The sequence below is a fragment of the Aegilops tauschii genome, chromosome 1, assembly GCF_002575655.3.
Source record: "Aegilops tauschii subsp. strangulata cultivar AL8/78 chromosome 1, Aet v6.0, whole genome shotgun sequence".
Taxonomy (NCBI): Eukaryota; Viridiplantae; Streptophyta; class Magnoliopsida; order Poales; family Poaceae; genus Aegilops; species Aegilops tauschii.
Window position 1 is genome coordinate 408,867,147 of NC_053035.3, and position 71,450 is coordinate 408,938,596.

Sequence of the window (71,450 nt, forward strand, 5' to 3'; positions counted from 1 at the left end):
AAATTTCGGATCAACATTGAGAGTGTGCTCAGCGAGTTCTCTAGGTACACCTGGCATGTCAGAAGGTTTCCATGCGAAGATGTCCCTGTTCTCACGGATGAACTCGATGAGCGTGCCTTCCTATTTTGGATCCAGATTGGCACTGATGCTAAATTGTTGAGATGAGTCTCCTGGAACGAAATCAACAAGTTTAGTCTCATCAGCCGACTTAAATTTCATTGCCGGCTCATGCTCCGTAGTCGGCTTTTTCAGAGAGGTCATATCAGTTGGGTCAACATTGTCCTTGTAAAACTTCAACTCCTCTGTTGCACAAACAGATTCTGCATAAGCTGCATCGCCTTCCTCACACTCCAGGGCCACTTTCCGGCTGCCGTGAACCGTAATGGTCCCATTGTGACCCGGCATCTTGAACTGTAAGTACACATAACACGGCCGAGCCATGAACTTGGCGTAAGCCCCAAATATAGCATGGTACGGACTTCTTATCTTAACCACCTCAAAGGTCAATTTCTCCACCCTGTAATTGTTCTCATCTCCAAAGGCCACTTCCAACTCGATCTTGCCGACTGGATAAGCCGACTTACCAGGTACCACACCGTGGAAAATAGTGTTGGACTGGCTGAGGTTCTTATCAATCAACCCCATACGACGGAACGTCTCATAATAGAGGATGTTGATGCTGCTGCCTCCATCCATGAGCACCTTAGTGAACTTATATCCTCCCACTTGAGGAGCCACCACTAAGGCCAAGTGGCCCGGGTTATCCACCCGGGGAGGGTGATCCTCCCTACTCCACACTATAGGCTGCTCAGACCACCGCAAGTAGCGTGGAACCGCCGGCTCAATAGCATTCACAGCCCTCTTATGAAGCTTCTGATCTCGCTTACACAGGCTGGTGGTAAACACATGATACTGTCCACCGCTAAGCTGCTTTGGATTGGTCTGATAACCCCCTGCAGCTGTTGATGACCCTGGCCAAACTGTTGATTAAAGCCACCTTGACCGTTCTGAGGATTAGAATTTGAGCCGCCGCCCGGGCCATGAAAACCGCCGGCGCCTGAGCCGCCGCCCGGGCCATTGTAATTCTTAAAGGCCTTCATGATTGCACAGTCCTTCCATAGATGAGTCGCTGGCTTCTCTCTAGAGCCATGCCTTGGACAAGGCTCATTCAACAGTTGCTCCAGCGTCGGGCCTGACCCGCCGCCTCGGGGAGGGGCCCTCCCTTTGCGTCGCGGGTTATTACCTTGTGAGCTGGTGTTGGCCACGAACTCTAGGCTGCCATCCGCCTTACGCTTGCCACCACCTTGGTTCCCCGGGTTAGGTTGATGACTCTTGCCATTGCCATTCTTCTTTCCCTTCCCTGTCCTTTCATCATCTGAAGCGGGGTCCTTGGTACCGTCAGAATCGGCGTATTTGACGAGAGCCGCCATCAGTGTACACATATCATTGCAGTCGCGCTTAAGCCGCCCGAGTTTCATCTTCAGGGGCACGAAGCGACAATTCTGCTCCAACATTAAGACTGCAGAGCCGGCATCCATTTTATCAGATGAATGTATTATTTCCTTAACCCGGTGAACCCAATGTGTCGTAGACTCACCCTCCTGCTGTTTACAGTTAGTCAAATCCACAATTGACATAGACTGCCTACAGGTATCCTTGAAGTTTTGGATGAACCGGGCCTTCAGCTCAGCCCAAGACCCAATGGAATTCGGCGGTAGCCCTTTCAACCAAGTGCGGGCAGTCCCATCTAACATCATGGTGAAATACTTGGCCATTGCCGCCTCACTGACCTCCAGCAGCTCCATGGCCATCTCGTAACTCTCGATCCAGGCTGCGGGTTGTAAGTCAGCTGTGTAATTAGGCACCTTCCTAGGGCCTTTGAAGTCCTTAGGTAGACGTTCATTACGGATAGCTGGCACTAAACAAGGGACACCCCCGGTCCTGGTAGGGATACCCACGTCGACGGAAGTCGTCGGATAAGCCGGGGGGGTCTGGTAAGCCGTTAATTGAGGCACTTGCTCCGCCTCTTGCCGCGCTCTGTCCTGGTCTGCTGCGTGAAAGGCTCCATTATGAGCCGGGCCATGGCCAGGAGGCGGGTCATAGCGTCGGACGTTACTTGAGCCGGTCGCTGAGACCATGTGTCTGCTATCACTCGGGCTTCGGCCTTTACGAGGGGTCGAGTGGACCCTGTCCCGGCTGTAAGAGTACGCCTCTTGCTGCACCAGTGCTGTCTGAAGGAGTTCCCTGACCCGGCGGGTTTCAATAGCCGTCGGAGAGTCGCCGTCAACTGGGAGAGCCGCTAGCCGTGCTGCCGCAGCGACCATGTTCTCCAGCGGGTTATTATAATGACCCGGGGGTGTTGGCACGTACTGAGGCGGGGCAGGGGGCACCTGGGGAGGCCCCATCACTCGTGGCTGAATATGGGTCCCAGACCCGGGCACTATGACCCCTAGCGGGTTACTAGACCCTGCACCTGGCGTGTCGAAGAGGTTGCGTGGATCGTAAACCGGAGGGAGTCGAGATTGGGTCTTTTGATGCCTCCTTCTCATGACCTCATTGGACGCGTTCTGATCCATCGTGAGCTGGAAGGACTGCGCCTGGATCAACTGAGTTTGGGCATCGAGAGCCGCCCTCTCCGCAGCCATCCTGATCCCTTCCGCTGCAAGATCCTCCTTAGCTTTCACTAGATCCAATTTTAACTGTGCCACCTCCGCATCGTGCTGAGCTTGATCTGCCGGGTCAACCGTGGCGGTTAACAGGGCCGTCATCTTGTCCGTGAGATCCATCAGTACCTGAGCCGGAGAAGGCACCGGGTTTCCCGTTCCAGCAACGGGGTTCTGAACAGGCTACGCACCGGCCATAAAGATTCCAACCCGGCTTGGCGGCCCAAATAGGTCCGGGATACTGTCCCCATCGGAACAACCCATGAGCCTGCCATCTTGAAGTTGATACAACGAGTTTGACTCATCGGTGGCCGACTCGCCGCCAGAGCCGGCGGCCGTCTCATCACCAGATCCAGATCGATCAGAGAGTCCTCCATGGATACACCCCACAAAAGCATGCCTTAAGGCAGGCTGGGCCCGGGCGGGTCGTGCACGCTGGGCCGTCTCGATGGGATCGGCGCAGAGATCCGGCTCAGGGCCCGGCTCACCAATCTTGCCAATGAAAACATGAATTCCGCCGAAGGGGGCCCGGTACCCGTACTCAATTGAGCCGGCGTCGGGGCCCCAGTTTGCATCGTCAATGTAGAGCTTGCCGCGACGACTCTTGGTCATCCGGCCCACAGCGTATCCCTTGAGCCCTTCGAAGCTCCCCTTCAAGAACTCAAATCCACCGTGCGCTGGCCCCATGGTGGGCGCCAACTGTCGTAGAATTGTCACGGCAGATGTCCTCGAGCTAGGACTTACTCGTGGAGCCATCGCAGCTAGGAAGCTTAAAGGGGTTAAGCGGGACAAGGAATACGAGGGTTTATACTGGTTCGGCCCCTTACGGTGAAGGTAAAAGCCTACGTCCAGTTTGAGGTGGTATTGATTAGGGTTTCGATAACCAGGGAGCTAAACCGCTATGCCCGGCTCTCGATGAGATTGTTCTTGTCCCTAAACCGCTGCCGGGTCGTCCCTTTATATAGGGAGGCTGACGCCCAGCAGCTCTCAGAGTCCCGCCGGCTCATAAGAGTGTCCGGCTCGGACTCTCAACTATCCTTGCCTTGCACTACAAGTTCTACCATGATAATGATTGCAACTATGGGCCTTAAGCCATATCCGGGTCTTAAGCCCATCTTTGGCCCATCGTCTTCAAGCTTGACACCGGGCTTCTGGCATTGACCATATGAGTAACCCGGCCCCTCCTGGCGGGTGACTCTAAGGTCTATATCCTCAACAATACCGGTGTTATGTTCCTTGATCTTGCGTTCCTTACGCGGTTGGGTGATTTATGGGACCCCCTTGACAGTTCGCCTTGAATAAAACTCCTCCAGCAAGGCCCAACCTTGGTTTTACCATTTGCCACCTAAGCCTTTTTCCCTTGGGTTTTCGCGAGCCCGAGGGTCATCTTTATTTACCCCCCCCCCCCCCCCCCGGGCCAGTGCTCCTTCGAGTGTTGGTCCGAACCAAGCCGCCTGCGGGGCCACCTCGGGGAAACTCGAAGTCTGGTTTTACTCGTAGCCTGTCTCATCCGGTGTGCCCTGAGGACGAGATATGTGCAGCTCCTATCGGGATTTGTCGGCACAGTCGGGCGGTCTTGCTGGTCTTGTTTTACCATTGTCGAAATGTCTTGTAAACCGGGATTCCGAGACTGATCGGGTCTTCCCGGGAGAAGGTTTCTCCTTCGTTGACCGTGAGAGCTTATAATGGGCTAAGTTGGGACACCCCTGCAGGGTATTATCTTTCGAAAGCCGTGCCCGCGATTATGAGGCAGATGGGAATTTGTTAATGTCCGGTTGTAGAGAACTTGACACTTGACTTAATTAAAATACATCAACCGTGTGTGTAGCCGTGATGGTCTCTTTTCGGCGGAGTCCGGGAAGTGAACACGGTTCGGGTTATGAATGAACGTAAGTAGTTTCAGGATCACTTCTTGATCATTTCTAGCTTCGCGACCGTTGCGTTGCTTCTCTTCTCGCTCTCATTGGCGTATGTTAGCCACCATATATGCTTAGTGCTTGCTGCAGCTCCACCTCATTACACCATCCTTTCCTATAAGCTTAAATAGTCTTGATCTCGCGGGTGTGAGATTGCTGAGTCCTCGTGACTCACAGATTCTACCAAAACAGTTGCAGGTGCCGACGAAACCAGTGCAGATGACGCAACCGAGCTCAAGTGGGAGTTCGACGAGGAACGTGGTCGTTACTATGTTTCTTTTCCTGATGATCAGTAGTGGAGCCCAGTTGGGACGATCGGGGATCTAGCATTTGGGGTTATCTTATTTTCATTTGGATTTGACCGTAGTCGGTCTATGTGTGGATTTTGGATGATGTATGAATTAATTTATGTATTGTGTGAAGTGGCGATTGTAAGCCAACTCTCGTTATCCCATTCTTGTTCATTACATGGGATTGTGTGAAGATGACCCTTCTTGTGACAATACCTACAATGCGATTATGCCTCTAAGTCGTGCCTCGACACGTGGGAGATATAGCCGCGTCATGGGCGTTACAAGTTGGTAATCAGAGCCATCCCTGACTTAGGAGCCCCCTGCTTGATCGAATCGCTGGCGTTGTTGAGTCTAGAACAAAAATGTTTTGAGTCTTAGGATTATATATATCGGAGAGTAGGATTCTTTTTACTCCTCAGTCCCTTCGTCGCTCTGGTGAGTCCTCCTGACGTAGAAGTTTTGACTTTTCTCTCCTCAAATTTCACTAAAAAAAATTTAGGATCACGCGGGTATCTTGGAATCGTTCCGATGGTTTTGTGATGAGAACATTGTTCTTGGTGCCTCCTGACATTTAGGGGTTGTGGCAGTGTCCCGAGGAGTTGAGCTCCGAGGTGTTGTCGTCACAATTTTATCGTTGCAGTTCTGGAATACCTGAGTTTCGCCGACATCGAAAATCTCTTTTATGCAGTTGTTGGTGAGATCACCTCGACGCCACCCAGTACTGGGGTGGGAGTTCGGGAGTATTGCCATAACTCGTATAACGGATGCTTTTCGAAGGTTGAGGTACACGATTTCCGAAGGTTTCTTGGTTATGTGTTGACGGATGGATACAACTGGATCTAGGGATTGCTAGTTTGGGTGATATATTTTGTGTCCCCTGTATCCCCAACACCAGATTGCATAACCAGAAAGTTTCGGGAATTTATAGGTGGGATTCAAGTAGCTCTTAGCATTTCTTCCCGCAGATATTTGGTTTGTGATTGGGTAATCCTTACCACTTATTTGTTCCACTCGTACCTTGTTATTTTATTCATCAACCCTTTATCAAGTGGCTTCTCACCTTATGGAAGTGTGATGATTTACTATGGAATTCATTCGTTCATCCTCGTTCGAATGTTTATTGTGAAGACTATATGTTGCAATTTCTATCTGTTGATTCAATTTGCCTATCTGTCTATCAAGATGCTAACGGATGTCACCCTCTTCAGGATGGCTCCGCCAACACGTCATAATCCGGAACGCAATGAGGGGAGTCAGGCGAACCCTCCGCCACCACCTCCGCCTCCGGAGGCATGGCAAGCTATCATGGCAGCCACCAACGCCAATGCTCAGATGATTTTGCAACTCTTGCAAGAACGCACCCAAGGGCAAGGCAACCAAGGAAATCAAGGCCAAGGCAACAATAAGCCTCATTTCGCTACCCTCAACCAGTTCCTCGCAAATCAGCCGAAGTCTTTCAGCTACTGTGCCGAGGCCACAGACGCCGATGATTGGCTCATGGAAATCAACAAGCATTTTGAATGTAGCAATGTCAGACCTGAGGACTTTGTCAAGTTCGCTTCTTTTCAACTCAAGGATCAAGCTGCCGAGTGGTATCAACAATACAAAGATTCCAGAGGAGGTCGTGTGATTATCTGGGATGATTTCTGCCGAGACTTCAAAGCTCACCACATTCCTCAAAGTGTTGTTGAGAGCAAGCATGAGGAGTTCCGCAATCTCAAGCAAGGCAGCATGTCCGTGTATCAATACAATACCCAGTTTCAGAAACTCGCTCGCTTCGCTAAGCAAGACGTTCCTGATGAAAAGAGCATGATCTATCAATTCAGAGGTGGCCTCAGAGAAGATCTGCAATTACCTCTCGTGCTTTTTGAGCCGACCAAGTATGATGATTTCTACAACATGGCACTGAAACAAGAGGCTGCTCAGATCAAGTGTGAGGCTTCTAAGAAGAGAGTCAGGGACGCAGTTCAGTCTTCTTCTTCCTCACTAGTGGCTGCTAAGCAACAGAAGTTATGGTTGCCTCCTCCTCCTCCGTTTCATCAGCCTTTCCAGCAGAAGAACAAAGGTGGCCATGGATCTTCCCACCCACCCAACCCTGGCTATCAGAACAAGTCTCAGAATCAAGCTCCAAAGGCGAATGCTCCTTATCATCGTCCAATCTCAGAGGTGACTTGCAACAAGTGTCAGCAGAAGGTCACTATGCTAACAAGTGCTTCAACCAAAGGCGCCTTCCGCCTCCTCCTCCTCCTGTGAGATCTTCCAGCAATGCAGTGGTCAAGCATAATCCCAAGTCTGCAAAGGTGAACATGATGAATGCAGCTCAAGCGGAGGAATCTACAGATGTGATAATGGGTAATCTCTCAGTTAATGATATTCCTGCAAAAGTCTTATTTGATACCAGTGCATCGCATTCTTTCATGTCATATCCTTTTGCATCGAAGCACAATTTTGACACAGAGGAATTACCTAGAGCAATGCAAGTTATTTCTCCGGCTAAGCGTTTGAGATCTACCATGTTGGTTCCGAATGTCGGTATCAAGATGGGCGACTATAAATTTCTGTCTAAACCAATTGTCCTTGGTGACTCGGATATTGATCTAATTCTCGGGATGGACTGGCTTTCTAAGCACAAGGCTCAACTTGATTGTGCTGCCAGGGAAATTCAATTGACACACTCTTCTGAGGATGTTATCATCTATGCCGCTCGTGATGAAACCATTCGGTTGTTTTCTCTCAATGAGAAGGGCGAGTTGGATGCTATTTCTCAGATTCCAGTCGTTTGTGAGTACCAAGATGTCTTTCCAGAAGAGCTTCCGGGTATGCCTCCTCATTGGCCAGTCGAGTTTGTTATCGATCTTGAGCCTGGCACAGAACCTGTTTGCAAGCGTCCTTACAAGCTTGGACCCAAGGAGCTGAAAGAATTGAAGAAACAGCTCGATGAACAAGAGCGTCTGGGTTTGATCAGACCGAGTTCATCTCCATGGGGTTGTGGTTTTCTTTTTGTCCAGAAGAAGGATGGCACGGACCGACTTTGTGTCGACTACCGTCCATTGAACAAGAAGACAATCAAGAACAAGTATCCACTTCCCAACATCAATGAGCTATTCGAGCAACTCAAAGGTGCTAAAGTCTTCTCCAAGCTTGACCTTCGTATGGGTTATCATCAGATTCGCATTCGTGAAGAAGATATTCCCAAGACAGCATTCAGAACAAGTTTTGGTTCTTATGAATATAATGTCATGTCTTTCAACCTTGTCAATGCTCCTCCGACATTCTCTCGAATGATGAACTTCATCTTCAACCCCTATACCAATGAATTCGTCCTGGTGTATCTTGATGATATCTTGGTCTTCTCCAAGAATAAGAAGGATCGTGCCAAACATTTGCGATTGGTGCTCGACAAGCTCAGAGAGTATCAATTCTATGCGAAGTTTTCCAAATGTGAGTTTTGGCTTGATGAAGTTCTTTACCTTGGTCATATCATCTCTGCCAAGGGCATCGCTGTTAATCCCGAGAAGGTGTCCGCAATTGTGAATTGGGAACCTCCTCAGAATGTCAAGCAGCTCCGCAGTTTCCTTGGTCTTGCAAGCTATTGCCGAAGATTCGTTGAGAATTTCTCTAAGATTGCAAAGCCTCTTTCCAACCTCCTCCAGAAGCATGTGAAGTATGTCTGGACTCCTGAGTGTGACGTTGCTTTCAACACTCTCAAAGAGAAACTCGTCACAGCTCATGTCTTAACTCCTCCTGACGAATCCAAGCCATTCGAAGTTTTCTGTGATGCTTCTCTTCAAGGTCTCGGTGCTGTGTTAATGCAAGAGAAGAAATTTGTGGCCTATACCTCTCGTCAGTTGAAGCCCAACGAAAAGAACTACCCCACTCACGATCTTGAGTTGGCGGCGGTTGTCCATGCATTAATAACATGGAGACATCTCTTGTTGGGAAGAAAAGTGGACATATTCACCGATCACAAGAGTCTCAAGTACATCTTCACTCAGCCCAACCTCAACCTCAGACAAACTCGATGGGTCGAAATGATTCAAGAGTACAATCCGAGTATTGAATATACTCCAGGCAAGGCCAACGTCATTGCAGATGCTTTGAGCAGGAAGGCTTATTGCAACAGTTTAATTCTCAAGCCATTCCAACCGGATCTTTGTGAAGCTTTCCGCAAACTGAATCTCCAAGTTATTCCTCAAGGCTTTCTTGCCAACCTCCTAGTCTCTCCTACTTTGGAAGATCAAATTCGTGAGGCACAACTCCTGGATACCATGGTGAAGAAGGTGAAATGTGGTATTGACAAGGGTCTTTCCAAATATAAGTGCTATCGCATTGATGACAGAGACACTTTATTCTTCGAGGACCGGATTGTGGTTCCTAAAGGTGATCTAAGGAAAGTCATTATGAATGAGGCACACAATTCTCTTCTTTCCATTCATCCTGGAAGTACGAAGATGTACCATGACCTCAAGCAGTCGTATTGGTGGACTCGAATGAAGCGAGAAATCACTCAATTCGTGAACGAATGTGATGTTTATCGTAGGGTGAAAGCAGAACACCAACGACCAGCTGGTCTCCTCCAACCTCTTGCTATCCCAGAATGGAAGTTTGATCATATTGAAATGGACTTCGTGATTGGATTTCCTAAGTCCAAGCACGGAAATGATGCTATCTTCGTTGTCATCGACAAGCTTACTAAAGTGGCTCATTTCCTTCCAATCAAAGAATCTATCACAGCAACTCAGTTGGCAGAGCTATACACCTCCAGGATTGTCTCCTTGCACGGCGTTCCACAATTAATATCTTCGGATCGTGGAAGCATCTTCACTTCTAAGTTCTGGGACTCCTTCCAGAAGGCCATTGGCACCAACATTCGATTCAGCACAGCTTTCCATCCTCAAACTAGTGGCCAAGTCGAGCGAGTCAATCAAATCCTTGAAGATATGCTCAGGGCTTGTGTCATTTCCTTTGGCATGAAGTGGGAAGATTGTCTTCCATATGCCGAGTTCTCCTACAACAACAGCTTCCAAGCGAGTTCGGGCAAGGCCCCATTCGAGATTCTATATGGCAGAAAGTGCCGTACTCCTCTCAATTGGTCAGAGACTGGTGAACGCCAACTTCTTGGCAATGACTTAATCACAGAGGCTGAAGAAATGTGTAAAGTCATCCGTGAAAATCTCAAAGCCGCGCAATCGCGCCAGAAGAGTTACTATGATAGCAAACACCGTGATTTGGCTTTCGAGTTCGGAGACCATGTCTACCTCCGCGTCTCTCCAATGAAAGGCACTCGTCGCTTCGGTATCAAAGGGAAGCTTGCCCCTAGATACGTGGGTCCTTTCAAGATCATTGGCAAAAGAGGCGACCTCGCCTATCAACTTGAGCTTCCCTCCGACTTCGCGAACGTGCACGATGTGTTCCACGTGTCACAGCTTCGCAAGTGCTTCAAGACTCCTGAGCGCACCATCAACTTCGAAGAGATTGACCTCCAAGAAGATATGTCTTATCATGAGCACCCCGTTGCTATTCTTGAAGAGACTGAGCGCAAGACTCGCAACAAGTCAATCAAATTCCTGAAAGTGAAGTGGTCGCACCATTCCGACCGAGAAGCCACCTGGGAACGTGAGGACCACCTCTGTTCCGAATATCCGGAGTTCTTTCAGTCCTAGATCTCAGGACGAGATCCTCTCGTAGTGGTGGAGTGTTGTAACACCCCGGATGTAACTTTCCATATTTGTAACTCCAACTCTTGCCATTTTCGGCTATGTGTTATGATATTCCCTCCGTGGTCGGGTTTTGTCTCTCGTTTTGCATTTTTTTCATGTCATGCATCTCATATCATGTCATCATGTGCATCTCATTTGCATACGTGTTCGTCTCATGCATCCGAGCATATTCCCCGTTGTCCGTTTTGCAATCCGGCACTCCCACATGCACCGGCGCACCCCTCTTGTCTCTTTTCGTGAGCGGGTGTTAAACATTCTCGGCATGGACCGAAGTTTGGCAAGTGGCCTTGGTACACCACCGGTAGACCACCTGTCAAGTTTCGTTCCATTTGGAGGTCGTTTGATGCTCCAACGGTTAACCGGGTAACCGCAAAGGCCTTCTGTGTGTTGCAGCCAAACACCCCTCCAAACAGCCCAATAACCCATCTAAGTCACCTCCATGCTATCGGTCGTTCGATCACGATCGTGTGGGCGAAAACCGCACTCCATTTGGAGTCTCCTAGCTCCCTCTAGCTATAAATAAGTGATCCCCCGGATTTTTCGCGCACACGAAACCCTAACCCCTTTCCCCTCTCCGCCGCCGGACGCGTCCGTCCCGCGCCGGACGAACCGGCCGCCGCGCCCGCACCAATCCCGCGCCGCCACCCACCGCCCGCGGCCCAGCGAGCCCTAGGAGGGCCCGCCCGAGCCCGTACGCCGCCCGACCGCGCCCGAGCGCGCCGCCCGCGCCCTGGGTCGCCCGCGCCCCGCCGCCTCTTCGTCTCCGCCGCCGCCGCCCCCTCCACTCCAGCCGGCGCCGCCGCCCGCACCCGCGACCGCCCCGCCGCTCGTCGCGCGCTCCTCCGCCGCCGCGCCCGTGGACGCCGACCGCCGGCGCCCGCGCCGGTGCCCGTCCCCGCCGTCGTCTCGTCCTCCGCCGGAGCGCCGCCTCCCGTCGCGCCTTCCTCGATCTCCGACGAGCCGCCCCGCCTCGACATCCGTGGCTGCCCCAGATCTAGATCCAAATTAGGTTGACCCCGAAATCCCCAAGTCCCGAAGTTCTCACTTTATGTTGCTCTGTTCATCATGGCATATCTCATTGCATACCGCTCCGTTTCATGTGCATGATACATCAGACTGTTCATCACGAGATGCTCTTCATTTTGTTCCATTGTGCCATGCTCGTTTGAGTCCATCTTGATGCCCAAATCTCTGATGCAAGAGTGCTATATGATGTTTACTGCTGTTACTTATCAGTACTTGATGTTTTTTTATTTTTGTTGCATTTGATGTGTGCATCTTTTGCGCATGAGCTCTATATGTGTTTTGATGTATGCCATGCCATTTTTACAGGGGTGTATGCCATGTATTTTTTTTATCTATGTGGTGACTAGCACAAGCATGCAAAGTAGCCTCCCCAATGTTTATGTTTTCAGGGACTTAGAATTTTGCTAAGTCTGTTACTGCTGTTATTTTATTGCCATGTATCCATGTGTCTACAGTGAGATACATGCTTCTTTTGGGCATGTTCAATAAGTATGTTTTGTAGATATGGTTGTGCTCTATCCATCCATGCCCCTGTTTGCAATTATGGAGTGCCCTAGCATGTCTTAAGCTTGCTCTACTTTTGCTATAAATTGTTCCTGGCAGAATGTTAACATGATATTCAATTTTGCCAAGGTTTTTGTAGTTGATCCATACATGCTATGTACTTGCTCTTACTATGGTTAGCTTCATAAACATGCCAACTTGCTGTAGGTATGCTTTTTTGTCATGCATTGCTTTGTGATGAGTGAATCGAGCTCACAAAGATGCCTTCATAATGCTGTTAATGCCATGCTCTGTTTTCTGCCAAGTCTGAAACCTGTTAACGAAACTTGCTATGTTTACATGGGTGCCATCATATCTTCTGATCCTTTTTGGCTCATGGTCAGTAAGGGATTTTTGTTCTATGCTTTTAATAGATTCATGCCATGCCTTGTTTTGCTATGATAAGTTCCTGTAGCATGTTGGTTTCTTGCTCTGAACGTTGCTACCTGATGTTGTTCCAGCCATGTTCAGTATTTTCACCAAGTCTGTGGGACTGATATCTTTTGCACTTTTGCCATGCTTGTTTGAACCTGTTATTGTGTGATCTAGCCGTAGCTCATTGTTCATCTTTTGTCAAGCATCTCCTGTAGATCACTTCCATATGCTTTGTTGCTATGTTGGGGTGCTGTAGCATAGTTACTTGATGTATTCTAAGTGCTATCCTGCTATTAATCGCAGATTTATGTCATTCTTGTTTTGCTTGCCATTTGCAAACCGTGCATCCGTTTCCGGTGATCTTTATATCGATTTCAACCAAATCATCTCATCTTTCCAGTGGCATACTTGGTCTGCCAAGTTGCTGCCTTGTTCATCCTTTTTCTTCCGGAGCACGCATACGCATCGTGTCGTGGAATTGTCACGGCAGATGTCCTCATGCAAGGACTTAGTCGCGGAGCCATCGCAGCTAGGAAGCTTAAAGGGGTTAAATGGGACAAAGGACACGAAGGTTATACTGGTTTGGCCCCTTACGGTGAAGGTAAAAGCCTACTCCAGTTGAGGTGGAATTACTTGGGGTTTCGATGACCAGGGAGCTAAACCGCTATGCCTGGCTATCGATCTGATGTTACTTGTCCTTAACCGCCGTCGGGTCGTCCCTTTATATAGAAAGGTTAACGCCCAGCGGCTCTCAGAGTCCCGGCCGGCTCATAAACTATGTCCGGCTTGGACTCTTAACTATTCTTGCCTTACTCTACAAGTCATGCCACAACGGCGGTTTACCACTACGGGCCTTAAGTCGCCTCCGGGCCTTAGACCTATTACTAAACCGCCATCCTTAACCTGTCCTTGGGCTTCTGAATGAAGAGCTGTCGCAATGTAACCCGGCCCATCTCGGGCGGGCTATACCAGTAGCTATATCCTCAACATTAGGCCCCAGATTGATTTGAACCGGTTCATGTCAATCTTCAATACCTTGAGAGAAAATCTTCCGGCTTCTATTTGCGCGAAGGCTATAACCCGCCATGATGTCATCCTCTGGATTCTTGGTGACTCACCGTGACGTCATCCGCCATTAATACACGTTCTGCCCAACGTATCTCAATGGATCCTTATGTTCAATAATTATCCCGAAAATCGAGGCGCCTCGGCAGCTAGATAATCATGTCTTCTGCCTCCTCGTTTCTCGCGCCCACTTAACAGTCGTCCCTTATAAATAGGCCCGACCGGGTCCTCTCTCACTCTTCCCTTTCCATCGTCTTCCTCCTCTCAACGCCTCAGAGCCCGAGCTCCGCCGCTGCCGCCGCGCCTCTCATCTTTCTCAGCCTCGGCTGCTGCATCATCCTGAGCTAGTCCAGAGAACGGCGGCGACTCTCCGCAGTGAACCTGCAACTGTAAGTCCTCTTCTTCTCAACGTTAGATCCGCATTAGGGTTCCGCATTCCTCCCTGTTCTTCGTAGTTCATCTCAGTTCTTTTATAGTTCTTCCACCGCGACTTCTTTTGATCCAAAAAGTAGTGCAGAACTCCTGTGGTAGTGGTTTCGCACCCATTTCCAATACTAGTAGATCCCTTTTGCTTGCAAAAAGACCTCATTAGAACTTATGAACTTCTCTGTGCCAGTTTTTAGGTCTAGAAAATTTTCCTTTCTGGACGATCGTTTGATCCAAAATAATTGCTGCAACCTGTGAAACTTGTTTGTGCAACACTTAGGCAAAAATTGCATCTGTTAGCTATGGCGGCTCATATCACCGGCTTAAAAAAGGCGATGCCTCATGAATATTCCGGGTCATCCATAACAGAGTCAAATAACTTAATTGCTCACGATATCTATAGCGGCTTAAATAACCGGACACAATTGGCCATATATCATTAGGCCCCTTCATAATCCGCCACCTCAAATACTGAACCAAAATTTTCCTCCGGCTTAAATTTGAACCGGAAATTTTATTTTGTCATAGGCTTCCATCCTTCACAATGCCTCCCAAGGCGCCCATTACATGCAACTGGGTTAGATCCAACGTTACTGATAGCACCTTAGCTGACTTCGTGAAAATGGGTTACCTGCCCAAGAAAGAGGTCATGTCCTATCGTGCTCCTGACCCGTCCAAAGAGAGACCTCAACCCAAGGACGGAGAGGTTGTCATATTTGCTGATCACATGAGCCGGGGCTTTGCTCCTCCCGGCTCAAAATTCTTCAGGGATGTTCTGCACTTTTTCGACCTGCGACCTCAAGACATTGGACCCAATTCCGTGTCAAACATTTGTAACTTCCAAGTGTTCTGTGAGGTGTACCTTGGAGAAGAGCCCAGCTTACTACTCTTTAGAGAGTTATTCTATCTGAACCGCCAAAATGAATGTGCCAATGGGCCCAGCCTGGAGCTCGGTGGAATCTCAATCCAACGACGGAGAGATTGTCTCTTTCCTTATGCTGAGCCGCCAAGCCACCCGAAGGACTGGAACCAGACATGGTTCTACTGCCAAGACACTTCTCCGGCTGATGAGAATCCACTGCCCGGCTTTCGCGTCCTGCGTCTGGAATCAAATCACCCCTTGCCAGATAAATTATCTCAAGATGAACGTCAGCCACTTACTCCCACCATTAACAAGATCAGAGCTCTTCTGGGGAACGGCCTGAAGGGCGTTGATCTGGTCCGGGTCTGGATTGCCTGGCGGGTGATCCCTTTAAGCCGCCGCCCCGGCTTAATGTGCGATTATACGGGCCGGAAGGATGATCTCTTCGGCACAGTCCCAACGACTTACCTGAGGACGTCATTGATGACATGACCAAGTCTCTTCTGAATGAGAGCCTGGCAGATTGCGGGAGAACAGGCTTAAGTCCTTTCTGCAAGGCTAACCCGGCCCCAGCGGTAAACTATTGACCTGAACACCTCTCCTTCCATTTTAACGATTTCGTCTTAACTTCAAGAACCTTTGTTGTATTTTACAGGCTAATGATAAATTCTGGAAGGTCAAGTATGACCATGAAGCTGCCAAGAAAGCCGCCAGGAGAGCCGCTCCCCGTAAGAAGGGGAGTAAACCTAGCGCCTCGGACCTGCTTCGCCTGGAAGACACCTCCGAGTCATAGGTAGCCCTTGACTCTTTAGGCTCCTTTCTTAACCATGGATTATCAGCAGGAGGACACCGGAGCGAGTCATGAAGTGATTGAAGAGGTAACTATAATTTCCTCCGACTCCGAGCCTTTGCCAAGACAGAAAGTCCGAAGAGTAACCCGGAAAGTAAGATTTTCACACCCTTTAGCTTATCAAGATCCTCAATTTCTTTTGAAGCGACAGATTTATGAGAGTCGGAGGCAGACCCGGACCAGCAAGGATGCAGACCTCTCCTCCGGCTTACCCGAAGCATCAAGGAAGCGCCGGACTGAGGTTATCTCCGACTTATATCCTTTTCATCCTTTGGCGGGCGTCACTCGTCAACCACTCAATTCTTCTGATTCAAACTACCAGGGAACTTCACCTTCCTCCGGCGACTCAATGCAGTCTAGCTTGCCGGCTTTCAAAACCGCACCCGGGTAATGATGATCAGCTTATTCTGTGCCTATCTTACTCATGTTTTTGTACTAACCCTTTGACTTTCAGTGTACAAGTAAAGCCCAGCAAGAGGGCGAAGAAAAATAAGCCGGCCGAAGAGCCGGTCCTGACTGAACCTGATGCTTCTGCTCATGAGCCGCCGTCTGCACCAGCTCCTGAAACCGCTGCTGCTCCCTCTGATGAACAAGTTATGGAAGGTTCTGATAACCCGGAGATCCCTAGCCCGGCTCATCCAGATGATCCGGACGTTGTGATCACCCAGACCGAGTTTGTCGAACCGGGAAGACCCACCGTGTTGGCTAGATGCTCTGCCAAGGAAGAACTTCTGGAACGCCGCAGGGCCAGGCTGGACATCACTGATTATGCTAATCTGAGCATTGGAGATATTGTCTCTGGCAATATTAATCAAGTGCACAACACCCGGGACCTGGAAATTGATATGGTGAAGCAAATACAGCAAAAGTCTGAGATATGACTCTCTTGCTTACTCCATAGTTATCCTTACCATGCTAGCCCCCAAGTCTATTACTTATGATGAAATATATGTTGTAGACTTAATACCGGCTTAATAATCACTGCAAGAAAACCGGCTTACCTGGTAACACTCAAGGGCCGGTTTAAATAGCATAGTTGAACCGGTCCTTACCTTATTTTAATCAAGTAGTTTAGCAACTTTATGCATTAGCCCCCAAGTACCAAGTACCTTTGCCTGCAAAGTGCTTGGGACTTATTTTCATGAACCGGCACTGTAAACAGAGCTTTTCAGCATACATTAGCCCCCAAGTGCCAAGTGTCTTTGTTTGCAAAGTGCTTGGGACTTAATGTTGCATTATAATCACCCTAACTGTAACCCGGAATTTGTACAGGCCGCCTGTAAGAAATTTGAATCGGAAATCTCTGATCTAAAGAACCGCCTGAAGAGTCAGGAAAGTGAAACCCAAAAGGCCAACTCCAAATTTGAAGTCAGCGTATCTGCACAAGAGAAACTGAAGAAGAAGTTTGAAGCAGAAAGAAAAGCCTGGGCGGATGAAAAAACTGCTTTGCTCAGCCGGGCCGAACAAGCGGAGGCCACTCTTACTGAAAGAACCGCCGAGCTATCCGGCTTAAAACGCCATGTATCTCAGATGGTCTCCGCAATCTTTGGTAAGTTACTCTGTAAGTTTCTAACTAGTTTACATCGTTCATTTCCCATAAGCATCTCAATTGCCATTAGCTCACCTGACTTTGTAATGCAGGTCCCAGGAGTTCCAATCTCAACCAGAACGTGCTGACCAAGCTGAAGGCGGTTTATACCTTGGTGGAACAACTTTACACCGGGTCACAACGTGCCTTAGCCGTTGTGGCTCTGTCAAATGAAGTTCCCACTCATCTGGCGGATGTACTCAGGCGGCTTGCCGTGCTTCCTCAACGCTTCCAAGAGTTAAGACGAGCTTCTGCAAGAGCCGGAGCCATAGCCGCTCTAAGCCGGGCCAAGGCGTTTCTACCAGAGCTAGACCCGGCCGACATCGCCCTTGGGTATCCTAGCTTGAAGGAAGATGGCACTCCCTTTGACCAGAAAGACTTCGCCGCTTGTGTGAAGAGCGTACGCCCGGTGGCCACTTTGATTGGTAATGACACAGACCTTACCAAATATCAACCGGGCTATGACGCGGAAAATCAGAGGATCCCAACACCTCGTTATGAAGCAGTCAGCCTGATTCCTCCGACTCGTAAGCATACCTTCGCCCCTGAAGTTGACCCGGCCGGGTTAATTGATGATGAAGCTCAATTTGAAGCCTTGAGTGGCATTGACTGGAAATCATCAACCTTCCAGGACATGAAAACAGCAGGAGGAGCGGAGAGGGATGAGCCGGAAGCTTCAACCCAACAAGCACCTTTGATTTCTTAGGCGGCTCATGGTTATGTCTCAAAAACAATGCCTCACCTTTTGGACTCAGGGAGTCCTGTAATAGAGTAGGACAAACACTTAATTTTGTCGTGCCATCGTGCACGTGCGTAGCGCTTAACTCTATTTAAACTGCCCTTTTATATTATTCCGGGTTATGTTTGATCCTCTGCTTTCCCTTAGTTTAAAGAGCTGTCTTTAACTGTCCTGCATAGAAAACAAATCACAAGTCTCTAGGCGGCTTACCACATGGAGAGTCATATATTTTACATATAACCCGGAATATGAATCAAAGTCATAATAAACCGGCTCTCAATTATATCTTCGAGATAACCATAACAGCATACCTGCGAGCCTTCAAGTACACTTCCGGTTTATGTAACCCGAATAATGAGGTTGAGAACTCAACTCCGGCTCACCAGCACATATAATGCTTATTATGTGCTATCAACATTATTAATCAAGGTTAAGCCGGTGGAATAAAAACCACCCTTGAATACTTTTGATATCATCAAAAGAACTGGTTTGCAAACCAAGAGATCTCAAAAATTTAGGGGCTTCTGATTCGAATACGACCAGAGAACCGTTCCGAAGGGGTTAAGCTAAGATTCGAATGCGGTCATATAGCCCCCAGTGGCTTTGGCGTTGCCGATCAAGAGGGTACCGACAGCTATGTTCTCTTTGGTTCGAATACGACCTATGTTTGAACAGGAAGCCCCCAAATGACCTTGAGAGTTGTTTAACGACGCTGATTCGAATACGATCCACGTCGGTTCCCAAAGGGGGTTGAGCTATGATTCAAATATGATCAAGAGGAACTCCCCAATGAGCTCGGCAATATGCCAATCAAGTGGGTATCGACAGCTATGTTCTCTTTGGTTCGAATACGACCTATGTTTGAACAGGAAGCCCCCAAGTGACCATGTTTTTAACGGCTAGATTCGAATACGATCATAGGCCGGATCACCCTCCAAGTGACCATGTAATATTACAATGAAAGTAACAATGATACATTTACCTTTGGAGGAAAAAAGGACAGAGGTCCTGCTTTATTATTTATCACAATATATACATGGCTATAGAAATATGTACATTATGAGAGCCGGTGGCTCAAGTGTAATAAGGCCGAAGCTGAGCTATGTTCCACGGCCGGCGGGTCTCCTCCTCCGACTTACGTGAATCTTTGTGCTCCCGAACATCGATAAGGTAGTATGACCCGTTGTGCAAGTTCTTGCTGACCACAAAGGGCCCTTCCCAAGGCGGGGATAGCTTGTGTGCATCTGTTTGATCCTGGATGAGCCGGAGCACCAAATCACCTTCCTGAAAGACCCTGGACTTAACCCGGCGGCTGTGATAGCGGTGCAGGTCTTGTTGGTAAATCGCCGAGCGAGCTGCTGCTATGTCACGCTGTTCGTCCAACAAGTCAAGAGCATCTTGACGCGCTTGCTCATTATCCGCCTCGACATAAGCCGCCACTGGAGGCGAGTCATGACGGATGTCGCTAGGGAGGACCGCCTCAGCTCCGTAAACCATGAAGAAATGCGTGTAACCCGTAGACCTGTTAGGAGTAGTATTAATGCTCCATAATACAGAGGGTAACTCCTCCACCCAACAACCCGTCGTCCGTTGCAAAGGGACCAAAAGCCGGGGTTTGATGCCCTTCAAGATTTCCTGATTGGCTCTCTCAGCTTGACCATTGGATTGAGGGTGAGCCACTGATGAAACATCAAGCCGAATATGCTCTCGTTGACAAAATTCCTCCATGGCGCCTTTAGACAGATTGGTGCCATTGTCAGTTATAATGCTGTGTGGAAAACCAAAGCGAAATATCACCTTTTTCATGAACTGGACCGCCGTGGCTGCGTCACACTTACTAACTGGCTCTGCCTCTACCCACTTTGTGAACTTGTCAACCGCCACCAAGAGGTGGGTCTTCTTATCCTTGGACCTTTTGAAAGGCCCAACCATATCAAGCCCCCAGACTGCAAACGGCCAAGTGATTGGAATCATCCTCAACTCTTGAGCCGGCACGTGAGCCCGTCTTGAGAACTTTTGACAACCGTCACACTTACTGACCAAGTCTTCTGCATTAGCATGAGCCGTCAGCCAATAAAAACCATGGCGAAAAGCTTTGGCCACAAGGGATTTTGAGCCAGCATGATGGCCACAATCCCCCTCGTGAATCTCACGTAGAATTTCCTGACCTTCCCCAGAGGAAACACAATGCTGAAAAGCTCCCGTGACACTGCGATGATGCAGCTCGCCATTGACAATTACCATTGACTTAGACCGCCGGTTTATTTGTCTGGCCAAAGTTTCATCCTCAGGCAATTCTCCCCGGGTCATATAAGCCAAGTATGGCACTGTCCAATCTGGGATAACGTGGAGAGCCGCCACCAACTGTGCTTCTGGGTCAGGAACAACCAAGTCTTCCTCTATAGGCAACTTGACAGAAGGGTTATGCAGAGTACCCAAGAAAGTATTAGGCGGCACCGGCTTTCGCTGAGAGCCCAGCCGGCTTAATGCATCAGCCGCCTCGTTCTTTCTGCGATCAATGTGCTCTACTTGGTAACCCTGAAAATGTCCAGCAATGGCATCAACTTCGCGGCGATAAGCCGCCATGAGGGGGTCCTTGGAATCCCACTTTCCTGATACTTGTTGGGCCACCAAATCTGAGTCACCAAAGCATCTTACCCGGCTTAAGCTCTTCTCCTTGGCCATCCGAAGACCATGGAGCAAGGCCTCGTACTCAGCTGCATTATTAGTACAGGGAAACATCAACCGTAGGACGTAACAAAATTCGTCACCTCGAGGGGAAGCTAACACAACTCCAGCCCCCGAGCCCTCCAATTGTCTGGACCCATCGAAGTGAATAGTCTAGTATGTATTATTCGGTTTCTCTTCAGGCACCTGCAGCTCTGTCCAATCGTTGATGAAATCCACCAATGCTTGAGATTTGATAGCAATGCGTGGCACATACTTTAGACCATGAGGCCCGAGTTCTATGGCCCACTTAGCAACTCTTCCTGTGGCTTCTCTGTTTTGGATGATATCTCCTAGGGGAGCAGAACTAACCACAGTGATAGGGTGGCCCTGGAAATAATGCTTAAGCTTCCGGCTTGCCATGAACACCCCATAAACCAGCTTCTGCCAATGTGGATACCGTTGCTTAGACTCAATAAGTACTTCACTGACGTAGTAAACCGGCCGCTGAACCGGATGTTCCTTACCCGCCTCCTTACGCTCCACCACCACAGCTACACTAATGGCTCGTGTGTTAGCGGCTACATACAACAATAAGGGCTCCTTATCGATAGGAGCAGCAAGGACTGGCGGCTCAGCTAGCTGTCTCTTCAAATCCTCAAAAGCAGCATTAGCGGCGTCATTCCAGACAAAATCATCTGTTTTCTTCATCATCTGATATAGTGGCATGGCTTTTTCGCCCAACCGGCTTATAAACCGACTCAAAGCAGCGATGCCACCCGCCAGACGCTGGACGTCATTTATGCACGCCGGCTTAGCCAGAGAGGTGATTGCCTTGATCTTCTCCGGGTTAGCTTCGATGCCTCTATGAGAAACCAGAAAACCCAAGAGCTTGCCTGCAGGAACACCAAAAACACACTTGGCCGGATTAAGCATCATCTTGTAGACCCGGAGATTATCAAAGGTCTCTTTCAGATCATCTACCAAGGTTCCCTTCTCTCTGGATTTACCACAATATCATCCACATAAGCATGAACGTTGTACCCAATCTGATTATGGAGACAATTCTGCACGCACCGCTGGTAAGTCGCCTGTGCACTCTTGAGCCCAAAAGGCATAGACACATAACAGAAGGCTCCAAAGGGAGTGATGAACGTCGTCTTCTCTTGGTCCTTAACTCCCATTTTCATCTGATGGTATCCAGAGTAAGCATCCAAAAAACTTAAACGCTCACAACCTGTCGTAGCATCAATAATTTGATCAATACGGGGGAGAGCAAAAGGATCAGCCGGACAAGCCTTGTTTAAATCCGTATAGTCCACACACATACGCCAGGTGCCGTTCTTCTTGAGCACGAACACCGGGTTAGCTAACCATTCTGGATGAAAGACTTCAACGATAAACCCGGACACCAAGAGCCGGGCTACTTCCTCACCAATGGCTTTCTGCCTCTCCTCATTAAACCGCCGGAGGAATTGCCTGACTGGCTTAAATTTTGGATCAATATTGAGAGTGTGCTCAGCGAGTTCTCTTGGTACACCCGGCATGTCAGAAGGTTTCCATGCAAAGATGTCCCTATTCTCACGGATGAACTCGATGAGCGCGCCTTCCTATTTTGGATCCAGATTGGCACTGATGCTGAACTGCTTAGATGAGTCACCTGGAACAAAATCAACAAGTTTAGTCTCATCGGGCGACTTAAATTTCATTACCGGCTCATGCTCCGTGGTTGGCTTTTTCAAAGACGTCATATCTGCCGGGTCAACATTATCCTTGTAAAACTTCAACTCCTCTGTTGCACAAACAGATTCAGCGTAAGCAGCGTCACCTTCCTCGCACTCCAAAGCTATCTTTCGGCTGCCGTGAACCGTAATGGTCCCATTGTGACCCGGCATCTTGAGCTGCAAGTATACATAACATGGCCGTGCCATGAACTTGGCGTAAGCTGGCCGCCCAAATAGAGCATGGTACGGGCTTCTTATTTTAACCACCTCGAAAGTCAGTTTTTTCGCCCTGTAGTTGTACTCATCTCCAAAGGCTACTTCCAGTTCGATCTTACCAACTGGATATGCCGACTTACCGGGCACCACACCATGGAAAACAGTGTTGGACTGGTTGAGGTTTTTATCAGTCAACCCCATATGACGGAAGGTCTCATAATAGAGGATGTTGATGCTACTGCCTCCGTCCATGAGCACCTTAGTGAATTTATACCCCCCAACCTGAGGAGCCACCACCAGGGCCAGGTGACCCGGATTATCAACCCGGGGAGGGTGATCTTCCCTACTCCATACAATAGGCTGCTCAGACCATCTCAAATAATGTGGAACCGCCGGCTCAACAGCATTCACAGCCCTCTTATGAAGCTTCTGGTCTCGCTTGCACAGACTGGTAGTAAACACATGATACTGTCCACTATTGAGCTGCTTTGGATTGGTCTGGTATCCCCCCTGCTGCTGCTGATTACCCTGGCCAGATTGCTGATTAAAACCTCCTTGATTACCTTGAAAATTCTGAGGATTGGAATTTGAGCCGCCGCCCGGGCCATGAAAGCCGCCGTCCTGCCCATTGTTGCTATTAAAAGTGTTGGAATTTTTTAAGGCTTTCATGATTGTGCAGTCCTTCCATAGATGAGTGGCCGGCTTCTCCCTAGAGCCATGCCTTGGGCAGGGCTCATTCAACAATTGCTCAAGCGTCGGGCCTGACCCGCCGGATCGGGGAGGTGGTCTCCCCTTACATCGGTGGTTGTTACCCTGCGCATTGGTGTTGGCCACAAACTCCATACTGCCATCGGCCTTACGTTTGTTACCTCCCTGGTTCGCCGGGTTATGCTGAGGGCCCTTGCCATTGCCATTCTTCTTTCCCTTCCCTATCCTTTCATCATCGGATGCGGGATCCTTGGTACTATCAGAGTCGGTGTACTTGACCAGAGCCGCCATCAGCGTACCCATATCATTGCAATCGCGCTTGAGCCGCCCGAGCTTCATCTTCAGGGGCGCAAAACGACAATTCTGCTCTAACATTAAGACTGCAAAGCCGGCATCCATCTTATCAGACGAATGTATTATCTCTTTGACCCGGCGTACCCAATGGGTTGTAGACTCGCCCTCTTGTTGCTTGCAGTTAGTCAAATCCACAATTGACATAGATTGCCTGCATGTATCTTTGAAGTTTTGGATGAACCGGGCTTTTAGCTCTACCCATGACCCGATAGAATTAGGTGACAGTCCTTTCAACCAAGTGCGGGCAGTCCCATCCAACATCATGGTGAAGTATTTGGCCATTGCCGCTTCGCTGACCTCCAGCAACTCCATAGCCATCTCGTAGCTCTCAATCCATGCTCCGGGCTGTAAATCCGCCGTGTAATTAGGTACCTTCCTAGGTCCTTTGAAATCCTTGGGCAGACGTTCGTTATGGAGGGCCGGTACCAGACAGGGAACACCTCCGGTCCTCGTAGCTATGCCTGCCTCAATAGAGGCCGTTGGATAAACCAGGAGGGGTTGGTAAGCCGTCAACTGAGCCGCCTACTCCGCCTCTTGACGTGCTCTGTCTCGGTCTACTGCGTTAAAGGCTCCATCATGCGTTGGGCCATGGCCAGCTGGCAAGTCATGGCGCTGGACGTTGCTTGAGCCGGTCGCTGAAACCATGTGTCTGCTATAACTTGGGCTCCGGCTTGGGCGAGGGGTCGAATGAATCCTGTCCCGGCTATATGAATATGCCTCCTGTTGTGCCAGAGCCGTCTGAAGAAGTTCTCTGACCCGGCGGGTTTCGACCGCCGTCGGAGAGTCGCCCTCAACTGGGAGAGCCGCCAGTCGCGCCGCCGCCGCGATCATGTTCTCCAACGGATTGGAATAGTGACCCGGTGGTATCGGTACATATTGAGGTGGGGCAGTATTCACACGGGGAGGCCCCCTCACTTGCGGCTGAACCGGCGTTCCAGCCCCAGGTGCCGTGATTTCTGGCGGGTTACTGGGCCCTGCACTAGGCGTGTTGAAGAGGTTTCGAGGATCGTAAACCGGAGGGAGTCGAGATTGAGCCTTCTGATGCCTCCTCATGATCTCATTGGATGCGTTCTGATCCATCGTGAGCCGGAAAGATTGCGCCTGAATCAGTTGAGTCTGGGCGTCTAGAGCCGCCCGTTCTACAGCCATCCTGATCCCTTCCGCTGCTAGATCCTCCTTGGCTCATGCTATATCCAGCTTTAACTGTGCCACTTCTGCATCATGTTGAGCTTGATCCGCCGGGACGACCGTGGCAGTTAACAGGGCTGTCATCTTATCTGTGAGATCCATTAGCACCTGAGCCGGCGAGTGCGCAGGGCCCCCTGCCCCAGCGGCGGGGTTTTTGAACAGGTTGTGTGCCGGCCATGAAAATTCCAACCCGGCTGGGCGGCTCAAAGGGGTCCGGAATACCGTCGCCATTGGAACAACCCCTGAGCCTGCCATCTTGAAGTTGATATAACGAGTTGGTCTCATCTGTGGACGACTCGCCGTCAGAGCGAGCGGCCGTCTCATCGCCAGATCCAGATCCTTCAGAAAGTCCTCCATGGATGCATCCCACAAAAGCACGTTTCAAAGCGGGCAGAGCCCGGGCAGGTCTCGCACGCTGAGCCGTCTCGATGAGGTCGGTGCCGATGTCCGTCTCAGGGCCCGGCTCACCGATCTTGCCAATGAACACGTGGACTCCGCCGAAGGGGACCCGGTACCCGTACTCGATTGAGCCGGCGTCGGGGCCCCAGCCTGCGTCGTTGATGTAGAGCTTGCCGCGATGACTCTTGGTCATCCGGACCACAGCGTATCCCTTGAGCCCTTCGAAGCTGCCCTTCAAGAACTCAAATCCACCGTGCGCTAGCCCCACGGTGGGCGCCAACTGTCGTGGAATTGTCACGGCAGATGTCCTCATGCAAGGACTTAGTCGCGGAGCCATCGCAGCTAGGAAGCTTAAAGGGGTTAAACGGGACAAAGGACACGAAGGTTATACTGGTTCAGCCCCTTACGGTGAAGGTAAAAGCCTACTCCAGTTGAGGTGGAATTACTTGGGGTTTCGATGACCAGGGAGCTAAACTGCTATGCCTGGCTATCGATCTGATGTTACTTGTCCTTAACCGCCGCGGGTTGTCCCTTTATATAGAAAGGTTAACGCCCAGCAGCTCTCAGAGTCCCGGCCGGCTCATAAACTGTGTCCGGCTTGGACTCTTAACTATTCTTGCCTTACACTACAAGTCATGCCACAACGGCGGTTTACCACTACGGGCCTTAAGTCGCCTCCGGGCCTTAGACCTATTACTAAACCACCATCCTTAACCTGTCCTTGGGCTTCTGAATGAAGAGCGGTCGCAATGTAACCCGGCCCATCTCGGGCGGGTTATACCAGTAGCTATATCCTCAACACATCGCATATCATATCTCGCATATCATGCATGTATTGCATCATGTTGCTTGTGCATTTCCCGTGATTGATTGTGGTTCCATTGCTTGTGTTCTTGCTGTGGGTAGAGCCGGGGGACGAGTTCATGAATGAGGAACCTGTTGAGTATGCTTACGAGGATCAAGCTTTCGACAACTCTGAGAACCTTGCAGGCAAGATGACCATACCCTCGAAATCACTTCTATCTTTGCTTTGCTAGTTGTTCGTTCTATTGCTATGCTACACTACCTACCACTTGCTATATCATGCCTCCCATATTGCCATGTCAAGCCTCTAACCATCCTTTCCTAGCAAACCGTTGTTTGGCTAAGTTACCGCTTTTGCTCAGCCCTTCTTATAGCGTTGCTAGTTGCAGGTGAAGTTGAAGTTGGTTCCATGTTGGAACATGGATAATTTTTGGCATATCACAATATCTCTTATTTAATTAATGCATCTATATATTTGGTAAAGGGTGGAAGGCTCGGCCTTATGCCTGGTGTTTTGTTCCACTCTTGCCGCCCTAGTTTCCTTCATACCGGTGTTATGTTCCTTGATCTTGCGTTCCTTACGCGGTTGGGTGATTTATGGGACCCCCTTGACAGTTCGCCTTGAATAAAACTCCTCCAGCAAGGCCCAACCTTGGTTTTACCATTTGCCACCTAAGCCTTTTTCCCTTGGGTTTTCACGAGCCCGAGGGTCATCTTTATTTAACCCCCCCTCGGGCCAGTGCTCCCGTCGAGTGTTGGTCCGAACCGAGCCGCCTGCGGGGCCACCTCGGGGTAACTCGAAGTCTGGTTTTACTCGTAGCCTGTCTCATCTGGTGTGCCCTGAGAACGAGATATGTGCAGCTCCTATCGGGATTTGTCGGCACAGTCGGGCGGTCTTGCTGGTCTTGTTTTATCATTGTCGAAATGTCTTGTAAACCGGGATTCCGAGACTGATCGGGTCTTCCCGGGAGAAGGTTTATCCTTCGTTGATCGTGAGAGCTTATAATGGGCTAAGTTGGGACACCCCTGCAGGGTATTATCTTTCAAAAGTCGTGCCCGCGGTTATGAGGCAGATGGGAATTTGTTAATGTCCGATTGTAGAGAACTTGACACTTGACTTAATTAAAATACATCAGCCGTGTGTGTAGCCGTGATGGTCTCTTTTCGGCGGAGTCCGGGAAGTGAACACGGTTCGGGTTATGAATGAACGTAAGTAGTTTCAGGATCACTTCTTGATCATTTCTAGCTTCGCGACCGTTGCGTTGCTTCTCTTCTCGCTCTCATTGGCGTATGTTAGCCACCATATATGCTTAGTGCTTGTTGCAGCTCCACCTCATTACACCATCCTTTCCTATAAGCTTAAATAGTCTTGATCTCGCGGGTGTGAGATTGCTGAGTCCTCGTGACTCACAGATTCTACCAAAACAGTTGCAGGTGCCGACGAAACCAGTGCAGATGACGCAACCGAGCTCAAGTGGGAGTTCGACGAGGAACGTGGTCGTTACTATGTTTCTTTTCCTGATGATCAGTAGTGGAGCCCAGTTGGGACGATCGGGGATCTAGCATTTGGGGTTATCTTATTTTCATTTGGATTTGACCGTAGTCGGTCTATGTGTGGATTTTGGATGATGTATGAATTAATTTATGTATTGTGTGAAGTGGCGATTGTAAGCCAACTCTCGTTATCCCATTCTTGTTCATTACATGGGATTGTGTGAAGATGACCCTTCTTGCGACAATACCTGCAATGCGGTTATGCCTCTAAGTCATGCCTCGACACGTGGGAGATATAGCCGCATCGTGGGCATTACACGTTTCTTACCTACGCAAAAGCCACAACGGTGATATGCCAATTTCTATTTACCCTTCATAAGGACCCTCTTCATCGAATCTGATCCGACTAAAGTGGGAGAGACAGACACCCGCTAGCCACCTTATGCACCAAGTGCATGTCAGTCGGTGGAACCTGTCTCACGTAAGTGTACGTGTAAGGTCGGTCCGGGCCGCTTCATCCCACAATGCCGCCGAATCAAGATAAGACTAGTAACGGCAAGCAAATTGAACAAATCATCGCCCACAACTATTTTGTGTTCTACTCGTGCATAGAATCTACGCATAGACCTAGCTCATGATGCCACTGTTGGGGAACATAGCAATAATTCAAAATTTTCCTCTACATGTCACCAAGATCAATCTAGGAGATGCTAGCAACGAGAGAGAGGGAGTGCATCTTCATACCCTTGAAGATCGCTAAGCGGAAGCGTTACAAGAACGCGGTTGATGGAGTCGTACTCGCGGCGATTCAAATCGCGGAAGATCCGATCTAGCGCCGAACGGACGGCGCCTCCGCGTTCAACACACGTACAGCTCGGGGACGTCTCCTCCTTCTTGATCCAGCAAGGGGAGAGGAGAAGTTGAGGGAGAACTCCAGCAGCACGACGGCATGGTGGCAATGGAGCTTGTGGTTCTCCGGCAGGGCTTCGCCAAGCACTACGGAGGAGGAGGAGATGTATGAGGAGGAAGGGGCTGCGCCAGGCCAGGGGTCCCGCTGCCCTCTCTCTCCCTCACTATATATAGGGGGAAGGGGGTGGAGGAGGCGCCCTAGGGGAGGGGCGGCGGCCAAGGGGAAAACCCTAGATGGGTTCTGGGCGCCCCCACCCCTAGGAGACTTGCCCCTCAAGCCAGGAGGGGCGGCTGCCCTAGGGGAGGCGCCCCCATCTCTCCTGATTACGTGAGAGGGGTTGGGAGGGGCGCACAGCCCCTTAGTGGGCTGGTGTGCCCCCTCCCCTTGGCCCATAAGGCCCCCCAACGCTTGTCGGGGCCTCCGAAACACCTTTCGGACATGCTGGCCATAGCCTGGTACCCCCGGAACAATTCCGGACTCCAATACCCTTCGTCCAATATACCGATCTTCACCTCCGGATCATTCCGGAGCTCCTCGTCATGTCCGGGATCTCATCCGGGACTCCGAACAACCTTCGGTAACCACATACTATTTCCCATAACAACTCTAGCGTCACCGAACCTTAAGTGTGTAGACCCTACGGGTTCGAGAACCATGCAGACATGACCGAGACACCTCTCCGGCCAATAACCAATAGTGGGATCTGGATACCCATATTGGCTCCCACATGTTCCACGATGATCTCATCGGATGAACCACGATGCCGGGGATTCAATCAATCCCGTACACAATTCCCTTTGTCTATCGGTATGTTACTTGCCCGAGATTCGATCGTCGGTATCCCAATACCTCGTTCAATCTCGTTACCGGCAAGTCTCTTTACTCGTTCCGTAACGCATGATCCCATGGCTAACTCATTAGTCACATTGAGCTCATTATGATGATGCATTACCGAGTGGGCCCAGTGATACCTCTCCGTCACACGGAGTGACAAATCCCAGTCTCAATTCGTGCCAACCCAACAGACACTTTCGGAGATACCCGTAGTGTGCCTTTATAGCCACCCGGTTACGTTGTGACGTTTGGCACACCCAAAGCATTCCTACGGTATCCGGGAGTTGCACAATCTCATGGTCTAAGGAAATGATACTTGACATTAGAAAAGCTTTTAGCAAACGAACTACACGATCTTGTGCTATGCTTAGGATTGGGTCTTGTCCATCACATCATTCTCCTAATGATGTGATCCCGTTATCAATGACATCCAATGTCCATGGTCAGGAAACCCATAACCAACGAGCTAGTCAACTAGAGGCTTACTAGGGACATGTTGTGGTCTATGTATTCACACATGTATTACGGTTTCCAGTTAATACAATTATAGCGTGAACAATAGACAATTATCATGAACAAGGAAATACAATAATAACCATTTTATTATTGCCTCTATGGCATATTTCCAACAGTATCAGGGAGCTACAACACGAGCTATTGATCTACAACATAATTTGCAAATACTATCAGGACTAAGTTCATGATAAATTAAAGTTCAATTAATCAAATTACTTAAGAACTCCCACTTAGATAGACATCCCTCAAGTCATCTAAATGATACGTGATCCAAATCAACTAAACCATATCCGATCATCACGTGAGATGGAGTAGTCATCAATGATGAACATCTCTATGTTGATCATATCTACTATATGATTCACGTTCGACCTTCCGGTCTCCGGTGTTCCGAGGCCATGTCTGTACATGCCAGGCTCGCCAAGTCTAACCCGAGTATTCCGCATGTGCAAAACTATCTTGCATTCTTTGTATGTTAACGTATAGTCTATCTCACCTGATCATCACGTGGTGTCTCAACACGACGAACTTTCGCAAGGGTGCATACTCAGGGAGAACACTTATACCTTGAAATTTTAGTTAAGGGATCATCTTATAATGCTACCGCCGTACTAAGAAAAATAAGATGCATAAAAGATAAACATCACATGCAATCAAAATATGTGACATGATATGGCCATCATCATCTTGTGCTTTTGATCTCCATCTCCAAAGCATCGTCATGATCTCCATTGTCACCGGCTCAACACCTTGATCTCCATCGTTGCGTCGTGGTCGTCTTGCCAACTATTGCTTCTACAACTATCGCTAACGCATAGTGATAAAGTAAAGCAATTACATGACATTTGCATTTCATACAATAAAGCGACAACCATAAGGCTCCTGCCAGTTGCTGATAACTTTTATAAAACATGATCATCTCATACAATAACGTATATCACATCATGTCTTGACCATATCACATCACAACATGCTCTGCAAAAACAAGTTAGACGTCCCCTACTTTGTTGTTGCAAGTTTTACGTGGCTGCTACGGGCTTCTAGCAAGAACCGTTCTTACCTACGCATCAAAAACACAACGGTGATTTATCAAGTTTGCTGTTTTAACCTTCAACAAGGACCGGCCACAGTCAAATTTGATTCAACAAAAGTTGGAGAAACAGACACCCGCCAGCCACCTTTATGCAAAACTAGTTGCATGTCTGTCGGTGGAACCGGTCTCATGAACGTGGTCATGTAAGGTTGGTCCGGGCCGCTTCATCCAACAAAGCCACCGAATCAAAATAAGACATTGGTGGTAAGCAGTATGATGATCACCGCCCACAACTCTTTGTGTTCTACTCGTGCATATCATCTACACATAGACCTGGCTCTGATGCCACTATTGGGGAACGTAGCATGCAATTTCAAAAATTTCCTACGCTCACGCAAGATCTATCTAGGAGATGCATAGCAATGAGAGAGGGAGAGTGTGTCCACGTACCCTCGTAGACCGAAAGCGGAAGCGTTTGACAACGCGGTTGATGTAGTCGAACTTCTTCTCGTTCCGACCGATCAAGCACCGAACGTACGGCACCTCCGAGTTCTGCACACGTTCAGCTTGATAACGTCCCTCGAACTCTTGATCCAGCAAAGTGTCGAGGAAGTAGATGAGTTTCGTCAGCACGACGGCGTGGTGACGGTGATGGTGAAGTGATCCGCGCAGGGCTTCGCCTAAGCACTATGAAGATATGACCGGAGGCGTAAACTGTGGAGGGGGGCGCCGCACACGGCTAACAATTGTTGGTGTGTGTTCTAGGCGCCCCCTCCCCACGTATATATAGGTGGGAGGGGGAGGGGAGTAGCCTTGGGCGCCCCAAGTAGCAGGAATCCTACTTGGGGCCTATTCCAATTTGGCCCTTCCATAAGTTCCAGAGGGGGAGGAAGGAGGAGGGAGGAGGGAAGGAAGGGGGAGGCCGAATCCCTCCCCTTCCTTCTCTCTTCCCCTCTTTCCTTCTCCTCTGGTGCGGCCCATATGGGGGGTGCAGCAGTCCCTACTGGCTGCTGTGTTTCCCCTCTTGGCCCATTAGGCCCATATCTTTTGCCGGGGGTGCCCGGAACCCCTTCCGGTGACCCGATATGTACTCGATACCCTCCGGAACACTTTCGGTGTCCGAATACTATCATTCTATATATCAATCTTTACCTCTCGACCATTTCAGACTCCTCTTTATGTCTGTGATCTCATCCGGGACTCCGAACAACATTCGGTCACCAAATCACATAACTCATATAATATCGTCATCGAACGTTAAGCGTGCAGACCCTACGGGTTTGAGAACTATGTAGACATGACCGAGACACCTCTCCAGTCAATAACCAATAGCGGAACCTGGATGCTCATATTGGTTCCTACATATTCTACGAAAATCTTTATCGGTCGAACCGTAATGACAACATACGTTATTCCCTTTGTCATCGGTATGTTACTTGCCAGAGATTCAATCATCGGTATCTACATACCTAGTTCCATCTCGTTACCGGCAAGTCTCTTTACTCGTTCCGTAATACATCATGCCGCAACTAACTCATTAGTCACTTTGCTTGCAAGGCTTCTTATGATGTGCATTACCGAGAGGGCCCAGAGATACCTCTCCGATACTCGGAGTGACAAATCCTAATCTCGATCTATGCCAGCCCAACAAACACCTTCAGAGATACCTGTAGAGCATCTTTATAATCACCCAGTTACGTTGTGATGTTTGATAGCACACAAGGCATTCCTCTGGTATCCGGGAGTTGCATAATCTCATAGTCGAAGGAATATGTATTTGACATGAAGAAAGCAATAGCAATAAAACTGAACGATCAATATGCTAAGCTAACGGATGAGTCTTGTCCATCACATCGTTCTCCTAATGATGTGATCCCGTTCATCAAATGACAACACATGTCTATGATTAGGAAACTTAACCATCTTTGATTAACGAGCTAGTCTAGTAGAGGCTTACTAGGGACATGGTGTTTTGTCTATGTATTCACACATGTATCAAGTTTTTGGTTAATACAATTCTAGCATGAATAATAAACATTTATCATGAATAATGAAATATAAAATAACAACTTTATTATTGCCTCTAGGGCATATTTCCTTCATCTTATTCCAAAGATTGCTAACCCATCAGAACTTTTAGATTTCAGGCCTATAAGTCTTTGTAATGTGATATACAAATTGGTACGTGCATGGTATTGATGACCCACAAGTATAGGGGATCAATCGTAGTCTTTTGTATAAGAGTGTTGAACCCAACGAGGAGTAGAAGTAATTGATAAGCAATTTCAGCAAGGTATTCTCTGCAAGTGCTGAAAAGTAACAGTAACAGATAGTTTGATAGCGAGACAATTGATAGCAAATAACAAGTAACCAATGTAGAAAGGTGCAGCAAGGTGGCCTAATCCTTATATTGCAAAGGATAAGCAGGAAGTACTTCTAATATTAAGCAAAACGTTCTTGAGGACACATGAGAATATCTTCTAGTTAACTTCATCATGTTTTAGTTGATTCGTGTTCACTACTTTGATAAGTTGTTATGTGGGTGGATCGGTGCTAGGGTGATGTTCTTACTTTAACAAACAGCCCATTTATGATTACCCCCTCTCGCAAGAATCTGTAACTACAAAAGAAGAATTAAGATAAATCTAAACATAGCATGCGACATATGAATCAAAATCAGCCCCTTACGGAATAACGCATAAACTAGGGTTTAAGCTTCTGTCACTCTCACAAACCATCATCTACTTACTAATCCACAATGCCTTCCCCTAGGCCCAAGCATGGTAATGTGTCGTGTAGTTGACGTTCACACGATACCAATAAAGAAAGAGCAACATACACATCATCAAAATATTGAACGAATACCAACTTCACATGATTACTTATAACAAGAGTTCTCACATGTCACGGGTCGGCCTGTTTAATAAGCGTGCCATGCCTAGGCCTAGGGGCGAGGTTTGCGTGCCGACACGACACGTCCCACTCACAAACATGCATAGGAGGGCCGTGTCGTGCCTGGCACGTTTAAGCGTAGGCAGGGCAGGGCTGACCCACTTGGCCAGGTTTGCCTCACATCTCCCACGTCGCGGGCAAAGGGGCACATCGGACCTCCATAGACGCAGCCAACCTCGAGAGTGTCGGATCTAGGCGTAGGATCCACCACAACCGCCCGAGCAAGAAGCCACATGCGGCCCCGCGGCCGCACGCCAACTGCCGCAACTATTGCCGCCGCCGCTATTCGCCTCCTGGTGATGCACACCCTCGCTTGCGAAGGGAAGACATCTAGCGTGAGCCACCCCCCGGGGTGAAAAGGCAGTGTTGTTGCCGCTGCCACCGACCGGCAACGAGGAGTGATCCGGGGGCCGCTAGCTAGGGTTTGGGTCGCCTTGGGAGCGGCCCGACCGAGGAACCCAGGTGGCACTTTTTTTTGAGGGATTTCTTCTTCTTTTTCTTTGCGCTGAAACTGCAACGAACAACTTTTTTTCTCGAAAAAACAAAACTGCAACCGCAACGAATAACCCGTCTCAAGAGGTGGACAACCACGTGGACCAGGTCCACAGTCCAGACTGGTCACAGCCCATTCTTCCAGCCGACGAAGCACACAAAAGTAGTCCATCGAACCAAACGAGCTCATCACCGACATGTGGACCCGCGCAACAGCCTAAACGCACTGTCGTCCATCCCACGGAACAAACCAAGCTAGAATAACTCGAGCGGAAGGGCGCAGGCAAGAGAGGCAACCACCGCTTCCGCAGCAAACCCTTCCCGATTGTTGGAGAGCACGCCGAGATCTGCCCCCCATGGCTTCCGCGCCGACGCAGCCGCCTCTCCTCCCGGTCACCAACCCCACGGCCGCGGGCTCGGCGCCCGCCGCCGGCGGCGGCGGCGGCAGCCTGGACGCGCCGATCGCCACGCCGGCGTTCCGGCTCTTCATGAGCCGGATCTCCGAGTCGGCGCGCCGCTCGCTGTCCGACCGGCGCCCGTGGGCCGAGATGGTAGACCGCTCGGCCTTCTCGCGGCCGGACTCCCTCTCCGACGCCACCTCCCGCCTGCGCCGCAACCTCACCTACTTCCGCGTCAACTACACCGCCGTCGTCGCCTTCGCGCTGGCCGCCTCGCTCCTGGCGCACCCCTTCTCGCTCCTCATCCTCCTCGGGGTCCTCGCCGCCTGGTGCTTCCTCTACATCTTCCGCGCCTCCGACCAGCCCGTCGCGCTCTTCGGCCGCACCTTCTCCGACCGCGAGACGCTGCTGGGGCTCGTCGTCGCCTCCATCGTGGCCTTCTTCTTCACCCCCGTCGCGTCGCTCATCATCTCCGGGATGCTCGTCGGCGGCGCCATCGTCGCCGCCCACGGCGCCTTCCGCATGCCCGAGGACCTCTTCCTGGACGACGCCGACGCGGCCAGCGGCAACAGCGCGGCCCAGGGGCTGCTGTCCTTCCTCGGGGCACCCGGATCTAGGGTTTGAGGCGGCGGGCGACGAGATCTGGTAGGCTTCCTGGGCGCGACAAGTTCGTCTTAAACTGGAGTTACCCTGGATCTGATATTGCTTTAACTGTGCCCTGTATCTTCTCCAGTTCATCGTTCTGTAGTTACAGATCTATTGGTTTATTGTTGATCCTGATCGATGCGCCGACTTTTGCCAATATATGCACCATTTTCTCTCGTGAGTTCCACGCTGCGATGGAAGTTTAGTGTTCAAGACTTGAGTACTTTTATATATATGTATGATGTTTAACTATATCAGTGATGTAGATGGTATGTTCTCGAGGGTAATGAAAGCAAAGTACGAGTACAATCCTTTGGTCCTTCTGTTGTTTGTGATACTTGATAGATGAATGTCTGAGTATTTTCTGGCATTTGTTGTTATTTAATAGTTGTTCTCTGAGAAATCAATGTTTCCTGGTATGATGGTATTGCAATGCTGCCTTGATGTAGCGTTTCAGTCAATAGATCTTTGTGACATACTTCATATTTTTGTAAGTTGAGCTTTGTTAATAGCTGATGCTAGGAATACGATAATGTTGTGCTGCATCAGCATGCACTTCATGTTATTTTGGGACTGATGTGTGGTACTTGCTATTTCTCTTGGATTAGACTAGAATCCTGCACTTGGCTTTCCTGGGTCTGCCCTTCTGTCTCAGGGCCCTTGATGAGGAATCACATGTCTCTTTTATTCTATGATTGCACATAGAAATTCAAGAACAGGCCAATTTTTTTGTCAAGATATGGCAAAGCTTTTGGGGAGTATCAAATCCTTGCCAAGTCAGTGTCAAACTTTATCTGTATTTTGATTAAGAATGCTGAATTCCTAATTCTAAAGGTGTTGTGTCTTGCTTGTTGAACATATATCTTGAGCTTTCCTATAAGCTAAGAATGTTTTTTAGTGTATAAACTAAGAAGGTGCCTGGTTTTGCATGATGAGCAGTGAGTTTCTATGTTGCAAATCTTTGAGCAGTTTTTTTTGCCTTTCCTGCCTAGGCTCAGGAAGGGTTTATTTCTAATACAAATGCTATGAACGATTTTATTGTGAAAAAATAAAGTGCAGAATTGGTACACTCAAGTGCAGAATTGGTACAAATGCTATGAAGGCATCTTGTTCGTTTTCTTGACTGTAGAATGTGATCCATGTTGTGACCCTCTCAAGCTTGTTTGACATTAGAGCTGATCATACTGGAAAGTACTACAATCCTTTGGTGCTTCCGTTGTTTGTGATACTTGATAGATGAATGTTTGAGTATTTTCTGGCATTTGTTGTTAAATAATACGTAGTTATTCTATCAGAAATCAATGGTTACTGTTATAATGGCATTGCAATGCTGCCCTGATGTAGTGTTTCAGTCAATAGATTTCTGACACTGTATTTTAGACGAAAGGCATTCAGTGCCCGACGGATGTAAGTTGAGATATGTTAATTGCTGACGCTAGGAATATGATAGTGGTGTGCTGCATCAGCATGAACTGGGCTTCATGTTATTTTGAGATTGATGTATGGTAGACTGGTAGTGCTATTTCTCTTGGATTAGACTAGAGTCTTGCACTTGGCTTTCCTGGGTCTGCCCTTCTGTCTCAGGACCCTTGATGAGGAATCACCTGTCTCTTTTGTTTTATGACCGTGCATAGAAATTGAAAAACCAATCCAATTGTTTTGTCAAAATATGGCAAAGCTTCTGAGGAGCATCAAGTCCATGCCAAGTCAGTGTCAATCTTTATCTATATTTTGGTTAAGAATGCTGAATTCCTAATTCTAAAGTTGTTGTGTCGTGTATCTGTTTTAGATAGACGGGAGCCAGGATGAGCACACCAACTACATAATACAGATGCAATGATACGGAAAATTATGCTCATTTGACGAATTATATACCATTCGAGCCACTTGCAATTTGAATATGTTGGGCAAAACAATCTAATATCTATCCTGTCTACCTACTACATGAACACCTGGAGCAGAACTCCTTTGTGTCGCCCCTCTCTCGGTTACTTTTTGTTTTAAAAGAGATGGAATATTCTCGGTTACCTTTGGTGATAGAGTCCAGTTTGATCGAACCATGCTATCTTATCTTCGTGTTTAGACTGGAGTTCGGTTTTGCTACAAATCAAACGTCAGATTTTTGAGTATAACGAATTGGACGTTCGAGATGACAAATTTTGTTGTCGCAAGGATGTCAATTTTCTTTAACAAGCATGACAAATCTTGTGACATGTTCTTTTTTTTGTGTGCCAGGAATTGCCATGCTTGCTGAAATAAATTGCCATCCTGAAGTCAACATAATTTGTCACAGAAACGTTTGATTTGCCATGCTTAGCATTTAGCCAAAGGCTACCGGAGGTTCAATTTGATCAAGCTATGCCCCCCATCCCTCTCTCACTCACCTTTGTTGATGGGAGTACGATTTGATGGAACCACGCTATCTTATCTCTCTGTTTTAGACTGGAGTTCAGTATTGGCAAAGGCTACTGGAGGATCGGTCTGATCAAACTGTTTTCGATAAAGCAACGTGTATAGTCAAGCAAACGCACCTTGAACACAAGTCGCTGCCGATGAAGAATGGAATTCCCCATCTTGTTGCCTCGGAACGGGACGGGACGGAGGATAACACGGGCGCTCACATACGTTGAACGGAGAAAGTTATCAGTGGCTTCGATTCGCACACACAGAAAGGCCATCGGGATCAAGTAAAACCCCTTTGCGTGCGTGTCGGGGCTCGCACGTGATGCACGCACACAATACCGGAGCGGAGCGTCCCTCCCTGGTTCAGGGCCCAGGTGGCATTGACGGCCTCTTCCAGATAATCCAGGCTAATTCGCAAATATATTTTTTCGATAATCTGAGCTGCCCCCTGGGTTACGCTTACGCTTACGCATACTCGCGGCGGAACACGCACGCGAGCGACACCACCACCCAGCTCCGGACTCCCGACTCCTTCCGCTCCTCCACTGCCCCGACCCCGATCGATCCCTCCTCCCCTCGCCTCGTCGCTCTCAGATCCCCCGATCTCCACGTCCAGCCCTCACCCCCTAAATCCCCCGGACCCAAACCCTACCCACCACCCCCAAGCAGCCATCATGATGGCCGCCGAGCCCTCGTCGCCGTCCGCCACCGCCTCCGCGGCCGCCGACGACCTCGAGACCCTCGCCCTCGACTCTTCCCACTCCTCGCCCGCCGCCGCCACCGACCCCCTCCTCCGCCCGCCCTCCTCCTCCTCCCCCAACGGCACCGCCGCCACCCGCCACGAGCCCTTCGTCATCGACGACTTCCTCGACGACGACGAAGACAACGAGGAGGACGACGACCACGCGCCCCCGCCTCTCCCCGCTCCGGCCGCCGCCGCGAACGGCGGGGCGGGCCCCGAGTTCTCCCGGATCACCGTCTCCGACCCGAAGAAGCACGCGGAGCCCGTCTCCGGGGCTGCCGGCGTCATCCCCGGCTCCGGGAGCTACTTCTCCTACCTCGTCACCACGCGCCTCGCCGACGGCGCCGCCGAGGTCCGCGTGCGCCGCCGCTTCCGCGACGTCGTCGCCCTCGCCGACCGCCTCGCCGCGGCCCACCGCGGCCTCTTCGTGCCCGCCCGCCCCGACAAGAGCCTCGTCGAGGGCCAGGTCATGCAGCGCCACGACTTCGTCAGCCAGCGCTGCACCGCGCTACAGCGCTACCTCCGCCGCCTCGCCGCCCACCCCGTCGTCGGCCGCAGCCCTGACCTCCGCACCTTCCTTACCGAGCCGGGGGCCATTGCCGCCTTCCAAGGCGAGGCGCCGCGGCACTGGACTACCACGGTGAATGCTGCCATCCCGACGGCCCCGGCCAAAGCTGGGAGGGACTTGTTTGGGATGTTCAAGGATTTGAAACAGACCGTCGTCAATGGGTTGGTCGCAACCAAGCCACCTCCTGTGGAGGAGGAGACTGATACAGAATTCCTGTCGCACAAGTCCAGGCTCGAGGACTTGCAACAGCAGCTCACCACGACGTCTCAACAGGTGTGTGTGCCACCGTCAGCTCTCTTGCTTCCCATTATCGTTCATAGACAATCTGCACTATATCATGTTAGGTTGTATATCAAAGTTCAAAAGTAGATCAACCAGTCTCATATAACTTAAGTAACATCAATCTTATAGGAAGCTGTTACTTGCTTCATACTTTTATCACCTAGGGAAAATCTAATTACCAAACGGTCTTAGTGCATGACCATCTGAGCGTCATTGATGGGAGGATGAATATCAAGAGATGAAGGGGGAGGGGGAGGGAGAAGGGGAAGGAGCAGGAAGACGGAGTGGGGCCTGACCTCAACTCTGACCACCACCGCAGACGGGAATACGCCGCCCTGTGTTTATTTCTTATGCGTGGCAGCACAATTAGCACTTTATATAAATTTATGTACTGTTTAGAATTTTTAAACTCATGTTCGTAAGATGGTTTCTTTGAATTCCTCAAGCTAATTAGCTAAACAGTGTCTCAAATTTCACAACAATTTTTTGTGGTGGTTATGATCCCTGGCCATTTTAACTTTTTTAGATCAAACCCTGGCTATTTTAACTTTTTTAGATCAAACCCTGGCTATTTTAACTATTATCGGCATTTGATAGTTTTAGGTTTTGCCAACATATGTAGTCATAGCAGAAAATTCTGACACTCATTCATGGGCGATCATGTGATCTGTTGAAAGTTCCGATCTCCAGTTCATCTCTAAATATTTAATAAGGCATTTGATAGTTTAAGGCCTTTACTAACTTTGATTGATATAGGAACCTGCTGCAGCCAACAAACATGAACACACTTTCAGCGGCCAAATAAAATTTCTATATGGACCATCTTACCTTTATTTTTCTAATGAATGACTAGGTTACTCTGATCTAGATGTTACTTATCTAATTCTCCGGTTTGTAAAAGAATGAAAATTGAGTTTACTTTTCCGTTGAGTTGACAAATTGGCCTATCAGAAGTAGTGTTACTAGGCCCGGCCTTGCCACCGACCTGGTTAAGGTCTCTTAGGGCTACTGGTCGGACCACATATTTTGCTTATGTATAAAATGGTATGTGAACATACATGCATGATGTTTTATCAGAGAAGTAGTAACATATGGCATTCACCTTATATGCTTGGGGAATTTATGACATCTAGTAGATAGCATGACATATTGAATGGTTGTCTCCAAAATAGTGCAATGTCAAGTTCTCTTGGTAAATAGACTTGTATATATAGATAGAAATGTGCTCCATTCCACTTTCTGGTCTTCCTTTTTTGTTATCTGCAGAATTAAGTCTCGAAACGCCAATTCTGTTCTTGCGCACTCACAGTTTTCGTAAAACTTTTGGAATGGTATTTTCTGGTTCATGAAACTACTATTGTCATCTTCTAATTTTGCATGTTATATAGGCGGAATCACTTGTTAAAGCTCAGGATGATCTTCGAACAACTACAGCTCATTTGGGAATGACATTGATTAAACTGGCAAAATTTGAAAGGGAGCAGGCAACATGTAATTCCGAGAGAAGACGAGCTGGTGTTATCCAACATTTTGCAAATTCTGTTGTCAAGTTCAGCAGATCTCAGGCAAAATTAAATTCTGAAGTTGTACAACAGCTGGTACGTCAATATGCCACAAACTCAAGTAGACATGAATACTCCCTCCGTCCCTAAATAGGTGGCGTATAAATTCAGTTAATAAGTTAATTATTTCTAAGTTAGACCAAATATATGGAAGAAACTATCAACAACTACAAAATTCAATAAATATATATGAAAATATATCTAATGGTGGATATATTGATATTGATTTGCTATTCTCATATTTTTGTATATATGTTTGGTCAAACTTAGAAGACATTGGTTTTTTGACTCAATTTATATGCCATCTATATGGGCACAAGGAGGGAGTATCGTATCTTAGAATTTCGTATGTATTTTTATCATAACAGTGAATTATTTATGGGTATGCAGGATACTATCCATGAATACTTGGAGACGATGATATCTGTTAATCATGCATTTACTGATCGTTCAAATGCTTTACAACATGTGCAAAGTCTGTCAGCAGATCTGTTTTTCTTGCACACTAGGGCAGGAAGACTTGAATCTGTATCATCAAGAGGTATTGGGCAGGAATGGACAAGGTACCAGAAGATAGAGGGATTGAAAGAAACAATAAGCACAAGAGAAGGAGTGAAAAACCAAGCTCTTAGAGAATATGAGAGTATTAAGGTAAACTGCCAAAAATTGTGAAGTGATATTGTTCTTTTGGAAAACTTATGGAGCATGAAGTTATATGGGAAAACGGAAAATCATATAGAAGAAAATAAAAGCTTAAGACAAATGTTCTCATTGGACGGTTTATTAATGAAAACTGGCGCACAGTTATAGTTTCTAGTTTCTTTAACTGCACGTCCTCAACCAAGTCTGTTGACCAAGATAGTACTCCCTCCGTTTGTTTTTATAAGACGTTTTAGACAGCTAGCTTTGAACTGTTTTGGGCACTGTCTGAACTTTCTAAAACGTCTTATAAAAGTGAACAGAGGGAGTACATGCTAGCATAATTATCCTAAAGATTATATTCTTTTGACAGCTACACGCACAATCGAATAATATTAGGCATGAGTAGCATATTTTTGAAGCTTCTAAACATTATAAGAGGCATTGCTGCTATGTTTGTGAATACAAAATACCAACTAGAAGACCAGTTTGTTCAAGTCAAGTCATTATCCTTCAATATTATGTCGTTGAAAATCAGAATAAAATTTAGGATTACCGTCACCATGATGTGGGTTGGTAGCTAACATGTAGTTAAACTTTGTTTGTTCGTAAGTATATTCTGTCACCTTTTCTGGTTGACACACTCCGCAGGAAAGCATAGCTACAGCTGAGATATAAATACAAAGGAGGGACGAGTTCTAGCTAGTGAAACTATACATGCTAATCCGCATATAATGTGTTAGTTGAGCTATTGCTGTTGCAAAAAAAAAAATTGTCTCTTCAATTTTGTATGCATACTAGGTTTTCTATGATAACATATTCCTTTGCTTTTAAGAGATCCCAAAGGGTGGTCTTTGTCTTTGTGCTAAGATCCTGGGAGTGGATCATAACATATGCGCGTCTTTTTTGGAGTTTCAACATGTATTTTCAGGGTATGCGGACAATGGTACAAACTGTAGGATCATTTTTTGAGTTAGAAAATGGTGGAGGTTGATTTCTTGTGTGGAGTTGGGAGTGTGTGTTACTGAATTTTGGAACCATACTGCATCCATAAGAATTATATAATTTCGCCCTTCCGCCATTTACCTTCTCTATTGAATGCAGGAAAATAACATGACTGAAATTAAAAGATTTGACAAGGATAGGCGTCGGGATCTTATTGAGATGCTGAAAGGATTTGTTGTAAACCAGGTATGAATATATTGCACTATTTTGACTATGAAATGTGTGGCAGGAACTGCAACAGCGTCGTTGAACAAAAATAACCCCTTTGATATGAATTGGCAGGTCTCATATTCGGACCATTTTGCTAATATGTGGGGAAAGGTCGCAGAGGAAACTAAAGTATACGCGAACAGGAGCAACTGATGCAGGCATGCAGCTTTGGTGTACAGTACTAGTATAGCAGTGGATTTTGCCCTGACTCCAACACCGGCACAACCTTTCCTTTGTTCTCTCCAGTTTTGCCATTGTGATGATGCAACAATTGCGCGATAATTTATTGCGGCTACCTGGTCTTGTTATAGACAATGGACTGAAAAATGAGAGGTGAAACAGGAGTAATATTTGGTTTGAGCGCACGATCTTTCTCTCTTGCCACGGTGAAATATTTTGTGACACAAAAGAAGCATCTGGTTTGCATCGTGGCAGTGGCAAACACAACAAATCCAGCTTTCACACGCTGCCGACTGCTGACTGGGCTGGCTGGCGAGCGTGTGGCTGGCTATCTTTACTTATCCAAATGTGCATTTGGAGACCACAGTTGCCCACATGCACTTTTTTTCTTCTCTGCATACCCATTGCCAAGTTTGGGAGTCGCGTGATATCTCCGCTCTACTAGTATTTCCCTCGTCGTCTTGTGCACATGTCCAGTAGGAATCGCGTCGATGTGGATGGCCGGGTGCCAAGCTTACATGATGCGGCTGAGGAGTGTTCAACCATTGAAATCCTACCACCGTCACAGATTCAACTGAGTTTATCAGCAAAATAGAAGTTCTCTTTTTGCTAGTTTTGATTGAAATCCCACAAATTGCCCGTAAAGAAATCTCACAAGTTAAAACATTTTAGACGAAAAGCACTGCCGACATACGGTTTTATTTGCAAAATTAATAAAGCTCCAAATTGCCAGAACACAAATTCAAATCAAAATCTAAGTGAGTTTATCCATCACCACAACCACAAGGGAAGAAGAGAGTTTCACTAGACTACGCACAAGAGATCGTTGCTCCCCCGCCCCCGCGGCCGCGGTGCTGCCGGCGAAGCGGAGCTCCGAAGATGACCCACGCGCCGCTCAGAAACGCCGCCGCCTCCTTCAAACCGCTCCTCCCGTCTCCCCGCTCCCGCCTCAGCACCAAGCCCCTCAACTCCGGCGCCTCCCCCTCCTCCTCGTCTCCTCGTCGCAGCGTCTCCGCCTCGGCCTCCTCCCGCCGCGACTTGCTCCTCCTCATCCCCTCGCTCGCCGCCGCCTCCGCCGTGCTTCGCGCGGCCCCCGCCGCTGCCGCCGATGACCAGGCGTCACCCCCACCGCCTCCCGCCGAGTCGCCGGCCCCCGCCCCGCTGCCCCCGCCGAAGGAGAAGGAGCCCGATGGCGACGAGTCGGCCGTGTCGAGGGTGTACGACGCGACCGTCATCGGGGAGCCGCAGGCGGTGAGGAGGGAGGCCAAGGGCCGGGTGTGGGACAAGCTGGCGGCCGCCAGGGTCGTCTACCTCGGCGAGGCCGAGCTCGTGCCCGACCCCGACGACCGCGTCCTCGAGCTCGAGATCGTCACCAAGCTCGCCGCCCGCTGCGCCGACGCCGAGAGGCGCATGTCCCTCGCGCTCGAGGCATTCCCCTGCGACCTCCAGCAGCAGCTAGACGACTTCATGAGCGGAAGGTGCGCTACACCCCCCCTATACAATTTTAATCAAAGTTATCCGGAGAATTGCTCCCGATAAGAACATGGTTCACCTGTTCTGTCTGCTTGACGCTTGTTGGACATTACGGGCTCATGTTATGGTTCATTGACGTCTCATTGTCTGAGCAGGTTAGTGTGCTCGTAGTATTGAACTCTGATCTCTCTAATTTTCCGTCATTGGAACCTACCTGTTGGCATAATCTGCCACTAGCAAGCCGTGTGATAAGATTGTAAGTATCAGGCCTGAACAACAGTGCTTGAGATCAGTTTGGGTAACACATAGAGCTTGGGACCACCAGAGTCATAGACTGATAGACCTTATTCAAACTCTGGTGCTTGTTCTTTCTTTCAAAAAAAAAAAAACTCTGGTGCTTGAGATCAGCTTGGGTAACACATAGAGCTTGGGATTTCTCTATCTTTGCTTGGAGCGCCGAGTAGTGACGTGGAGCTGTGGACATGTCTGTACCTTTTTTATTTGTTGTGGGACATGCAATGCATTAAATAACTACCGGAATATCATCGTTAGCCCTTCTACCTGGCTACTGTGTTCCATTTAATCTGTATTTTGTTCACAATGTTTATTTTGAACAGATGAAGTATACTTCTATTTTGGGCCTGAGATGAAATATACTTGGTGTCCACTTAATAGATGAATAGGCTATGTCCTTTTCTCCTTAATACCTTATCGTTATTATAAGAATGATGGAAGTTATATGAGTTACATCTCTGTTTCTAATTAACAGTGCAGTTACCGCAGTATTTCTATCACAATTAACGTTATAGGATTTCAATGCTGATGGAGCATAGTTGAAGTAGTAACATTGATCTCATCTTCATGAGAAAAATCTATTATCCAGAAATGAAATGCATTCTTGAGTGAGACCTCGCTTCATTTTTTGTGACATTTTAGAAGCTTATGCTTTATGTAGGATTGATGGCAGCATCCTGAAGTTGTACACGTCGCACTGGCCATCAGAGCGCTGGCAGGAGTATGAACCTCTTCTAAATTTCTGTCGTGATAATGGAATTAAGCTTGTTGCTAGTGGAACCCCACTGCAGGTGATTGATAGCTTCTATATTCTGTTCACTGTATTCAACACTTCGCAGGAACTTCTAACATTTTATTACCAATACCATTGTGCACCAGTGATTCAAATTCTTCTAATTTCCTACACCTGCAAAGTTTTTTCCTTGATGCCTATGTGTTAATCTTATATCCATACTTGATTGCAGTTGTTTTGCCACATCCTATGAAACAGTTTTTTCTGTAGCTTGCCGCACAACTGCTTTAGCAGGCATGGGCGCCATTGAGTACCTAGACAACTCGGCATAAATTATTGAATGAGTCTAATTCTGAAAACCATGATACAACTTGCATACTGTTATGTTGTGCATACTTTTTAACCTATGAATATGAGTAGAATTTAACGTTCCCTTATTGAGTAGGTGAAAAGAACTGTCCAGGCAGAGGGGATTGGAGGCCTTTCGAAAGCAGAAAGAAAGGAATATGCTCCTCCAGCAGGCTCTGGCTTCATTTCTGGTTTTAGGTCTGGCCGGTCGTTCATAGAGAATATTACATCAACTCGTGACTCTCCTTTTGGTCCGAATTCATATTTATCAGCACAGGCAAGAGTAGTTGATGATTATACCATGTCTCAGATAGTTATGAAAGAACTTAATGGTAGAGATCCTCCAGGGCTGCTAATTGTTGTGGCGGGTGCAAGCCATCTTATATATGGGTCACGAGGAACTGGTGTTCCTGCCAGAGTATCTAAAAAGTTGCCGAAGAAAGGCCAAGTTGTGGTACTACTTGATCCTGAAAGACAGAGTATAAGGAGGGAAGGTCAAATCCCAGTTGCTGACTTCTTATGGTATTCAGCGGCTAAAACTTGCACCAGAAATTGCTTTGACCGTGCTGAAATTGCTAGAGTTATGAATGCTGCTGGCAGGAGGCCTGAAGCTTTACCCCAGGTATTTAATGAAAGCAGCCACGGTCAGATCTTTGTTAGTAAAAAAAACTTCTGTAGCCAAAACATTTCCTTATCGTCGCAGAATTGGATTTTATATAGTTTGGCTAATGGAACTCTTTCACTGAACTATTGCAGGATCTTCAGAAAGGAATAGATCTTGGAGTTGTTTCTCCTGAGATATTGCAGAACTTCTTTGACCTCGACAAAAACCCTGTTATGACTGAGCTAATTCACCGATTCCAAGTAAGAAAATATTTCGTTAATTCTGTTTTGCTCATTGGTCCTTTCCACCTATATATCTTGTTAATTTATCTGATTGGTGTTTCTGGAAATCCTCTTTGAGACTTTGGAACACATGCTGTTCTTGATTTCAAAACAGAATAACTATTGTATAAGACTCCATTATATAAAAATTCATTCAAGCCAATCAACTGTTGCAGGGTTTCCGGGAAAGATTGCTCGCAGACCCAAAATTCCTCCAAAGATTAGCAATTGAAGAGGCTATATCAATTTCAACCACTCTACTAGCACAGTATGAAAGACGGAAAGGGCGATTTTTTGAGGAAATTGACTATGTCCTCACCGATACTATTAGAGGGTCTGTCGTCGATTTTTTTACAGTGTGGCTACCTGCTCCAACTATTTCAGTGCTTTCTTTTACTGATAATGATTCTGGTCAGAGCTTGGGCTTTGTCAGAGGCCTTTTGGGATCATTGCCAGATAACGCGTTCCAAAAGAATACCTTTGGTCAGAACTGGAATATGAACCAGAGGGTTGCCGCAGTAATAGTTGGTGGTTTGAAACTTGCTGGTGTGGGGTTTATTTCTAGTGTTGGGGCTGGAGTTTCCTCAGATCTCCTGTATGCTGCTCGAGGAGTGCTGAAACCTTCTGTGAGTGTGGGAGCAGGGCGAAAGAGAGCTCCTGTTTTGAAGTCGGCAGCTGTTTATAGTTGCTTTCTTGGAACATCAGCAAATTTGCGGTATCAGGTAAGTTGTTGGAGTAACTTAGTTGCTTTCAGTTGAAAGGTCTAGGTTATGTTTTGTTGTGGAAGTATGAAACCTCTACCTCAAACTTACAGCTTTCTGCCTGAGTGATACCCGAGGTCTGTAACTAATCATCATTAACCCTAATTAGTTATATTGATCTTTTGAGTTGCACAAGTAACTATAGTTCCTGGCAGTTGGTTATTGTTGAGATGTACTGCTTATACATAACCTTCTTTGTGTTTAAGTCTTGGTATGGGAAATTGACACATTCTTGCTTATTTGCAATCACTCAATCAGTGCTCCAGAATCTGTAATATATGCAATATATTTTGGTATATTGGCATGTTCCGCTGTATGTAAACTAAACCCAAAACAAGACTTTCTGCATTTAAACGAGTCCCAATGGACCTACTGCCAGCTTATTTGTTCTAGGACAATTTATCTAATTTTGTACTATGTTTATTTATGTTGAAGATCATTGCTGGCTTATTGGAGCATCGACTGGGAGAGAGCCTGGCAACTCAGTATAATCAGCCACTTCTTGCTGGTCTCTTGTCCTTTGTAGCAAGGACAGCCAACTCATACTTGGGAACACAGGTTGGGCACCATCATTGCTTTGGGGTCAATTAGCATGTAAACATTCTTTCAGTCCCTAAGGGCATCACAGACAATTTATGCCAAATTTGCAGTTTCACAGTTGTCTCAACTAAACAACTTGCAACTTTTCCACAGTTCTCAGCTCACAGCTCACACTTCACAGCTGCTCTTTTGAAATCCACAGCTCAACCAAACACACCCTAAGATTTGTGGTGCTGGTAGCATACTGTAGTCTCAAACTGTTTACCCTAAGCAAACAGAACACTAAAGAGTAAGCAAACATAAATATTTCATTAGAAGGAGAAGGGTGTGGTTAGCTCATATTGTTGTGAGGAAATCATCAACCGTTCATTACATTTCATACTTATTATCGGATTGTAGGAAGTAATCTGCATACCTTTTGGATTTTCCAAGCAAGCGATATGTTTATTAAAAAAGGTCCCTAACACTAGCACATGCTGGTACTTCTGCCTTTCTCCCTCCTCACTTACTACTATGTTTGCTGCAGCAATGGGTTGATCTTGCTCGGTACACTGGAATACAGAAGATTCAGGAACAGCTTCCTTCTGATGAGGTCACCGCGCCACCTGAAACATCCCAGTTAGAGGACGGTAGAACCGATGTACAGAACCCGGATGAGAGCAGCAGCAGCAGCAGCAATGCGGACCGATCGAGTGATCCGACCAAGTGATTTGGTCGCTTTCCGTGGGCTTCAAAGTCCACAACCATATATGTATATAGGTTCAAGACAGCGAAAGGAATCTTGTTGCTACGATGCTGAGCCTCTCACTCTTTGATCGGCCAGGATGGACTATTCATACAAGAAAAAACAATAAATTACTGCAGTTAGCCATTTTTTCTAGGGTAAATATACTCTTGTAGATTGTACTTTGTACTCTGTAAAGAAATATAAGAGCATTTAAATCACTATTTTAGTAGTCTAAACGCTTTTATATTTCTTTACAATGGGAATACATATGTAAGGAGAAGACGATGAGTGTCTAGTGGATTAATTGGCATCAGCAATTACGGGTTTTGAGTTGTATACTTATATACATTTACGGGTTTGGCATAGGCCTCTACCTGTTACACTCAAATCTTTCTGCCTGCTATAAAGCCAGCTTCCCTCGTAATCGTCCAGAGAGACGGCAGGTAAGCAAGTTCGTTCTGGCACCATCAGCTAAGCCACATTTTTTGCTGTGTTGCTGGCCACCTATATGGGTTCTGGCGAGTTCTCCCAGTGCAACCCGTGCTCCATGCACCGTGGCATGGTGACACACATGCACCCTAGGCGGTGACCTCCCGCCATCTGTCCATGGATGCCGATGTACGTGGCATCTCTTCCTAGAACTCTCCATTTCTATATATTCGAGCGCGAATGCCATATCTCCTTCCGTGGAATAAAGAAGCTGCCCACGAACACTGGAAAGAAGAAGAGACGTGAGAAGAGAGGAGAGGTTTGAGATTCAGAAGGCGTGATCATTCATGGCGAGCGCCAAGGCGACGATGGGGCAGGAGAAGCAAGACCACTTCGTCCTCAAGAGCGGGCATGCCATGCCGGCCGTCGGATTGGGCACCTGGAGGGCTGGCTCAGATACCGCCCACTCCGTTCAGACGGCCATCACCGAGGTATATATCGCCATGCCCTTGCTTGGGTTTTCAGATACAGTTTTACACCACAGAACTCTGGCTAGTTCGCTCGGAAATGACAGTAGGGTTATGTGATAACCTGAGTGTACGTATGATGGCTGCAGGCTGGATACAGGCACGTGGACACAGCTGCTGAATACGGAGTAGAAAAGGAGGTATGTACGTACATCATTATACCAGTACCCCGTTTCTGTACTGTACTAGCCTAGCTAGCTTAGTAAGCGTGTCCATCAACTACTGAGTTCAGGTCGGCAAAGGGCTTAAGGCTGCAATGGAAGCTAGAATCGACAGGAAAGATTTGTTCGTCACGTCAAAATTATGGTACGCACGTACTTATGTGCGGAGTCGTAGATTGTCGTTCGACGACAGTAACTTAACTTACGGCGTGTTTCGAGCATCTGAATTTTGATCGATATTTTGGGCTACTTCCTTTAGGTGCACGAACTTGGTCCCTGAGAGGGTGCGGCCAGCATTAGAGAACACGCTCAAGGATCTGCAGTTGGACTACATCGATCTTTACCATGTAAGAAAGATAAAACCAGTGCATGATTGTTGCTTTGTCTGGTAATAAGGGACAGTGTAGTGCTTAACACTGCTTATAGTTTTACTATTATCTTGTTCTTTAGTTACTGGTTCAGCTTATGGATACAGTAATAATTATGCCATTGGCGATCTGGAATCGGCAACCTAGATGTGGTGCAGATCTTGTCAAGCTTAAGCATGTAGTATTTCCTGTGACACGCACTGCATACTGACATGCGGAAATTTTGAAACAAAAATGAACGAATGTAGATTCATTGGCCATTCCGGCTGAAAGATGGGGCACACAAGCCTCCGGAAGCAGGGGAGGTGCTGGAATTCGACATGGAGGGGGTGTGGAAGGAGATGGAGAACCTTGTGAAGGACGGACTGGTTAAGGACATCGGGATCTGCAACTACACCGTGACCAAGCTCGACCGGCTGCTACGGTCTGCAAAGATTACACCGGCCGTGTGCCAGGTTGTGAACTCTCAGATTTGATCGCTCGTCCGGCATTCGCTAGTCTCACTTTTTTGACCTTGTGTTTATTTACTTAACTGACAGATGGAAATGCACCCTGGTTGGAAGAACGACAAGATTTTCGAGGCCTGCAAGAAGCACGGAATCCATGTCACCGTAAGATGTCTTAGCAGACATTTTATTCGCAAAACAAAAGCGCTTAACGGTATTCTTATTTCAGTAAAATGCTTTGGCGGTCACTGAACTTTGTCTCGTACTCTTATTTTCCTTGTGCAGGCTTACTCCCCATTGGGTTCTTCAGAGAAGAACCTTGCGCATGACCCGGTTGTCGAAAAGGTGTGTATGTTCAGAAATCAGAACATAAACGGCTAGTTTTCAAATTAAGTGTACCGTGTAGTGGCTCAACTCAAACCATTGAACTGCAGGTGGCCAACAAGCTGAACAAGACCCCGGGGCAGGTGCTCATCAGGTGGGCTCTGCAGAGGGGAACGAGTGTGATTCCCAAGTCGAGCAAAGACGAGAGGATCAAGGAGAACATCCAGGTGTTTGGGTGGGAGATCCCTGAAGAGGACTTCAAGGTCCTGTGCAGCATCAAAGACGAGGTGAGGGATTGTGACACTTATTCTCTCTTGATCACACTGCAAATGGTGAGATGAAACTAGAGTCAAAATTTCGACACGACTTGGAAATTGGAATACAGCCAGCTGCTGCGTTTGAGTGGCAGTTTAGCAGTACACCACCACCTGAATCCGGATCTCGTTTCCTAGAAAAACTGCATGTCTGTCACCCTAAATATGGTACTAGTAACACAGAAACACTTGCCGCGGTTGGTCGATCTGTTGGTACTCCATATGTTTAGTCGTTTCTTCAGGGTATCTTGCAGGCAGGCTAGTTAGATAAAACCAGTTTAGGCCCGAGAAACGATTCCAGATTGAGCATCTTTCCATGGGTTTATTGTGCCAACTACTCCCTCCGTCCCAAAATTCTTATCTAGATACGGATGTATCTAATACTAAAATGTGACTTGATGCGTTCGTATTTAGACAAATCTAAGACAAGAATTTTGGGACGGAGGGATTACTGGTTAAATACCCCTACTTTCATTCTAAAAACTACAATTCCTGTCGAGTTATTAGAAGATGATTAGTTCCTCAAAAAAAAATGATTAGCCGTACGTTTTCCATCTGATGTGATGTAAGCATGCACGTTGAATGATCCCCGGTGCTTTTTTCTTTTTGATGCAGAAGCGTGTGCTGACCGGGGAGGAGCTGTTCGTGAACAAGACCCACGGGCCGTACAAGAGCGCATCCGAAGTCTGGGATCACGAGAACTGAGCTGTGCCGAGCTCCATTAAGCATGCTGAAGAAGCGCAGATGATCTAAGCAGCGGGTGCTCTTTCCATATGCTCTGTAATACAATAAGCACGGCTGTGTACATATATCCAATAAATAAGAACGAACGGCGCTTCTTCCTCCTCCGTGCTTGGTGTGGTTTTGCATTATTTAGTCGCCTTCACCGCCGACGATACTAGCATGCTGCTGTGTACGGAATCCGCGTTCCACTCCAACCATGCATGAGTCGAGATTTGGTGTTTTGCATTTGGCAAGGGATCCAAATGTGAGGAGGAGTTCTTCTCGGTTTTTGCTTCCCAACTTCCTTGCGCATGAAAACCTACAACAACGACATGGGAGGAACAGAATGCAGCTGCTGCTGCGTTCGAGTGGCAATTCTACACCACCTGAATATGGATCTCGTTCGGCAGCCAAAAGAATGTCACCCTAAATACAAAAACACTTGCACATGAACCGTAGCATTCAGATGCCGCAATTGGTCGATATGTTATGTTAGTTCTATGTACTGCATTTTTTTTGAGACACCTATATATACTGCATATGTTTGGTCAGTTCCCTCAGGGCATCTCGCAGGCCTTTTATAATATTAGATACACCAGTTTAGGCCCGAGAAATGACGTACAGTAATATTCCCTCGTTTGAAAATATTTGTCATTAAAATGGATAAAAAATATGTATCTAAAATTAAAATACATCTAGATACATTTTTTTTATCCATTTTGATGACAAGTATTTCTGGACGGAGGGAGTACGTAGTATATTCCAGATAGAGCATGCATCGTTCCATCCGTTTACTGTGCCATCTACTTGTTAAATACAGTACTCCTAGACTCCTAGTGCACTTTGAAAAACTACAAATCCTATCGAGTTAGAAGATAATTAGCCGTACGTTTTCTTCTGATGTAAGCACGTTGGATGGTCGCAGGTGTTTGTTACAGAAGCGTGTGCTGTGCTAACCGGAGAGGAGCTCTTGGTGAAAAAAGACCCATGGGCGCGCATCCGAGCTCTGGGATCACGAGAAATGAGCTCCCACCCATCATGCTCAAGAAGCGCAGATGATGATCCAAATAACGGGTGCTGAAGAAGTGGAGATTATCCGCATGCTCTTTCCATATGCTCTGTATAAGAGCATCTCTAGCAGACCTTGTAAATCTTGCAAATTCACGTAAGTCTGGCGAGTATACGGGCTCGGTTCAATTTTTGGCCAGAACAGAGCCCGTATACTCGTCTGGTCTGTAAATTTTTTTACCGTGGCCCGTAAGCCGCCCAGCAGAAGCGGTATATCTACGGGTTTGCGGGGGGTACGGGTCGAAACCCTATCCCTCCGCCGCCGCGTTCCACCGCGATTCCCCACTGCCCCCTCGCATTTCTCACCGTCGGTGAGACCGCATCCGTCTCGAAACGCCATGTGGAGCTTCGGCCGCGGCTCCGGTGGTCGCCGCGACCCCGAGCGCGACCGTCGTGTCCGTTCAGATGGCGCGAGGAAGCGCGGGGCCAAGAAGTGGACGAACCGGGGCCTCTCGCCGCCGTCGAGGTTCCTTCGTCGCGAGACGAAGTAGTACTATCGTCAGCAGGCCGCGGGGTCCTCCGTCGCGGGCTCGAGATCTGCCGGGTGGCTCACCCACGTGGCGAGCTCTTCCTTTTCCGGCACGAGGCTTCTCCCCGTGAAGAGGGAGTGGTCGGAGGAGCTGCAGGAGCCGCAGGAGCCCGAGGAGATCGGGCGCCGCGGCATCGTTGGGCCCGAGGACTTCGTCCGCCGATGTCGACGCGGTCGCGGCCGCCATTGCCGAACGCAGCTTGCGCGAGGAGGCGGAGCGCCGACGCCACCACGAGGAGCTCAAAGACCTCGTGTTCCAGCAGGTGGTCGCGGTGAACCTTGCCGCCAAGGAGAAGGACGACAAGTGGTGGCGCATCCTCGAGGAGCAGAGGGAGAAGTATATCGACCTCGGCAGCTCCGACGAGGAGGATTGAGCTCCTCCACCGCATCGTCCATGGCCGCGAGCTCGCCGCCGTGAGATCCCCACCCCCCTTACTACTAGTAGTGAATGTAGTATGTAATATGAACTAGTGTTTTTAATGAATTAGTGTTTGATCATGTAGTATATGTAGTATGTGATGACGTACTATGGTTGCAATTTCTCCCGTGATTTTTTTTAAAATTATGCAGTTTCATATACGGTTTCTGTTCTGTCACACACGTTTTTGACTCGCAAACGAGATCTTCGACGACCTGTAAACGGCTTATGCGGGTCGGGATTTTGCGAGTCAGAATTTTACGGGGTCTACTAGAGATGCTCTAAGCACGGTTGAGTACATACATTGGCACTACCACTACGGTTTTTCCATGACCCTTCTTCCTGCATGCTTCATGTGGCTTTGCATTTATTTCTCCATGCTACCACCAGTAAGCATGCATGCCGCTGTGATGTACCGTTGCCGTTGTTGCGATTCCAACCATGCAAGGCCGCCGAGATGAGATTCATCAGCGTGCTGCATTTGGTAGGATCCAAATGTGCTGTCGCACTCTAGTCTAGAAAGATTAAACCACTGCTTGGACCACTGAGAAAACGCCTGTAATCGTGCTTAATCAAATGGAACGAACGCAGGTGCAGGTGCTAGTGGAATTATAGTACGTAGAGATCCGGGCTGTACCCGTGTACGGTACAGAGGTCGAAAGGACGGGGCCGTATGCATGCACGGCCATGTTGCACGGCTGTTCTTCACTCTAATAAATCAGATTCGAGTACGGGAGAGGAATTTGTAGACGATGGCCACATGGCGTGCCCGGGTGGGGCCGGGAGGCAGTGGCTCAGTGTTGACCGACATGGCGGCAGGGTCGCCTCGCCCAGGTTGGCCGGGCACGGGCAATGGTGGTGGTGGTCCAAGGAGGAGGGAGGAATATAGGCTAGGCTCGAGCCCAAATGAGAGATTGGATCTTGTGGCCGGGCGCCCGAGGTGGTCGGTGGCTGGCGCCGTGGTAGCGACAGAGGCGACGATGCTCTCCGAGCCCATGAAGCTTCGCGGCTGCTTCCTGCTCGGCTACTGCCTCGCTCGCACGTGAGACGCCATGGCGCCATCTGCCGCTCTTCTCGAGTCGGTCAAGCACGTTTGCATAGGCCGGCCGGTCAAATTCACGAGCTCGCGGGGTTCCACGGCCAGGCAATGCGTGCTCAGTTTTCATGTGTTATGTAACGTTTTTTCTATAAGTCCATTGATAGAAAAAATTAGACCAAGTACCAAGAGGTGGCACATCACATGCCACGGACGTGTGAACATGGCACCCGGAGCAGAGAAACAAGGAATGCTCGGCCCAAGCGGGAAAAACACAGCTAAACTTGCCGTACTAAGAGGCAGCTCGAACCAAACCAACAACTCCGAATCCATAACTGAGGACACCGCGAGCAAACAAAAACAACACCTTCACGAAGGTGAAGGACTCCGAGAAGCCGTCGCCGTTCGATCCGAATAACCGGACCTAGGGTGTTCCCTGATGCTCGAAGAAGGGCACAAATAACAATCATGGCAACGCCTCCAAGAAAGGGAGGGCACCCACGGGTGTCACCGCTGCCAGCATAGAATGCAGGGATTTCGCCCTAAGCCAAAGTCCTGGCAATCCCAAGCCGCCGGATCATGAATCGGAGAGAAGGAGTCGAGGCACAGGTCGAAACCGCAAACACAGAAAGGGGAGCCACGCCCGCCACCAAAGAAGGCATCGGGCGTCGACGGACGTGCGAGCTATGGAGCAGGCGGAAGCACGGGGCATGGAGGTAGGCGAGGTTGGGCGACTGGGCGGAATGAGAGGTGGCAGGGGGTGCGGTAGGCGCGACGGGCCGCCGGACATGTAACGAATATTCATGTGCCTCGTAACCAAAATCCTGGTCGCAACCACACCAATTTTCAGTTGGTTTTTGTCCTCCTTCTAAAACACCAAGTATATCATATCGATGTGCATACAGCTCCACGCACACGCTCAATTAATATCAAATGTTGCAACATCTACAACCACACTTAGCAAAATTGATGCCCCAACGTTAATTGACGCGTTCGGTCGCGTTCACGGATGGTGACTGGTCACCCTTCATATTTCACACTTCACAATCACACTTCCCATTTTCATTTTTATACAAAGACATGCAACAATTATGATCTACGTATGAACCATGGTAAACTACCATCTACAATACTCGTCATCGGATATGTTGATGAAGTTTGTGTTAGAGTGCCGGCCTCACGGTCATTGGCGCTCGGGCGAAACAAGGGCACCTCCTCGTCGGACGCAAGGGCCTAGTCGACTTCCAACGCCGCCTCACGAAGAAAGCGGTGGTTGGCCTGCACTTCCACCTCCGAGTGGGTGGAATCGAGGATGGCCTGCTGCTTCGTCCCCTTCCCGCTTGGGCAGAACTCTGCAAGCACGTCCATCCAGAATCCGGACTGGAGCAGCGTCGATGCATCCTCCTCGCCGTCCGACGGCGACTCCTCCGAGTCCTCCCGCACCACCATCTCCGCCACCACCTCCTACTTTGGAGCCTCCACCTTCATGTGCTCCGGCGACTCCTCATCGGGACTATCCGGAGACAGGCCGGCCGCAATGCGTGCGGCGGGACGCGCGGCACGGGCCTCCTCCGCGACCCGCATCCTCATCTGGATCTCCGCAAGTTGTTCAAGTGGACGCCCTGGAGCCGTTGGCGCGCGGTACAACCGCTAGTACAAGCGCGTGCGCTCGTACCATGCACCACCTTCTGTCCTGGATGCGTCATGACGCTTCTTGTTGACTTGCCTTGCTACCACACCTCATGTTTTCTTCTATGTGACGACATTCTTCCATGTTTGAGCCCATTTTCAGTGAAAACACATTATTCCTTGCATTCATTAGTCATTAGTAGCTACATCGAAGTGATTCTCTCGGAAATTTTGGGATTATCTGGTTTAAACAACAATGTGATGAGTGCAAAAATATCACTCATCAAGCATCAACTAGTTGGAGGCCGGTACCAACGGCTCTGCTGCGTCTGAGTGACTATCCAGGGGCTCCTATCTTGAGTCGGACAATCCGAACGCTTTGTTGGACATTTCAAGTCGGTGTGTCTTTGCATCATCCTGTCATTGGCCGGACATTCCAGGCTCTGTCCACCCTTGTGTTTGAGGTGCTCCTCCTGGCGCCAGACTGTCGAGTGTCATGTCCTGGACAATACGCTTGGCTAGTGGCAACTGTTCTTTCATGCCTCACACTTTGGGGAAGGGGCTTCTTGATCACCCTCTTCCAGCTTCCCTCTCTCAAACCTATATACTCACAAGATAAGAATGTCTAGTAGCATACCATCGTCAAGTATAGTAGATAGGCACATATAAAGCAGAAGATTAACTTTTGTAAGCAAACATATGTCACTTTGCATTATACATAGCGATGCCCGTAAAATCTGGCATATCAACTCTAGGTTCGCAGTAATAGCTATATAAAAAATTTGTGTGTGTGCTTCAATTGTCTAGATTATATTAGCCTCACAATACATGCAGATTCATGCGCGTCCATCATACACACCAATGTCGCACGCAAATAATAAAGGTAGCAAAAATTACATAGTTCTTACATAAAATTTATTTTATGTGCACAACTCAAACATTAGCTCTTTGATTTCCATTGTGGGTTCACATATGCTCCACAATGTCACTGAGTAGTTGCGCGTGCACCTGATGATCTTAAAAATTCTGATGCATCTACAGAAAGTTCATAAGCTGATTTGCATCTTGATCTTCCGGGATTTGGACTTGTTCTTCGGGCGCTTCAAAATAATTGGTTTGGGCTACACATCACCCTCATCCTCGACAAATCATATTATGCAAAATAATACAACATGTCATCAGTTGCCACAAATTTCTGATTCCCACATGTCTCCAGAGAGGACTCCTATGTGAAGGAAATATGCCCTAGAGGCAATAATAAAGTTGTTATTTATATTTCCTTATATCATGATAAATGTTTATTATTCATGCTAGAATTGTATTAACCGGAAACTTAGTACATCTGTGAATACATAGACAAAACTGAGTGTCCCTAGTATGCCTCTACTTGACTAGCTCATTAATCAAAGATGGTTAAGTTTCCTAACCATAGACATGTGTTGTCATTTGATGAACGGGATCACATCATTAGAGAATGATGTGATGGACAAGACCCATCCGTTAGCTTAGCATAATGATCGTTTAGTTTTACTGCTATTGCTTTCTTCATGTCTTATACATATTCCTCTAACTATGAGATTATGCAACTCCCGAATACCAGAGGAACACCTTGTGTGCTATCAAACGTCACAACGTAACTGGGTTATTATAAAGATGCTCTATAGGTGTCTCCGAAGGTGTTTGTTGGGTTGGCATAGATCAAGATTAGGATTTGTCACTCCAAGTATCGGAGAGGTATCTCTGGGCCCTCTCGGTAATACACATCACTATAAGCCTTGCAAGCAATGTGATTAATGAGTTACTCATGGGATGATGCATTACGGAACGAGTAAAGAGATTTGCCGGTAACGAGATTGAACTAGGTATGATGATACCGGCGATCGAATCTCCGGCAAGTAACATACCGATGACAAAGGGAATGACGTATGTTGTTATGCGGTTTGACCGATAAAGATCTTCGTAGAATATGTAGGAGCCAATATGAGCATCCAGGTTCCACTATTGGTTATTGACCGGATATGTGTCTCGGTCATGTCTACATAGTTCTCGAACCCGTAGGGTCCGCACGCTTAACGTTCGATGACGATTTGTATTATGCGTTATGTGTTTTGGTGACCGAAGTTTGTTCGGAGTCCCGGATGAGATCACGGACATGACTAGGAGTCTCGAAATGGCCGAGAGATAAAGATTCATATATTGAAAGGTTGTATTCAGACATTGGAATGGTTCCGAGTGATTCAGGTATTTTACCGGAGTACCGAGGGGTTACCAGAACCCCCCGGGGAAGTATTGGGGCAACATGGGCCTAAGGGAGAGAGAGGGAAGCCCGCGGAGGGTGGCCGTGCGCCCCCGTTCTAGGGAGTCTGAATAGGACAAGGAGGAGGGGGCGGCGCCCCCCTTCCATTTCCCTCTCCCTCTCCTTCCTATTCCCTCCGATGGAAGAAAGTAAAAGGGGGGGGGGGCGAGTAGGACTCCCCCCCATGGCGCGCCCCTTCTGGCTGCCGGCCTCTCTCCCCCTCCTTTATATACGTGGGCAGGGGGCACCCCAAAGGCACACCAAGCTTTATCTTAGCCGTGTGCGGTGCCCCCCTCCATAGTTTACTCCTGCGGTCATAGCGTCGTAGTGCTTAGGCGAAGCCCTGCGCGGATCACATCACCACGCCGTCGTGCTGACGGAACTCTCCCTCGACCCTCTACTGGATCAAGAACTCGAGGGACGTCATCGAGCTGAACGTGTGCTGAACATGGAGGTGCCGTATGTTCGGTACTTGGATCGGTTCGATCGTGAAGACGTTCGACTATATCAACCGCGTTAACATAACGCTTCCGCTTTCGGTCTACGAGGGTATGTGGACACGCTCTCCCCTCTCGTTGCTATGCATCTCCTAGATAGATCTTGCGTGATCGTAGGAATTTTTTTGAAATTGCATGCTACGTTCCCCAACAGTGGCATCCGAGCCAGGTGTATGCGTAGATGATATGCACGAGTAGAACACAAAGAGTTGTGGGCGATAATAGTCATATTGCTTACCACCAACGTCTTACTTTGATTCGGCGGTATTGTTGGATGAAGCGGCCCGGACCGACATTACATGACCGCGTTCATGAGACTGGTTCTACCGACGTGCTTCACACACATGTGGCTGGCGGGTGTCTGTTTCTCCAACTTTTGTTGAATCAAATTTGACTGTGGCCGGTCCTTGTTGAAGGTTAAAACAGCACACTTGACGAAAAATCGTTGTGGTTTTGATGCGTAGGTAAGAACAGTTCTTGCTAGAAGCCCGTAGCAGCCACGTAAAACTTGCAACAACAAAGTAGATGACGTCTAACTTGTTTTTGCAGGGCATGTTGTGATGTGATATGGTCAAGACGTGATGACATATAAATTGTTGTATGAGATGATCATGTTTTGTATAAGTTATCGGCAACTGGCAGGAGCCTTATGGTTGTCGCTTTATTGTATGAAATGCAATCGTCATGTAGTTGCTTTACTTTATCACTAAGCGGTAGCGATAGTCGTAGAAGCAATAGTTGGCAAGACGACAACGATGCTACGATGGAGATCAAGGTGTCAAGCCGGTGACGATGGAGATCATGACGGTGCTTTGGAGATGGAGATCAAAGGCACAAGATGATGATGGCCATATCATGTCACATATTTTGATTGCATGTGATGTTTATCTTTTATGCATCTTATTTTGCTTAGTACGGCGGTAGCATTATAAGATGATCCCTCACTAAATTTCAAGGTATAAGTGTTCTCCCTGAGTATGTGCCGTTGCTACAGTTCGTCGTGCCAAGACACCACGTGATGATCGGGTGTGATAAGCTCTAAGTTCACATACAATGGGTGCAAGCCAGTTTTGCACGTGCAGAATACTCGGGTTAAACTTGACGAGCGTAGCATATGCAGATATGGCCTCGGAACACTGAGGCCGAAAGGTCGAATGTGAATCATATAGTAGATATGATCAACATAGAGATGTTCACCATTGAAAACTACTCCAGCTCACATGATGATCGGACATGGTTTAGTTGATATGGATCACGTGATCATTTAGATGATTAGAGGGATGTCTATCTAAGTGGGAGTTCTTAAGTAATATGATTAATTGAACTTTAATTTATCATGAACTTAGTACCTGATAGTTTTTGCATATCTATGTTGTTGTAGATCAATGGCCCGTGCTACCGTTCCCTTAAATTTTAATGCGTTCCTAGAGAAAGCTAAGTTGAAACATGATGGTAGCAACTACACGGACTAGGTCCGTAACTTGAGGATTATACTCATTGCTGCACAGAAGAATTACGTCCTAGAAGCACCGCTAGGTGCAAGACCCGCTGCAGGAGCAACTCCAGACGTTATGAACGTCTGGCAGAGCAAAGCTGATGACTACTCGATAGTTCAGTGTGCCATGCTTTACAGCTTAGAATCGGGACTTCAAAGACGTTTTGAACGTCATGGAGCATATGAGATGTTCCAGGAGTTGAAGTTAATATTTCAAGCAAATGCCCGAGTTGAGAGATATGAAGTCTCCAACAAGTTCTATAGCTGCAAGATGGAGGAGAATAGTTCTGTCAGTGAACATATACTCAAAATGTCTGGGTACCATAACCACTTGACTCAGCTGGGAGTTAATCTTCCTGATGATAGTGTCATTGACAGAGTTCTTCGATCACTGCCACCAGGCTATAAAGGCTTTGTGAAGAATGATACGTCTCCAACGTATTTATAATTTTTGATTGTTCCATGCTATTATATTATCTGTTTTGGATGTTTAATGGGCTTTACTAAGCACTTTTATATTATTTTTGGGACTAACCTACTAACCGAAGGCCCAGTGCAAATTGCTATTTTTTTGCCTATTTCAGTGTTTCGCAAAAAAGGAATATCAAACGGAGTCCAAACGGAATGAAACCTTCGGGAGAGTTATTTTTGGAACAAACGTGATCCAGAGGACTTGGAGTGGACGTCAAGAAAGAAGCGACGAGGCCACGAGGCAGGGAGGCGCGCCTGCCCCCCTGGGCGCGCCCCCACCCTCGTGGGCCCCTCGCAGCTCCACCGACCTACTTCTTCCTCCTATATATACCCATATACCCTGAAAACATCCAGGAGCACCACGAAACCCTATTTCCACCGCCACAACCTTCTGTATCCGTGAGATCCCATCTTGGGGCCTTTTCCGGCGCTCCGCCGGAGGGGGAATTGATCATGGAGGGCTTCTACATCAACACCATAGCCTCTTCGATGATGTGTGAGTAGTTTACCTCAGACCTTCGGGTCCATAGTTATTAGCTAGATGTCTTCTTCTCTCTCTTTGGATCTCAATACAAAGTTCTCCTCGATCTTCTTGGAGATCTATTCGATGTAACTCTTTTTTGCGGTGTGTTTGTCGAGATCCGATGAATTGTGGGTTTATGATCAAGATTATCTATGAACAATATTTGAATCTCCTCTGAATTCTTTTATGTATGATTTGTTATCTTTGCAAGTCTCTTCGAATTATCAGTTTGGTTTGGCCTACTAGATTGATCTTTCTTGCAATGGGAGAAGTGCTTAGCTTTGGGTTCAATCTTGCGGTGTCCTTTCCGAGTGACAGCAGGGGCAGCAAGGCACGTATTGTATTGTTGCCATCGAGGATAAAAAGATGGGGTTTATATCATATTGCTTGAGTTTATCCCTCTACATCATGTCATCTTGCCTAATGTGTTACTCTGTTCTTATGAACTTAATACTCTAGATGCATGCTGGATAGCGGTCGATGTGTGGAGTAATAGTAGTAGATGTAGAATCGTTTCGGTCTACTTGTCGCGGACGTGATGCCTATATACATGATCATGCCTAGATATTCTCATAACTATGCACTTTTCTATCAATTGCTCGACAGTAATTTGTTCACCCACCGTAATACTTATGCTATCTTGAGAGAAGCCACTAGTGAAACCTATGGCTCCCGGGTCTATTTTCTATCATATTAATCTTCCGTCAACTAGCTATTTCTATCGTCGTTTATTTTGCAATCTTTACTTTTAATCTTTATCATAAAAATACCAAAAATATTATCTTATCATCTCTATCAGATCTCACTTTTGCAAGTGGCCGTGAAGGGACTGACAACCCCTTTATCGCGTTGGTTGCAAGGTTCTTATTTGTTTGTGTAGGTACGAGGGACTTGCGTGTGGCCTCCTACTGGATTGATACCTTGGTTCTCAAAAACTGAGGGAAATACTTACGGTACTTTGCTGCATCACCCTTTCCTCTTCAGGGGACAACCAGCGCATGCTCAAGAGGTAGCAAAGAACTATAATATGCAACGGATGGAAAAGACAATTCCCGAGCTCTTCGCGATGCTAAAGGCTACAGAGGTAGAAATCAAGAAGGAGCATCAAGTGTTGATGGTTAACAAGACCACTAGTTTCAAGAAAAAGGGCAAAGGGAAGAAGGGGAACTACAAGAAGAACGACAAGAAAGTTTTGCTCAAGGGAAGAAGGCCAAGTCTGGACCTAAGCCTAAAACTGAGTGCTTCTACTTCAAAGGGACTGGTCACTGGAAGGGGAACTGCCCCAAGTATTTGGCGGATAAGAAGGATGGCAAAGTGAAAGGTATATTTGATATACATGTTATTGATGTATACCTTACTAATGCTCGTAGTAGCGCCTGGGTATTTGATACCAGTTCTGTTGCTCATATTTGCAACTCGAAACAGGGGCTACGGATTAAACGAATATTGGCTAAGGACGAGGTGATGATGCGCGTGGGAAATGGTTCCAAATTCGATGTGATCGCCATCGGCACGCTACCTCTACATCTACTGCCGGTATTAGTTTTAGACCTGAATAATTGTTATTAGGTGCCAACGTTGAGCATGAACATTATATCTGGATCTTGTTTGATGCGAGACGGTTATTCATTTAAATCAGAGAATAATGGTTGTTCTATTTATATGAGTAATATCTTTTATGGTCATGCACCCTTGATGAGTGGTCTATTTTTGTTGAATCTCGATTGTAGTGATACTCATATTCATAATATTGAAGCCAAAAGATGCAAAGTTAATAATGATAGTGCAACTTATTTGTGGCACTACCGTTTAGGTCATATTGGTGTAAAGCGCATGAAGAAACTCCATGCTGATGGGCTTTTGGAATCACTTCATTATGAATCGCTTGATGCTTGCGAACCATTCCTCATGGGCAAGATGACTAAGACTCCGTTCTCCGGAACAATGGAGCAAGCAACTGACTTATTGGAAATAATACATACAGATGTATGCGGTCCGATGAGTGTTGAGGCTCGCGGCGGGTATCGTTATTTTCTGACGTTCACAGATGATTTGAGCAAATATGGGTATATCTACTTGATGAAACATAAGTCTGAAACATTTGAAAAGTTCAAAGAATTTCAGAGTGAAGTGGAAAATCATCGTAACAAGAAAATAAAGTTTCTACGATCTAATCGTGGAGGTAAATATTTGAGTTATGAGTTTGGTCTTTATTTGAAACAATGTGGAATAGTTTCGCAACTCACGCCACCTGGAACACCACATCGTAATGGTGTGTCTGAATGTCATAACCGTACTTTATTAGATATGGTGCGATCTATGATGTCTCTTACCGATTTACCACTATCGTTTTGGGGTTATGCTTTGGAGACGGCTGCATTCACGTTAAACAGGGCACCATCTAAATCCGTTGAGACGACAGCATATGAACTGTGGTTTGGCAAGAAACCTAAGCTGTCGTTTCTTAAAGTTTGGGGCTGCGATGCTTATGTGAAAAATCTTCAACCTGGTAAGCTCGAACCCAAATCGGAGAAATGCGTCTTCATAGGATACCCAAAGGATACTGTTGGGTACACCTTCTATCACAGATCCGAAGGCAAGATATTCGTTGCTAAGAATGGATCCTTTCTAGAGAAGGATTTTCTCTCGAAAGAAGTGAGTGGAAGGAAAGTAGAACTTGATGAGGTAGTTGTACCTTCTCCCGAATTGGAAACTAGTTCATCACAAAAATCAGTTCCAGTGATTCCTACACCAATTAGTGAGGAAGCTAATGATGATGATCATGAAACTTCAGATCAAGTTACTACCGGATTACGTTCCGCACCAGAGTGGTACGGTAATCCTGTACTGGAAGTCATGTTACTAGACCATGACGAACCTACGAACTATGAGGAAGCGATGATGAGCCCAGATTCCACGAAATGGCTTGAGGCCATGAAATCTGAGATGGATTCCATGTATGAAAACAAAGTATGGACTTTGGTTGACTTGCCCGATGATCGGCAAGCCATAGAGAATAAATGGATCTTCAAAAAGAAGACTGACGCTGACGGTAATGTTACTGTCTACTGATGTCTACTACGCAACCTTCTTCTTGTAGATGTTGTTGGGCCTCCAAGTGCACAGGTTTGTAGGACAGTAGCAAATTTCCCTCAAGTGGATGACCTAAGGTTTATCAATCCGTGGGAGGCGTAGGATGAAGATGGTCTCTCTCCAACAACCCTGCAACCAAATAACAAAGAGTCTCTTGTGTCCCCAACACACCCAATACAATGGTAAATTTTATACACTACAAAAAAATACACTTCCGTGATGATACATGTTTGTCACAGTAGGTCACGTTTTCTATCATGCATGTACATCCATGACAATTTTATGACAGAATCAAGATAGTCATACCTGTGCTGTCATAGAAGTGTTCCATGACATTACCAAAATTATCATCACGGAAGTGTCCACTTCCATGACGATAAATCGCGCGTCACAGAAGTGCTTTCGTCAAGGGTGACCCACACGTGGCATCCACCGTAACGGAAAGCCGTTAAGCTATCGGGTCCGGTTTTGGATCCGACAACCCGTTAACAGCCCGGACCAATGGGGATTTTCCACGTGTAAAATCATCATTGGCTGGAGGAAACACGTGTCAGCTCCGCGTTTGGCGTAGGTGTCACTCATCCAATGGGCGAGATGTGCCTATGATATGTTGACACGTGGACCGGCCCAAAAGTGGCCCATAAAGTTTAAATGGGCCGGCCCAGCTAAAGGCCCGCGAGATTTTGCGGACCATAATGGGCTGGCCTAGCTAAAGGCCCACAAGATTTTGCGGGCCATAATGGGCAGGCCCAGGTAAAGGCCCACAAGATTTTTGCGGGCCATAATGGGCCGGCCCAGGTGAAGGCCCGCAGGATTTTTGTGGACCATAATGGGCCGGCCCAGCTAAAGGCCCATGAGATTTCGCCGACATTAATGGGTCGGCCCAGCTGTAGGCCCACAAGATTTTGAGGACCCTAGTAGGCCGGCCCATTTACTGGCTGCCATGTTTTGGGCCAAATGTTGGCCCATATTTGACCCGGTCCATTAATGGCCTGCCACGTTCCGGGCCTAATAATGGCCCATATGAGATCTGGCCCGTTAAAAGCCTACCACGTTCTGGGCCAAATTATGGCCCAGATCAGGTCCGACCCTTTAAGAGGCTTTGGGCTAAATTATGGCCCATATCAGATTCAGCCCGTCAACTGGACGCTATGCTTTTGGGCCCACTTGCTAAAGGCCCATTTAGTAATCCAGCCTGATATTAGTTTTGGCTTGTTAAGGGGCCGTTTAACATTTCGGCCCTATATTAATTTCGGCCTGTTAAAAGCCCGTCATATAGTTGGGCCTAACTACGGCCCGGTTTGCATCCGGCCTGCTCACAGCCGATAATCTGATTGGGCCAAACAAGGACCGAGACAATTTTGGCCTGTTAAAAGCCCGTCATTTGATTGGAACAATCATGGGCCGGGGTCCATTTCGGGCTACTGCCGGCCCGTGAGCTGTTCGGCACGTTTCAGGCCCAACCTACTTCTCAGCCTCCTAAAAGCCCATTGAGTTTTCTTGCGAAAAATAGAGTTCAAGATAGGTTAGCCCTGCTGGGGAGCTGCAGCGCAAGCAGCTGAGCAAGCTGATGAGACTGCGCTTGTTTAACACTTATATCCTCCTCACTCTGAAAGATAAACAAGCAGATAGATGACAGGTTTTGCACATAAAAGTATCAGTGCTGACAATTCATCACATTTCTTACTGACGAATAAAGTGACACAGTTTAAAATTGCATTAACACAATATGGTATTGTTCCGGTCAAGACATGGCAGGAAATGACATTGTGAAGGAGTTGGCAGCTTCACGACACCACTGGATTACAGATCAAGAACTCATAAGTATCAATGGTTAGTGTGCTGTCAATTTATCCCATTTCAGATTGGCAAATAAAGAGACGGTTTAAATAATAGTAGAATGATATGACATTGTTCATAGTTAAGACATTGCAGAATATGACATTGTGCTGTAGTGGGTAGGTTCACCACACCACTGGATTACGGATCAAGAACAAAAGCATACATGCAGTGCAAAAGAAGATCACTTGCTCTGTATAGTTTAATTTACATGGTACGAAGAAGGAACTTGGTTGTACAACTGAAAACTTAAATTGAGAAGGACAAACTTTTGTTTATGAACTACATAATAAACTTTAAACATGCAATTTGATGCGAACACCAAAAATAAACAGCTGTTGTAGTCATGCCTAACCAAATATACACAACAAAGTTTGAAGGCTTGAGAAGGACAAACTTACATTATTGGTGAAGACAGGCTCTATAAAGCCCTTGTCCATGCTGATGGGGGGGGGGCAATTCAAGAAGTTTACCACAGAATCTTCTTCATAAGCATTGCCTTTATTCTACATTTTGTTAACAGTAAATATAGATGTGATAATATAAGAAAAAATGGAGAATATTTAAGATAAGATGAAGAGTGATGCTACATAACCAAGTAGCTATAAATGTAAGTACAGCAATACAGGCAAAAGGTACTGACAAGAGCAATGCACAGCTCAACTTCTTCAGTACCATTTGTGTTATCCAACCTTATGGTAAGAGTAAATATAGATCTGATGTGTAGAAAATGGAGGGCAAAGGAAAATAAGCTGCAGAGTGATAGTACATGAACAACTATCTGTCAATATAAGTACACTGATAAAGGACAACAAGTACTTACAAGAACAATGCAGAGCTAAAAAATTTCATTGGCATTGGATATATTATACACTAATGTAACCATTTATACAGATCAGATAATTTGGAGTGAACAATTGATAAGCAAGCTATCATGCATACTGCTGTAACATAATTAACCAGGTATGTATGCAAGTACAGTGATACAGGACAACGGGTACTAACAAGAGCAGAGCAATGGGCAGCATATTTGCGATATCCTGTCGTTCTTTTCAAACCAGAATTCTTCTTCGAGCAGATTTCCTGCAAAAAAGATCCGTAAGGCACATGCGGAAAAGTAGAAGTTCAAATTGTCATGTGATTTCATAGACAATACCTCATCCTGGGAACGAGGCCAGTGCATAACAAGGTTTTTCCATTCAATATCTTCTAAATTTAGCACAGGAGACTTCACCCGAAATTCGTTTATAGACTTGCCATCAAAGTGTGATTTCCTCAGGTAACACCGATACTGCTGCAATTCTTCCTTGAAAAGCACAAGCAAGCTTTGCTCGTCATGACTATCCAGATTGACCCTCGCCCACTTACAACAATGTAATGTAAATCATTGATGTGTTCAATAAGCAGAAAACAGGAAAATAATAACCATGAATAATAGCACTTACACGTAAGTTGGACAGGAAGATGTGAAAATGGTGTTTGTCTTCACTATAATCTTCCCATGATGGGAATATATGCACGTAGTCCCTAACAACATTGAAAGCATTGTCTTTTAAACTGGGAATAACTGGAATGGGGTTCCAATCTGCAGGAATTGGCGTCTCTGCAGTTGGGATAGGTCTTCGGCCGGTGGACTTGCTGTACTTTTTGCTGGAGTGGGATTTTTCTGTGGTACGGCTGGTGCTATGGCAACTGAAATCGGTATACCTTTTGCTGGAGTGCAGGTCCTATGTGGTGGGGCTAGTGGTGTGGCCAGTGAAGTATGGGTATAGTCTACTGGAGTCGGTCCTACGTTTTGTGTCACTGGTTCTACAGCCAATATAAGTGGGGTGCTGTCTGATTTCTCCGGCACCACCACGTTTTTCAAGGACTTTGCTGGTGCTCCTTCAGGTTCGGCAATCACCCTCTTCCTTTTTGATATCTGATGCACAAGAACAACATTTGAGTGAAAAAACATGGTATGATGACAGATGGAATATGTATTGATAATGGATGGGCATGGCATCTCGACATATATGATGAGTAAACTAAGCAGATGGCGGTGCAACAAAGTAGAAGAAATGCAAGACAACATATGCAAGATACGCGCAATCAATAAAACCTTGCCAAATTAGAACAGGCACCTTGATGGGTGAACAGGACAGGCCATCTGCCTTTGACTCCTCGAGGTTAGAATAGTCATTAGGATCATATTCTGAACAAGAATCAACAGGTGGGGAGCATATGAGTTTCATTGCATCCAGAATGGCACTCAATGCCTTGGTGCCAATTTTGGAAGTCATTGCAGTGTTTAGCTTCAAGAGTGGACTGCTGCTAGTGCGACAGAAAGCAGCTACACAGATCATAGTGTAGATTAACGGGAAAACCGTAAGCATGAGAGTAAAATTAGCAAAGTGGAACTTGCTCGAATATATGTGCTAGTATTGCCGGTACGGCTAGAAAGGCATCGGATACCAGCTCTCTTCAACTGAAGGTGTGGTACTGTTAATATCAGTGTAACTCTCAAAGGCGACACAACTCCCCGCATTTCCTTGCTATTCTTATAGGATTCAAGTGGGCAGGCCACTACAAATCCTATTACCATGTTTACAAAATCCTACGAATCAAAGTGGCCCGAAGAGTTCAAAGTGTCCATCACAACCGACTGTCTAGACCTCTACACTGCAAATGTCCCTGCTCATCTTCACTACAAGGAACATACTGTACTACTATCATACTCCCTCCGTTCCAAAATATAAGTCTTGGTAGAGATTTCCACTATGGATCACATACAAATGTATCCAGATACATTTTAGAGTGTAGATTCACTCATTTTGCTCCATATGTAGTCCATGGTGGAATCTATACAAAGACTTGTATTTAGGAACGGAGAGAGTACTTATTAAAGAAGAACAGAAGAGGAACATGCTAAAGAAGAGCAAGCAGATTTTGGTTAATAAAATGTTCGTTGCGCAGTGCCCACACATAATGAACCAGAGCGCATTAAGAACGCAACTCCCTGCTGTCTCTCTATATGTGGTGCACGTGCTTTTCGAAAGTAAAGTAGGAACATTAGCTGACCAATTAAATGTTATCTGTTTTAGTAATATCAGCATCATATCAGATCGTACTTGAGCAACAAGTTTGGAATTATGAGTGGCACATTGTTTAGCTTGATGGATACAGGAGCAGTGCTAAGCAGGTACGATGATGGTACTGAATATAAAGGCATGTCTGCATGCAAGTCGCGTGACTTTTGTCATTTGGGTCGGTCGACCATTTCAGGCGGTTGGATGAAGATCCTACGTCTCCTAACCCTTCTTCTACCTCGTCTCTGATTATTCCCATACAGAACACCGCACGGGCCGCCGGCCGGACCACCGGCCCCCACCGCCTGTGTTCCTCCGCCACCCCCACCCCCCACCCGCATCGAGTTTTCTTCGTTCGGCGAGGCCCCACCACCGCCCCCCACAACCACCGTCCCCACCCGAGCCCCTTCGTTCGCACCGGCGAACTCTGGCGAGCTCTGAAAAATCGACTGACCCAATTTTGAAATTTAGTCTACTGTGATTTAAACAGTGTGGAATATAAAAGGGGAAAACCATAAGGAGTATAGTGTTGAGCGTGCCATGGCGGATCTGAAGGTGCAAACCGGACAAAGGCAACTTCGCAACCAATGTTTGCTTTCAACTAGCAAGTAAGTAATGAACAAGAAATCAGAGTAAAGCAGTGGCGATCTATTTTCTTGATGCGATAAATAAGTTGAGCAGATACGAAAGAGTACCGCCTCTGGTGCGGCACTGTGTATGCATCTGCTGAGAATTTGACGGTGATGCGGTAGCGATGGCTATAGGCGGCGTGGAAGCAGATCTAGGAGGGTAGACGGGGGCGGCAGGGCGCGGTGGACGATACGATCGTAGGAGCGGCGCTGGCAAGGTGGACGACGGCGGGGATGACGCGAGAGGACGGGATGCAAGGATCCCCATCCGAAGCTGTGGATGAGAGAGGTCGATTTCTTGTAATGGACGGCGGCGTCGGGGTATCAGCTCCGGCATGGTGGAGGAGGACGGCGGTGGATGGGGTGGCGGACGGAGGAGGCTGGGGTGGAGAGGGTGTTTTGGCGCCCACGGAGTACGAATGGGGAAATGGAGGTAGAGAGGAAGGGGGGAACCATGTCTTCAGGGCGCGCTTGTCTCAAATGGGAGGAAATTTACAAACTTAGCCCCCGTTTAAAATTTCCTACATCACAGCAATATTAGTCGGTTGGGGATAGGACGGTAATCTCGCATACACCGAATATTTGCCGACGAGAGTTTGTTTTTGGCGCCCACCGTGTATGAATCGGGGAGGGAGTCAATTTTGGCCGACGACACACTGTGTTTTGGCGCCCACCGTGTATGAATCTGGGTGAGAGGCGGTTATGTCACGTTTGAGTGAAATTACAAACCTACCCCTATCGAAACCTATAGAAATCGAGCAGATAGGCTTTGCGTGGGAGGGATAGGCAGTAGTAATTTCCATCTCGTAGATTTT

At 47.5% G+C, this 71,450-nt stretch overlaps 4 protein-coding genes across 4 annotated transcripts; all 4 read left to right on the top strand.

The window, feature by feature from the left end:
• Positions 1-34,556: 34,556 nt before the first annotated feature.
• On the top strand, positions 34,557-37,904 carry LOC109748210 (PRA1 family protein B2). Its single transcript, XM_020307241.4, has 2 exons — positions 34,557-35,400; positions 37,636-37,904. The coding sequence occupies exon 1, from the start codon at positions 34,714-34,716 to the stop codon at positions 35,377-35,379; it is 666 nt and encodes a 221-aa protein (XP_020162830.1). The 5' UTR covers positions 34,557-34,713; the 3' UTR covers positions 35,380-35,400; positions 37,636-37,904.
• Positions 37,905-38,258: 354 nt separating this feature from the next.
• Positions 38,259-43,179, top strand: LOC120963573 (sorting nexin 2B). The gene is made up of 5 exons (XM_040388254.3): positions 38,259-39,386; positions 40,784-40,993; positions 41,348-41,608; positions 42,701-42,787; positions 42,884-43,179. Exons 1-5 carry the CDS (start codon positions 38,478-38,480, stop codon positions 42,962-42,964), a joined length of 1,548 nt encoding a protein of 515 aa, XP_040244188.1. The 5' UTR covers positions 38,259-38,477; the 3' UTR covers positions 42,965-43,179.
• A 465-nt stretch (positions 43,180-43,644) lies between these two features.
• On the top strand, positions 43,645-49,159 carry LOC109748212 (protein RETICULATA-RELATED 5, chloroplastic). The gene is made up of 7 exons (XM_020307245.4): positions 43,645-44,469; positions 45,420-45,549; positions 45,937-46,461; positions 46,596-46,703; positions 46,901-47,446; positions 47,921-48,043; positions 48,552-49,159. The coding sequence occupies exons 1-7, from the start codon at positions 43,871-43,873 to the stop codon at positions 48,732-48,734; spliced, it is 2,214 nt and encodes a 737-aa protein (XP_020162834.2). The 5' UTR covers positions 43,645-43,870; the 3' UTR covers positions 48,735-49,159.
• Positions 49,160-49,422: 263 nt separating this feature from the next.
• Positions 49,423-52,169, top strand: LOC109748209 (aldose reductase). Its single transcript, XM_020307240.4, has 9 exons — positions 49,423-49,672; positions 49,798-49,848; positions 49,941-50,014; positions 50,129-50,216; positions 50,486-50,692; positions 50,777-50,848; positions 50,969-51,028; positions 51,118-51,294; positions 51,937-52,169. Exons 1-9 carry the CDS (start codon positions 49,529-49,531, stop codon positions 52,024-52,026), a joined length of 963 nt encoding a protein of 320 aa, XP_020162829.1. The 5' UTR covers positions 49,423-49,528; the 3' UTR covers positions 52,027-52,169.
• Positions 52,170-71,450: the final 19,281 nt, after the last annotated feature.

Bases quoted from the DNA above. Each gene is read 5' to 3' on its own strand.
- LOC109748210 (XM_020307241.4), top strand. From the start codon at position 34,714: ATGGCTTCCGCGCCGACGCAGCCGCCTCTCCTCCCGGTCACCAACCCC.
- LOC120963573 (XM_040388254.3), top strand. From the start codon at position 38,478: ATGATGGCCGCCGAGCCCTCGTCGCCGTCCGCCACCGCCTCCGCGGCC. The intron at 39,387-40,783 runs GTGTGTGTGCCA...CATGTTATATAG, and splicing joins TCACCACGACGTCTCAACAG to GCGGAATCACTTGTTAAAGC. The intron at 40,994-41,347 runs GTACGTCAATAT...ATGGGTATGCAG, and splicing joins CTGAAGTTGTACAACAGCTG to GATACTATCCATGAATACTT.
- LOC109748212 (XM_020307245.4), top strand. From the start codon at position 43,871: ATGACCCACGCGCCGCTCAGAAACGCCGCCGCCTCCTTCAAACCGCTC. The intron at 45,550-45,936 runs GTGATTGATAGC...CTTATTGAGTAG, and splicing joins CTAGTGGAACCCCACTGCAG to GTGAAAAGAACTGTCCAGGC. The intron at 47,447-47,920 runs GTAAGTTGTTGG...TTTATGTTGAAG, and splicing joins CAGCAAATTTGCGGTATCAG to ATCATTGCTGGCTTATTGGA.
- LOC109748209 (XM_020307240.4), top strand. From the start codon at position 49,529: ATGGCGAGCGCCAAGGCGACGATGGGGCAGGAGAAGCAAGACCACTTC. The intron at 49,849-49,940 runs GTATGTACGTAC...TACTGAGTTCAG, and splicing joins AATACGGAGTAGAAAAGGAG to GTCGGCAAAGGGCTTAAGGC. The intron at 51,295-51,936 runs GTGAGGGATTGT...TTTTTGATGCAG, and splicing joins TGTGCAGCATCAAAGACGAG to AAGCGTGTGCTGACCGGGGA.